General features: G+C 34.7%; 5 protein-coding genes across 8 annotated transcripts in view; 4 read left to right on the top strand and 1 right to left on the bottom strand.

Annotated features, from left to right (window-relative positions):
• The first annotated feature begins 665 nt into the window (after positions 1-665).
• Positions 666-1,506, top strand: LOC140044315 (polyadenylate-binding protein 1-B-like). The gene is given in 3 exon segments (XM_072088793.1): positions 666-946; positions 948-998; positions 1,000-1,506. Coding segments are annotated over 3 exon segments (822 nt in total). The 5' UTR covers positions 666-682.
• A 23,488-nt stretch (positions 1,507-24,994) lies between these two features.
• On the bottom strand, positions 24,995-35,020 carry LOC140043876 (solute carrier family 35 member E2A-like). Of its 2 annotated transcripts, XM_072088354.1 has the most exons (8): positions 34,852-35,020; positions 33,911-34,378; positions 31,784-31,919; positions 29,134-29,382; positions 28,475-28,528; positions 28,260-28,332; positions 26,913-27,043; positions 24,995-26,458 (listed from the first exon to the last, which is right to left on the bottom strand). In XM_072088354.1, the coding sequence occupies exons 2-8, from the start codon at positions 34,353-34,355 to the stop codon at positions 26,260-26,262; spliced, it is 1,287 nt and encodes a 428-aa protein (XP_071944455.1). In that variant the 5' UTR covers positions 34,356-34,378; positions 34,852-35,020; the 3' UTR covers positions 24,995-26,259. The 2 variants fall into 2 exon arrangements, with proteins under 2 accessions (XP_071944455.1, XP_071944456.1); XM_072088355.1 differs by lacking the exon at positions 34,852-35,020 and having other exon boundaries at positions 33,911-34,509.
• A 392-nt stretch (positions 35,021-35,412) lies between these two features.
• LOC140045253 (N-acetylneuraminate lyase-like) lies at positions 35,413-53,423 on the top strand. Of its 2 annotated transcripts, none has more exons than XM_072090084.1 (13): positions 35,413-35,547; positions 36,893-36,922; positions 37,868-37,932; positions 39,479-39,549; positions 39,726-39,813; positions 40,595-40,652; positions 42,110-42,185; positions 42,574-42,666; positions 44,388-44,530; positions 46,954-47,000; positions 47,794-47,878; positions 48,283-48,322; positions 51,497-53,423. In XM_072090084.1, exons 2-13 carry the CDS (start codon positions 36,911-36,913, stop codon positions 51,643-51,645), a joined length of 927 nt encoding a protein of 308 aa, XP_071946185.1. In that variant the 5' UTR covers positions 35,413-35,547; positions 36,893-36,910; the 3' UTR covers positions 51,646-53,423. The 2 variants fall into 2 exon arrangements, with proteins under 2 accessions (XP_071946185.1, XP_071946184.1); XM_072090083.1 differs by lacking the exon at positions 44,388-44,530 and adding an exon at positions 43,756-43,898.
• A 1,695-nt stretch (positions 53,424-55,118) lies between these two features.
• Positions 55,119-58,539, top strand: LOC140044314 (NXPE family member 3-like). Its single transcript, XM_072088792.1, has 4 exons — positions 55,119-55,253; positions 55,684-56,402; positions 56,799-56,868; positions 57,259-58,539. Exons 1-4 carry the CDS (start codon positions 55,119-55,121, stop codon positions 58,075-58,077), a joined length of 1,743 nt encoding a protein of 580 aa, XP_071944893.1. The 3' UTR covers positions 58,078-58,539.
• An 8,016-nt stretch (positions 58,540-66,555) lies between these two features.
• Positions 66,556-70,890, top strand: part of LOC140045251 (DNA ligase 3-like) — an 11,227-nt gene continuing 6,892 nt past the window's right edge. For both annotated transcript variants that reach the window (XM_072090081.1, XM_072090080.1), the window contains exons 1-7: positions 66,556-66,607; positions 67,058-67,652; positions 68,071-68,187; positions 68,494-68,724; positions 68,985-69,091; positions 70,099-70,388; positions 70,659-70,827. In XM_072090081.1, coding sequence (XP_071946182.1) covers positions 67,127-67,652; positions 68,071-68,187; positions 68,494-68,724; positions 68,985-69,091; positions 70,099-70,388; positions 70,659-70,827 — 1,440 coding nt within the window. In that variant the 5' untranslated portion in view covers positions 66,556-66,607; positions 67,058-67,126. The remainder of the gene's footprint in view (positions 66,608-67,057; positions 67,653-68,070; positions 68,188-68,493; positions 68,725-68,984; positions 69,092-70,098; positions 70,389-70,658; positions 70,828-70,890) is intronic.

The following is a 70,890-nucleotide window of genomic DNA, read 5'->3' as shown; positions in this document are numbered from 1 at the left end:
AACTTTGTCGACTACTAATAGAACAAGTTATAACATGGACAGAGTACTGGCATCACCAACAAGTTCCTCACTGTATTCCACTATGTCAGATATTCCAAAGCAAAAACCAGAAATAAAACCACAAATCAAACCAACGCATCCTGTACCTTTGTCGACTACTAATAGAACAAGTTTTAACATGGACAGAGTACTGGTATCACCAACAAGTTCCTCACTGTATTCCACTATGTCAGATATTCAAAAGCAAAAACCAGAAATAAAACCACAAATCAAACCAACGCATCCTGTAACTTTGTCGACTACTAATAGAACAAGTTATAACATGGACAGAATACTGGCATCACCAACAAGTTCCTCGCTGTATTCCACTAGATCAGATATTCAAAAGCCAAAACCTGAAATAAAACAACAAATCAAACCAACGCATCCTGTAACTTTGTCGACTACTAATAGAACAAGTTATAACATGGACAGAGTACTGGCATCACCAACAAGTTCCTCACTGTATTCCACTATGTCAGATATTCCAAAGCAAAAACCAGAAATAAAACCACAAATCAAACCAACGCATCCTGTAACTTTGTCGACTACTTTAGTACTGGCATCACCAACAAGTTCCTCACTGTATTCCACTATGTCAGATATTCAAAAGCCAAAACCAGAAATAAAACCACAAAACAAAATGATAAATGCGCAAGAAGTGTCCAACTACTGTATTGCCTCTTTATATGTTGAAGATTTGAATCCTGAAGTTACAGAAGCTATGCTTTTTGAAAAATTCTCAACAGCTGGACCCATTTTATCCATACGCGTTTGTCGTGATGCCTTCACCAGACGTTCCCTTGGCTACGCGTATGTAAATTTTCAAAAAGCCGCAGATGCAGAAAGAGCCCTAAACACAATGAACTTTGATGCTATGAAAGGGCGCCCAATCCATATTATGTGGTTCTCAACGTAATCCAACTTTACGTCGTACTGGCACGGGAAACGTCTTCATTAAAAAACCTGGACAAGTCAATTGATAGCAAAGCTCTGTATGATACATTTTCAGAATTTGGTAACATTTTTTCTTGTAAGATTCAATGTGATGATAACAATGAGTCAAAAGGCTATGGGTTTATTCAATTTGAGAAAGAAGATGATGCCTCAAAGGCTGTAAGTAAAGTCAACGGCATGTTGCTCAATGGCAAAAAAGTGTATGTGGGTCATTGGATTCCTAGTAAAGCCAGAGATGCCAACATGGCTGATAAGATAAAGAGTTACAGAAACATTTATATCAAGCACTTGAACATTGATATTACAGATGATCAACTGAAAGTGTTTAATAAATATGGAAAAATCGTCAGTGCTAAAGTGATGCATGATGAAAATTCAAAAAGCAGAGGCTTCGGTTTTGTAAGCTTCGAAGACCATGATACTGCATCGAAGGCTATTCAAGATATGAACAATTTTGATTTGGGCCTAAAGGTAGGAGTGTATGTTGGACACACTCTAAAGAAGGTTTAAGAAACAAGTTTATACTAACATTTATTTATGTTTATCTTTAGTTTATCTGTTAGTTATGTTTTCAAACACAAACTTTTCTTATAGTTTAAGACAATTTTGCTTATGAAAGACGAAATATGTAGTTATCTTAGGTTATAGTCTTAGTTATGTTTTTAGTATTTAAGTCCAAAGGCCTATGTACTTGAAATGAACAAATAAGAACCAAACAATGTAGTCCTGACAATGTGTTGAAAATTAATGGTAAACAACGATAAAAAGGACAATTCAACTGTGCAACTTTATCAAATCATTTAATATTAAAACATATTATTTATTATACTTTTTATAATTATGTTCTGGGTCACATAATTCTTTAAAATTCAACATTTATTAATTTTCTATCGATGGTAAACAGAATATATAGTCGCCTAACATGCATTGTTTACTAAAATCTACTTTTGTATCATACATCATGATACAAACAAGATAAAATATATGTAAATGGAATAAAATTACTTGAAATGTATGTTGAACATAAATTATATATTTAGTTGGAAAATAAATTATGTATTTAGTTGGAAAATAAATTATGGGTTTAAAAAAAGTTAAATACTCTAAACACAAAATGTTTAACTCTATAAAAAAGTTAAGTGTTAAAAGATAATAATGAAAAAGATAAACTCAAAAAGAAAGCAAATATGCATGATTAAAAACAAATGTTAATAGGATAAATATACATGTTAATGGATTACTGTTTTTTTTATAAGAAATAGTTAATAATAAAGTATATTAAAGTATATAAGCTAAGATATATGTAAACGTAATTTAAAAACACAATGGATCAGAACATATAAAGTGATGTGTACAACAGAAATGTAATGTACAATATATATGTATTTATGTCAATAAAAGTGGGATGAACCCAAGTAAGACACAAAAAATCTACTTTTATACAAATATATTTGTATTTATACAGAGAGAATATAATAAATCATTTTTACAAAAGTCAAAAATATGTTTCTATTTTTTTCCTTTAAAAAAATGCCGTCATCCGTGCATCAATGGTTGTCCATACATGCAAAAAAGAATAATAAATAAAACAGTAAAATATTGAAAACATTAATTGAGGTATACCATTGATTAAGACATTAATATATTAATGTATTGTTACACTTGCCCAGCAAGCTAAATGGTCATACGATTTAATTTTAAAAATTAAGAAAATTAATTATGCGCGTGCTTTACACTTATCTTTTCAAACAATCAGTCACGTTGTAGTTGTTTGTATTTCTGAATAATAAGACGTTCTAAAACTAGGCTAATTGTATACATGTCAAAAGACAAACCAAACTTAAATGATCGATCAAAGCTGCTAAACAAGCAGAGTGTGTTCAAATAAAAAATATATTACATACAGATACATCTTGTGTTGTTATTTGGTTTGCTGTCTTGTGTGTTAGATGGTTGATTTGTACTTGAAGCACTTCTTGACAACTGACTAGTAGGTGGGATATTTGCAATAGAACTTGGGATATTCCCAATAAAACTTTGGCTACTGTTAGATGATTGATTTGTACTTGAAGCACTTCTTGACAACCGACTAGTTGGTGGGGTATTTGCAATAGAACTTGGGATATTCCCAACAGAACTTGGGATATTACAAATAGAACTTTTGCTACTGTTAGATGGTTGGTTTGTACTTGAAGCACTTCTTGAGAACCGATTAGTAGGTGGGATATTTGCAATAGAACTGGGGATATTCCCAACAGAACTTGGGATATTCCCAACAGAAGTTGGGATATTCCCAATATAACTTGGGATACTGTTAGTGTTAGATGGTTGATTTGTACTTGAAACACTTCTTGACAACCGACTAGTAGGCGGGATATTTGCAATAGAACTTGGGATATTCCCAACAGAACTTGGGATATTACAAATAGAACTTTTGCTACTGTTAGATGGTTGATTTGTACTTGAAGCACTTCTTGACAACCGACTAGTTGGTGGGGTATTTGCAATAGAACTTGGGATATTCCCAACAGAACTTGGAATATTCCCAATATAACTTGGGATACTGTTAGTGTTAGATGGTTGGTTTGTACCTGAAGCACTTCTTGACAACCGACTAGTAGGCGGAAAATCTGCAATAAAACTTGAGATATTCCCAACAGAATTTGGGATATTCCTAATAGAACTTTTGCTACTGTTAGATGGTTGGTTTGTACCTGAAGCACTTCTTGACAACCGATTAGTAGGTGGGATATTTGCAATAGAACTTGGGATATTCCCAACAGAACTTGGGATATTCCCAACAGAACTTGGGATATGCCAAATAGAACTTTTGCTACTGTTAGATGGTTGATTTGTACTTGAAGCACTTCTTGACAACCGACTAGTAGGCGGGATATTTGCAATAGAACTTGGGATATTCCCAACAGAACTTGGGATATTCCAAATAGAACTTTTGCTACTGTTAGATGGTTGATTGTACTTAAAGCCCTTCTTGACAACCGACTAGTATGTGGGATATTTGCAATAGAACTTTGGCTACTGTTGGTTTGGTTTGTACTTGAAGGAGTTTGTGAAGACCGAATAGTATGTAGGCTGGTTGAACTTGGACTACTGAAAGATGAATTATCGCCTGAAGCAAGTCTTGAAAATCGAGTGGTAGGTGAACTGACCTTGCTTGCTGAATTTGTGTTACTGGACAATGGATGACTAGCAGTTGGAACAAGACTTGATGGTCGACTGATCGGTATGCTTGCTACATTTTGGCTGCTACCACAATACAATTGCATGTATGATGCCATATTAAAAGTTTCACAATCCGATGAAACTGTATATGTGATCAGATATTCTGGATAAACCTGATTGTTATCAAACACTACAAAAATACTTGGATTAGTTATATTATCAACACAAGAGTTATACGACCCCTTTTCCTTATTTGTGGGGTCTTTATATGGGGGACGGCACGTATCCTTTGTACCAACTGTGTAGCTACCAACCAGAACTCTTGCAACAAACATTCTCTTTTTACCAGCACTATCTTGTTTAGCGAACTTATTGGAATACTTTGCTGACCTTGCGAAATAAGCTCCTTTGCCATAAACATGACCAACTCGTGTACCGCTCAAGCGGGGTATTGCTAAACACCGCAAACCCCGCAAACCCCCGCAAACCTCCAAAAAAACATAGCAAACCCCACCGAACCAACATAAAAGTGATTGAATCATGTAGTGTACAACCCACTGGGTATATCAATGTAAAAAAAATATTAAATTTCTACTGTTAACAACTTATTTTTGGGGTAAAACATCATTTTTTGGTCAAAAATGATTGTTAAACCCCGCAAACCTCCAAAAAACCATAGCAAACCCCACCGAACCAACATTAAAGTGATTGAATAATGTAGTGTACGACCCACTGGGTATATAAATATTAAATTTCTACTGTTAACTACTTTTTTGCGGATAAAACATCATTTTTTGGTTAAAAATTAGCAATCATTTTTGACCAAAAAATGATGTTTTACCCCAAAAATAAATAGTTAACAGTAGAAATTTAATATTTTTTTTACATGGATATACCCAGTAGGTTGTACACTACATGATTCAATCACTTTTATGTTGGTTCGGTGGGGTTTGCTATATTTTTTTGGAGGTTTGCGGGGTTTAGCAATCATTTTTGACCAAAAAATGATGTTTTACCCCAAAAATAAGTTGTTAACAGTAGAAATTTAATTTTTTTTTTACATGGATATACCCAGTAGGTTGTACACTACATGATTCAATCACTTTTATGTTGGTTCGATGGGGTTTGCTATGTTTTTTTGGAGGTTTGCGGGGTTTGCGGTGTTTAGCAATACCCCTCAAGCGGAAGTCAAAATTATCGCGACAGATATCATCAACTTTATCTTGCGTTGTTCCATGAAACAGTTGGAGTTCTTTAACTTTTCTACAAGAATTTTTCTTCATCATCGTTTCCTTTTGCCTTATAAGAAAAAAAAAAGCATTTTATAACATTTATGAAGTAGTAGCATACATAGCAAGGAAGAATTTATGATCTTGAGTGATGGTTTCAGCAGGATCACCAATAGTTACACCATTTGCATTACACAATATTCTAACATTTAAAAAGCTGTACATTCAATAGTATCGTTGAATATCACCATCACCAATATCACATTTCTGTTAAATAGAACTAATAATGAAGATCATGTGATACGAATTAACCAATCAAATGACAAAGAATACACTAAAATGTGTTAATAATTAATAATAGTAAACAAAAAAAATCTGCTAAATTAGTAAATTTCTAGCAAAATTCAAATAATAATGTATTTACCGTACAAATGTTTCCCAGCAAATCTCATTTTGAACTCGTTCAACTTTTCTTATTTTTCCATCTGGGAGTGTACTTTTAAAGAATTTGTGTATTTCTTTGTATTCTTTACGATTTGTTTCTTTCCTTACTATTACAAGACGGTCTGGTTTTGCTGTCATATCCCAAGTCCGTGGGAAAGTATAACTGTGTAGCCTGCAAATAGATTAGATATGCTGTTTTAAAAGCGAGTACATTACCGATTGGGAGAAAGAAATTGATTTAAACAAGATAAGAAGAAAAGTCTGGAGTACTACTAATACTATAATCAACTATTGATTGTTAGATTTTAAAAATGCTATATAATTGGCTAGGTCGTACTTTTAATTATATTGAACAATACATTTTGTTTTCTTTTATTTACTTTTTGTTTGTTTATGATTAAAATACCCGTCTTACGTTATATACATATACAAATTAATGCACAATAATACTGATTGGTTGAATTTAGCGTTTTTAAAATGTAGTAAGACAGTTTGGCCTAACAGAAAATAAAATAAACATGACAATAGAGTGTTAAGGCATGGCTGAGATTAAACGTAAAGTAAACATCTAACCAATTGATTTTATAGTCTGTGTGTTTTTAAGTTTCAAGCTGGGAAGGAATCACACTGTGAAATTCAGTATCATACGATGCAAATTTGTATTTTGATCGCAGTGGCCTGAATTGGAACACTTTCTGGTCATCTGTGCCAGTTTTATTTTTAGACTATTAGCGTTACATTGTATCCCGTAGGCCAAACGTTTTTTTATGAATACACCAATAAATATTAATCACCAGGCAGAAAAAGACATGAAAGAATATTTTACCAAGGTTTATCTTCTCTGTACTTCCTAACATCTTCTGGCTTTATCTGTTCCACTGGCCTTCGACGAACAGGTCTTCTGGTACCAGATACATCGTTGGTTTGGCTCATAGTAGAGAAGTTCAAAGTATAGTGTTTATTACCTGCTTTAAATTTAATGGTGGATCTTCCATGTTTATAACCTTTAAACAAACTTTCAATATCTGAACTGTTTATGTCTGCTTTGTGTTCTGGTGAAAAATGAACATTCACAATTTTACGCCAACATTTAAAAACAAGAATAGCTTGGTGATCTCCTCAAAGATTCAAGTTTGTCGACACATTTTCCTGTTACTTACCTTTTCACCATATTCAATCCAATTTCCGTGTTCATCTTTATAATACCATGACCAAGGAGATATCAAATAAGCATCAGATATATCTTCATCACCTTTGACCTCAATACGCTCAAGTGAAAAAACATTCAACCCTTCAAATGCAACCATGTCTTCAAAGCACACATTCCTTTAAAAAAAAGTAATGAGAGAGTAAGATTAATAAAATAAATTTAACCTATGAACCTAGCAAAAAAGTAACGCATGGGAAAAACTATTGTTTTTGTTGATGTACAACATGTAATTGACTAACCATGATGGCACTGTAAACCGACTTCACTAAACATGGTTTTTTTAAGTGAATTTTGCCAAAGTGAAAATAATCAAATTCCAACTATAATCTCAGCAAAAGAAAGTGGTCAAAACTTACCAAGTAGAATTCAATGGAAACCGAGCAGAATCATTGACATTCCTACAAAATCCGCCTTCTAATTTAAGATTTGGTTTATCACCAACATCAATCCACCCTTTACCATAAACATACAACTGCCACTGGTAAGGAAGATTGCAATGCTTTTTTTGACACATACTGCCATTAATGCAGTTTCCTTTCAGGTAATCTTTGCAAAGATCTCTCATTTTCCCTTGAAGTGCATCCTTTGCTGGTTTGCTAGTACCTCTTTCTTCTTTGCTACTGGGCATTGCCTGAACTTGTTTAGGTAATATCTGGACTTGCTTAGACAATTTCGGGACTTGCTGAGGTAGTTTCTGAACTTGCCTAGGTAATGCTTGGAGTTGCCTGATTTCTTTTCTTTCTTTGATAACATCTTCCTGACTACAATGGCTATCTTCTCCATCACCCTCCAAGACCTCAACATCAGGGCGATAGAAACCAGCATGGCGCTCTTTGATCAAGCGGATGACATCATCCGATTGATATTCAAGACTAATTTTAAACCTCTTCAGTATTTCCACATTAGACTCTATTTGATAAATGTCATGGGCAAATTTACATCGTGTTCCAAATTTACAAGTTTTCATAACGTAATTTCTGAAATGCAAATATAATTTAACCAATGTAGTAAAATAGAAATGTCATCATTTCATATTCTCTCAATAATAACAAATAACAAAGTATCGTTCAATACTGGCAATAAGGAACGTCATTGCACAATGTATGATGGGAAGTGATTAGGAGCAAACGTCACGACGCGTACGTACAATTAAATAATTAAAATTAATTCTGTGAAGAACAATGAGATAGTACAAAAACTTATTTAATTTCTTTATCAGCCACTTACCTGCATATATGCAAAAATCTACAGGATATCTTGCAACAACCACTGGTACCACGGTATGGTCTACAGAAATCAGGAACTGTAAATTGTGGACACTTCCATCGAAGTAGAGTTTTCAACTGCTTATTTCTCAGAAAGGCAATGCCAAAGTTTGTTAAAACTTTGTGTTCTGATTGATATTCATGGCTTTTCATACAGTTTTGACGACCAAACCAGCAACAAGAACCTTATAATAAAAAGACACATTTAACAACAAAGTATGACATCTTTGCCAAATGCTGTATTAACTAACATTTCAACTACATATACTGTTACTAATTAGGTGTCAATTAAATTAATGTTGACTACTCATATCTTCTAAAAATTATTCTTAATAGTTCTATATAGTATTTTAAAAGGTTATTATGTATGTAATATAATACCAAAATGTGAAATATATATATATATTTGTTCTGGCAACTGTACCTGTAGCATAGTAACCACACAGGTGTAAATCTGGACAATCGTAGGTACATTCATTATTTTGGTATGACTGACAGATATTGACATCGGTGTACACTTCAACATTACCATCTTTGTACTCAAACTTGAAATAGTAATACTCATGATCCATGATGTCTGATATGATGCTTTTCAAACTTCCTAGATCTGGTGAAATCTTTCCAACCTTCTCTTTAAGGTCTTGCCCTGAAATTCTACCACCATTTTGACAGACTACTTGCAGTGTTTTCTCAACCACTACAGATTTACTTGTTAAACATTCTTGTTTTTTTCTTCGATTATGATTGTGACGACGCGGTCGGTAATGGTATATCTTTCTGGCTCTGGAATCTTTCATTACTAATAGAGTAATTCAAAATTACTAAATTAAATACTGTAATATAATATAAATGTATATAGTATGTGTATATTTGTTTGCATTATTTGGTACTTTCTTATTGAATTACATAATTAATGTGGTGTTTTTCTCAAATTTGCTTTATTTGGTAAAATGATAGCATAACATACTTTTGGATTGGCTTGCTCCATGATATGATTTGTTAATAGAACTAAAATCTTTCCCATAATAAGTGTCTTCCTTTTGCCTATCACTTTCCTCATTATCACTGCGTTCTCTCTGGCTGTATTCTCTTGCGTCTGTATCACTGCCTTCTTCCTGACTGTTTTCTCTATCTTCTCTATCACTGCCTTCTTCCTGACAATATTCTCTTTCTTCTGTATCACTGACTTCTTCCTGACTGTATTCTCTTTCTTCTGTATCACTGACTTCTTCCTGACTGTATTCTCTTGCGTCTGTATCACTGCCTTCTTTCTGACTATATTCGCCTGTATCACTGCCTTCTTCCTGACTATAATCACTTCCTACTGTATCACTGCTTTCCTGAAACACTTCAACATCAGGACGATAAAATCCTTGACGGCGTTCTCTAATCAGGCGGAATATATCATCAGAACGGCAAAGTGTAATTTTAAACTGGTTCAGTAACTGAGTGTTTGATTCTTCATCATTAATATCATGAGCAAACTTGCATTGAGTTCCATATTTGCAAGTTTTCATTACATAATTTCTGAAACGAAGATGAAGAAGAAAACAATAGAGACATTAAGACAAAAATTGCATAGGATTTTGATAACAGCAGTAGGTAATTAATAATGTCAGTAGATGTTCTAGGAAGTATTAAACGACGATGTGAACCAACACAAGCACTGTCACCCAGTTTAGAACAACTGTATATAACAACAATTTTTCAGTCGTTCTAGAAAATTGCGGGAAGGACTAATTTCTACCAACTATTGACAAACTCAGTATATATTCTTACTTGCAAAGATGTAGAAATCTGCAACATTGCTTGTTACAACCTGTATTTGTTTGGTATTGAATGCAGAAATCGGGAACTGTAAACTGTGGACACTTCCATCGAAGTAGAGTTTTCAACTCCTCATGTCTTAGAAAAGCAATGCCAAAGTTTTTTAAAACTTTGTGTTCTGATTGATATTCATGACTTTTTTTACAGTTTTGACCAAACCAGCAACAAGAACCTTATAATAAAAAGACACATTTAATAACAAAGTTATAACATCTTTGCCAAATGCTGTATTAAATAGAATTTTAACTAGCATATACTGTTACTAATTAGGTATACAGTAATGTCAATGAAATTAATGGTGAGTACTCATATCTTGTAAAACTTATTCTTAATAATTATACATAGTATTATATATATATATATATATTATACATATGTAATATACCAAAATGTGAAGTATATATTTTTGCTCTGGCAACTGTACCTGTAGCATAGTAACCACGCAGGTGTAAATCTGGACAATCGTAAGTGCATTCATTATTTTGGTATGACTGACAGATATTGAGATCGGTGTACACTTCAACATTACCATCTTTGTACTCAAACTTGAAATAGTAATACTCATGATCCATGTGTGATATGATGTTTTCCAAACTTCCTAGATCAGGTGAAATCTTTCCAACTTCCTCTTTAAGGTCTTCAACAGAAATTCTACCACCATTTTGACAGACCACTTGCAGTGTTTTCTCAATCACTATATATTTACTTGTTAAACATTCTTGTTTTTTTCTTCGACTATGATTGTGACGAAAACGTGGTGGGTATCTCTTTCTGGCATTGGAATCTTTCATTACTAATAGAGTAATTCAAAATTACTAAATTACTAAATTAAATACTGTAATATAATATAAATTTGTATAGCATTTGTATATTTGTTTGCATTATTTGGTACTTTCTTATTGAATTACATAATTAATGTGGTGTTTTTCTCAAATTTGTTTTATTTGGTAAAATGATAGCATAACATACTTTTGGATTGGCTTGCTCCCTGATATGATTTGTTAGTAGAACTAAAACCTTTCCCATGATAAGTGTCTTCATTTTGCCTATCACTTTCCTCATTATCACTGCCTTTTTTCTGAATGTATTCTCTTTCCTCACTATCACTGCCTTCTTCCTGACTATATTCTCTATCTTCTGTATCACTGCCTTCTTCTTGACTGTTTTCTCTTTCTTCTGCATCACTGCCTTCTTCCTGACTGTTTTCTCTTTCTTCTGCATCACTGCCTTCTTCCTGACTGTATTCTCTTTCTTCTGTGTCACTGCCTTCTTCCTGACTGTATTCACTTCCTTCTGTATCACTGCTTTCCTGAAACACTTCAACATCAGGACGATAAAATCCTTGACGGCGTTCTCTAATCAGGAGGAATATATCATCAGAACGGCAAAGTGTAATTTTAAACTGGTTCAGTAACTGAATGTTTGATTCTTCATCATTAATATCATGAGCAAACTTGCATTGAGTTCCATATTTGCAAGTTTCCATTACATAATTTCTGAAACGAAGATAAAGAAGAAAAAAAATAGAGACGTTAAGACAAAAATGCATATGATTTACAGCAATTTAATTATTTTAAAAAGTAATTAATAAATTTCTGTACTTTTGTAATTTCCTTTAACAATGTTAAAAGTGAATGCTGCATAATATCAGATGTTCAAGGAAGAATTAAATTGAGTGACGATGTACACCAACACAAGAACTGTCACCCAGTTTAGAACAACTGTATATAACAACAATTGTTCAGTCGTTCTAGAAAATTGCGGGAAGGACTAATTTCTACCAACTATTGACAAACTCAGTATATATTCTTACTTGCAAAGATGTAGAAATCTGCAACATTGCTTGTTACAACCTGTATTTGTTTGGTATTGAATGCAGAAATCGGGAACTGTAAACTGTGGCCAGGCCCATCGAAATAACGTACATGCATGTTCTTGAGACAAAAAGGCAATTTTAAAGTTCTTTAGCACTTTTTTGTTGTGTTCTGATAAATACTGATGCATTTTTTTACAGCCTTGACTTTCAAACCATGGGCAGAAAGAACCTTGAATTTTAAAATAATGAAAAAGTTATCATAATTTTATTATGTTCAATCATTCGCGGTTTAAGAAAAATGTGACACTTATTTCAACGGTGACAGATTGTCTCATTTATGGCCTATTGTATAATACACAATATAAAATAATTCAATACACAATAAATATGTTTCTGGTTTGCTGGGTTTGAATTGAGGGTGGTGTTATCTGCATGTACCGGATTTGTATTTGTAATGATTTGTGAGTTGGGCCGTTCAGCAACAGCTATTTTAGAAAATAAAATATATTAAAATATTATTAGGCTTAACAAAAGTTGTTTTCGAATTTTAAATTGAGAGGTCGGTAGATAAAAAATTGTGATGGCAAATATTCAGTATGTACTGTATGCTCCATCCGAACCAGCTGTAGCAGAGAATGGAAGACCTTTCATATCATTGCACTGTACAGGCTAGGTTTAACTAACTACTGCTAAAATCATAAATGATCGAATTAGCCTTCAGGCCTAGGCTAGTGTCTTTTAAAATAGAAAACCTACTCAAACTGTAATAATGTTTGCACTGTACTGTACTTTGTTTGTTTTGTTTTTCAGATTAAAACAAATCATATAATTTGTTTTCCACATTGTTTTTTTTAATACAATTTAAAGAATGTGTACCTGTTGCAAAGTAACCACACAGGTGTAAATCAGTGCAGTCATCGGTGCATTCATTCTTTTGATATGTTTGACAGATCTTGACTTGAGTGTACACTTCGATATCAACATTACCATCTTCATAGTCTATGAACTTAAAATGGTAATTCTCATGATCGAGGTCTGATATGATGTTTTCCAAACTTCCTAGATCGGGTGAAACCTTTCCAATTTTCTCCTCAAGATCTTGTAAGGAAATTCTACCACCATTTTGACAGACAATTTTCAAAGCTTTCTCTGTCACATGCGATTTGCTTGTTAAACATTTGTGTTTATTTTTTTTACCACGACCACCACGACGTCGAGTTCTTTTTTTGTCATCCATTGCTTTAATAAGGAATTAGAATATATAGTATATATTAATAATATTACATAAACCCGTCCGCAATCAGTTGTACCATGAAGAAATAAGTTATTTAACTAACTTATTTCTCCATGGTTGTACCTTAGACCCTTTTCAGGATTGTTATATTAACATTGACGATGTTTACGATTGAAGCGGCGCTTCCAAAATAAAATCGTAAATGGCAAGTGATCTGAGCTGAATAGAATAAACTGGTCTGGCCACTAACTAGAGTTCAACCCGTATGTATCTGAAGAATATGCCAAGATGATTAAGCAAGAGGTAGTCTTGTAAATCAAAATAAACCAAGGTAATTGTGGTGTCCTGAATCCCCTGAAAACACTATGTTATAGTTGTTTGTTTACGCTTTGCTGGCCAGGACGTTTGTCACCTCCGATGGCTTCCGTAAAGCATACTTCTATATAATGAGAATCCCATAATGTTGTACTACTATTAGGCCTTTGTTTCTGTAAGCATACTGTAAAAATATATATCATAAATACAAACAAGGTGGTTTAAACAGTCCTGGCTTTGTTTGTATCAAACCTGTTAGTGGCGGTAATTATCGCTGTTGGTTTCGATTGAATAAAATAAAATAAAAATTATAATACCAACCTACCTTTCTCAAAAAACTCTCCAAAAAGTTGACATGGTAATGGGTGTCAGTCTTATTGACCCTTCCGCCTTCGGATATAGTAATAACCGGGAAATTCCAAAACCATTTATTCTACTTTCGTGAATCAATAGACTGAGACTTATTATATTTAGGAACAAACATACCATGCTCGAAATATATTAATTTATCATAGTAGGCCTATCAACATATTTGAATAAGCTGCCAATTCAGATAAGCAACCGTAGACATATTTGATTAGGCCTATATGGTACAAGATAATTAATATTAATTGTGTTGGTAAAGGGGCCTTATTATACCTTCAATATTGTTGAAATAAAATAAATTGTAACATGACTAATATTGATCATAATGACAATTAAACACGCGCCAAACAGACTGAAATAATATTAAGTCAAATCTCCGTCTGGAACCCACACTACCCACGCGCATATCGCAGACATTTTCAATGACATAGCAAATTGTCCAACGGAAATAAAAGAAAGTATTGTTATACCAGTACAAAAGCCTTTGAAACTACACCCATGCAAAAATATACAAACAATCACACTACTATAACGATACTAAGAACATTTCTAGCCATAATGCATGATTACATTTTTGTATTTTTTCAAATCGAATTTTGCCCTTACGTACATTTATATAGACTAGATGGTACGCTCGCTTCGCTCGCGTACCATCTAGGTCGTGCCCACAGATGGTTCTCGAATACATAATAATTTCAGCGTTAAAAAACTGGCGATTTCAAATGTACGTACCGCAGGACAAATACATGTCGTTTACAGCAACGAATAAATAGACAATGTGATTTATGTACTCAACTAAAAATAGCACCCTGGGAATTACTTCCGAAAGAGAAACTTGTCAAAAAATGAGACCAATTGTTTAAGTCAAATTTAAACAAACTTAATAATTTGTGTTTTGTATGTAACATTAGGGTTGAGGGATGGGGAAGAGGATGGGTGCAAAGAGGAACAATTTTTAAATATATTCTTTATCCATTTAGTAACGAAATATTAATTGTTTTCATGTTTTACAAATAATATACCACTAAACACAGTAAAACATTGCGATGTAATACTTTGTTGAAATGATCACCGTCCTAGTCAATTGAAACTGTACAGTATATGTAACGATACATCAATACGACGTGTATATGTTTATATAATGTAAAACAATTTGTGAAAACCACCTCTATTCGGGGCAAATCATAAATTCGATTTAATCGTCAATAAATATTAAATTATCTAACTCAACTTAATTAGTAGGCCTAATGGTTTTCAATTGTTTCTTAGAGCCAATCATACTTTAAGTTGGTTCCTACCCTACCCACCAAAGTTGTTCTGCGTTTAGGGCATGTGATGCACCGTAGGCCTATCCTCTACTGGCTTTACAACGCTACTCGTGCCAGTGAGGGAAGGGTGATGATGTGGGTGGTTTAACTGCAATAATAAATATTTGTACATAATATATACGGCGACTGAAAACGCTAGTTCATTATCCGTTAAAAAAAAATCTATATCCAACCTCTGCAGTACAGATTGAAAAAAAAATGGATCAAATTTCTGTTATGAGTATACAGTACTTGCCTTTACGACGCCTGAGGGAATAGACACTTGAATTGTGGAACAGAGATTGGAATGTTCCATTCATCGCAAGTCAATACATTTGTATAAACGTATATTAAATTTATCAAAATAGTATTTTTTAAAGAAAATCGGCCTGTCTTCAACATTATGATGCTGTATTCGAGCTGTTCAACTGGTTTTCAGCCATTAAAAACCATTATCGTAGGAGGAGATAGGAAAATGCGAAGCATCCTCGTATTATTGTCTGTGGGTATTTTTCAAGATGGACATCCATTAGACAGTGTATACCACGATCGAAAAACACCCCTATTTGGGGCAAATCGTTGAACCTAAATTTGTTTTAATTGTCAATAACTAATTATCGAACTCAATTTAATTAGTAAACAGGGTTACATCAGGTGGTTTAAATCAGTACCGAGATTCTAACCAACTTTATATACCATCGAGTAAACATTCTAGAAATAACGCGCGATTTACCGAATTTTGCCCTTACGTAAATTTATATATAGAAGCATAAAAAGAAAACTAATCTACACAATGCTACGGTTAAATGTCGTGTTCATTTCAGAATCGGGCGATGTTTATTCTGATTTTGTGAATGCTAAAATTGTTAATTTGCATGCATCAGATGACTTGTTGCCATGACAAATTAGATACACACAACACAGATAAGAGGACTAAGTATTGGAAATTCCGCAAGTTTAAAAATAATTATACTATATTTAATAATTAACTAATAAATTAGAAATGGAATTTCCAACATTACAAATTATATATACTTCTATTCAGTTATTTTCTCCATCATAACAATTAAGTTATTAGACAACACACAAGAAAACACAATTGTAAGAATGAATAATTATCAGATTTGGCCTCTGGGTAAACCCGTTCTGCTTCTCATGAAGAATAGTGTGGACATTTTATTGTTGCTTACGGACAAGAAAGATAAACTGCCTTATTGTATTATGGAACTTTTTTTCTCGTATAAAGGATTATTTTTACAATATGGTCTTGGTGATGTTAATTTTGACGATCCTGCGTACCAAGCCTGTTATGTGTTTCTCTATTTTCCCGCCTTATGCTATGGTATCTTTAACAGTATACAGCAATTTTACAACGAAATGCATTTAAACACTCTATTCGCAAGAGTTTCACTTCGTGGCTGTCTTAATGTCTGCGCTTTGGGTGGAGGACCTGGTACAGACTTGTTTGGTGTCAGGATGTTTCTCAACAGTAGAGGTTATGAAGATATTCGGATTACTGCAACAGTTCTTGATCGACATCCTCTTTGGAAAATTGCTTTTGAATGTTTACGCTTAAATATGAATAAACAAACAAGAAATTTATCAGCTAAATATGTTCATTTTGAAGCAGGGAATTCAATCCTATATGGCCATCTGGAAGCGATCGCGAATGCAGATATAATAACATGTAACAAATTTATTTCGGCTATAAAAGCACTAAAAAACTCGGAACAAACACTCGTACAGCTACTAAAACACGCTAAACCTGGTGCATATATATTCTATTTGGAAAATTCAAATGGTGGCAACACAGAGTTTTTTAGTTCTGTTGCTCGAAAAGCAAATTTTATTGAGGTTTCTAACATCAATAGAGGTGAGAAAAATCCATATAAGTTACCGCAAAATGAACAACCATGGCATGCGTATGCATTATCTAACTTGTTTAACTTTAATACCCAGTGTAACCTGCGAGTAAAATGTATGTTATGGCGAAAGATTTAGACTGCTGTAAACTATCCACAAGTCATTCTAAAAATAGCAAAATAGAACCGTATTCTGAGGCCACGTCCATCTTCGGTGATTTGGGAAATCCCAGCCACACAAGCCTTCTCATGATATTTCTGCAAGGCAGCCACCACGTGATGTTCAAACAAGTTGTACAGTACTTCATGCAACTCCAAACACTTTTGAACAAAAACAAGTAGGATTAAAAGAACCATCTATAACCACCACCACCAAGTCTGCATGCAAAGAGCGACGTTCATTTTACCAACAGAGAACCAACACTGGTATTCCAAAGTGTATCACACTGGATCGATAGCATGGTTGCGGCAGCAAGAGGAACTGATGACACCAATCTAAGCCATCCTGATACCTCCCTTTGCATACCCATCCACTATCCTGCATTTTTAAAGAATTTTAATATAATAGTTGTAATATAACTGTTATCTTATTCATTAGTAGTTGGCCTCTGTATTGTTAGATAAATCAGGAATGATTCCACCGAACTTTCGAGTTAAAATAACTATAATGAGACATTTAATGAATGAATGATGATGAGAATAGTTTCTCGAAACATGTCACATTTTAAGGCAGTTTGCCTATTCATTAAAATTTAATGTCTCACTATAGTTATTTTAACTCGAACGTTCGGTGGAATCATTCATGATTTATCTTATTCATATCTATATGTTTAATATGAAACTATTGAAATATAATTTAAATGATTTTTATAAAGAATATGTTAGTTATGTTATTATACTGTAATTTTTTATCCTAAATTATATAATTATATATTCTAGGTTTATTATTATTTTTTTAGTAATGTGTTTTGTTGTGGTCCCTACGAGACAAGTTTTTAACTTCTAGAAGGGATCCATGATAATAATGACTACCAATGACTGCTTTATCTATGTTCACTTTAATATCTTTTTTCTATTTTGTATATATTCATTCATTATTATCTAAATAAATATTATCTGAATCTGAATCGGATATATATTAGATAAATACAATTGGATTGATGCAGGTCAATACTGTGTATATGTTTATAACATTAAGAGCGCTCTCTGAACTTACCCGCTCAAGATGGCCCAACCCTCCGGTTGTTCCCATGTAAGGAATTGATAGGTTTCGAAAATAGATAGATTCATAATTGTATAAAGATTTTGTTGTTTTTATAAATGGTAGTTTATCAATTATTCTTTATTCTTAAATTCATAACATATTCTTCAAATTGAAAATAAATGGATTTATTTTTTTTTCCACTGAAACGCTACGATAGAATAAAACTGTTTCATTTCATTTATTCATGATCAAACGCAGTAAAAAATAGTATAGTAGTTTCGTTTGTTCAAAGTTAAACGTTCACATAAAATTATAAAAATGAGTTTAAAAATGTTAAAATGTTGTAAAATACAGATAAAATACATTTTAAGGTACGTTTTAAGATGTATTGTCTCCCTGAAAAAATAATTCTTAAAAATGTTTTTTGAATATGTATATATTCTAATGTCACCTAATAGTTATCCAATTTGAACAAAAATTGGATCGAAAAAAAATGTATTTACCTGAAAGACTGTAATTTAAACCAAACAATAGTCAAATTGGCTGCCAGGAAATGGATTTTTGGTTGAATTTAACCATTTATTTTTTGTCATTTTATAAGTGAAAACATTAATTTTTTCCGGGTTTTTTTTCCACGGAAGTGATTAACTTTATTAAAAAGATACAAAACCTAAAGAAATGAAACCCAGAATCATTAATTCACAATGCGTTGTGTACAAATTTCAATGTGGTTTGTGTGATACAAACTATGTCGGTTACACTTGCCGACACCTTTATAAATGCATTAATGAACATAACAAAAGTATTATAGGCGATCATCTAAAACAACATGGCATAACTGGTGATATCTCAGAATACTTTAGAGTCTTATCTAAATGTAACAATAAGTTTGATTGCCTAATTAAGGAGATGTTGTGGATCAAAGAGATAAAACCTACACTCAATAAACAATCGGATTCCATCAAAGCTAAATTGTTTATCTAACTCAGTAGGAGGAGCTAATTACTTAATTAGCCCTCAATTAGCATTTCCTGTCACCAACTTTGGTGCTTAGTGCACATAATTATTATTGTTTTGTATTCACTTGATCTTGAAAATGGTTCTATGATGGTACCGAAACGTCGATCTCTCTTTTTGTCATTAAATTTTATATTGAAAAAGATACAAAATAATATATTCAAAGTGTGATTTTACTATATTTGTCATGTTTGGGGGGACAATACATGTTTAAAATACAAGAAAGATTGATGTAGGTAAGGGTATAGCATAAAATGACCAACGTTATTGTGTGTCAAGAGGGTTCAAATCAATTATCTAGTCTAGATATTATACATTTTGTTTATTTAATACTAGACATTACACTTGGTTGAATCAACAACATTATTATAATCACCAATTGATAAGTGAAGATAATAATTATAAACTGTTTAATAAATATTATTATTATTATTATTATTATTATGTAAGTCTAGAATATTTTTATTGTTTTTAACTGCTTTGTCTGTGTGCGGATGTATCAAGTCTGATGGCAATTAAAAGTGAATCACATGGCGCACAGGAAGTGACTGACATTTGGAAAATCCAGTTTTGAAATCTGAAAGTGATATTGACTTGTCGTTTACTTACAAAGGTAGGCATACACTGAGTTAAAAAATAGACAAGGAAATAACATTTTTAAGTAGAAATTTACATTTTAAAGTACAAAAAAGAAGAATGGATTGCCATAGTTGGGTTCTTGGACAACCGATTATGCTACTGACAAGACATGGAATACACGGTATATTAATGTATACAAACAGAAAACATGAACTGGCACACCGTATTAAGGAACTTTTGAATTGCTATGAAGGACCTTCTCTCAAATATGGTCTTGGAGATGTAAATTTTGACGACCCTGCGTACCAAGCCTGTTACGTGTTTCTCTATTTTCCCGTATTATGCTATGGTATCTTCGACAGTCTACAACAATTCTATCAAAACGGTAATTTATACGCACTATTTGAAAATGTTTCACTTCGTGGCTGTCTGAATGTCTGCGCTTTGGGTGGAGGACCCGGTACAGACTTGTTTGGTGTCAGGATGTTTCTCAACAGTAAAGGTCACGAAGATATGCATATTACTGCAACAGTTCTAGATAGACATCTAGATTGGAAAATTGCTTTTTATTGTTTACAATCAAGTTTAAATCAACAACAAAGAAACCTATCAGCTAACTATCTTCATTTTGAAGTCAGTCAGTCCATACTACATGACCACCGACAAGCAATATCGAAGGCTGATCTTATAACATGTAGTAAGTTTATATCGGCTATAAAGGCACTACCTCGTTCACAAGAGACACTCAGAGACCTACTAAACCATGCTAAACCCGGTGCCTATCTATTCTATTTGGGAAATTCAAAAGGTGGAAACACAGAGTTTTTTAGTTCTGTTGCTCGACAGGCCAACTTTTTTGAGGTTGCTACTATTGATCGAGGTGAAGAGAATCAGTATCAGCTACCCATGGCAGAACAATCTATAAAAGAGTTGTCCCAATTGTTTGACTTCAGGTCACAGCGTAATCTACGAGTAAAATGTATGTTATGGCGAAAGAGTGCTCAGATACCTGTACAATATTCACAAGGCACGTCGTCTGGTTCAATTTACAATTCATGTAGTGACTGGAGAAATTCCAACATCATTAGGCAACAATATACTTCCGTTGGCCAACCACTTACCTACCAAATAACCGAAAGATCACCATATTTGCAACAAAGACCACCATCATACCACCAAATGACAGAAAGACCACCAAATTGGCAACAAATGACCGAAAGACCACCAAATTTGCAACAAATACCACCGCATTGCCAGAAAATGACCAAAATACCACCACATTGCCAGCAAATGACCGAAAACCCACCGCATTGCCAACAAATGACCAAAAGACCACCGCATTACCAACAAATGACCGAAAGACCATCAAATTGGCAACAAATTTCCGAAAGACCACCAAATTGGCAACAAAGACCACCAAATTGGCAACAAATGACCGAAAGACCACCAAATTGGCAACAAAGACCACCGCATTGCCAACAAATGACCGAAAACCCAACAAATTGGCAACAAAAACCACAAAATTGGCAACAAAGACAACCGCATTGCCAACAAATGACCGAAAACCCAACAAATTGGCAACAAAAACCACCGCATTTCCAACAAATGACCGAAAAACCAACAAATTGGCAACAAAGACTACCGCATTGCCAACAAATGACCGAAAACCTAACAAATTGGCAACAAAAACCACAAAATTTGCAACAAAGACAACCCCATTGCCAACAAATGACCGAAAAACCAACAAATTGGCAACAAAGACTACCGCATTGCCAACAAATGACCGAAAACCCAACAAATTGGCAACAAAAACCACAACATTGGCAACAAAGACCACCGCATTGCCAACAAATGACCGAAAAACCAACAAATTGGCAACAAAGACTACCGCATTGCCAACAAATGACCGAAAACCCAACAAATTGGCAACAAAAACCACAAAATTGGCAACAAAGACAACCGCATTGCCAACAAATGACTGAAAACCCAACAAATTGGCAACAAAGACCACCGCTTTTCCAACAAATGACCGAAAACCCAACAAATTGGCAACAAAAACCACAAAATTGGCAACAAAGACCACCGCATTGCCAACGAATGACCGAAAACCCAACAAATTGGCAACAAAGACTACCACATTGCCAACAAATGACCGAAAGACCACGACATTGGCAACAAATTACTGAAAGACCACCACATCATTGCCAACAAATGACCGAAAGACCACCAAATGACCGAAACACCACCGCATTGCCAACAAATGACCGAAAGAGCACTAAATTGGCAACAAATGACAAAAAAACTACTAAATTGGCAACAAAGACCATCGCATTGCCAACAAATGACCAAAAGAACACCAAATTGGAAAAAAATGACCAAAAGACCAGCAAATTGACAACAAAGTCCACCATCATACCAACAACTAACCGAAAGACCACCGCATTGCCAACACAAGACCGAAAGACCACCATATTGGCAACGAATGACCGAAAGACCATCAAATTGGTTACAAATGACCGAAAGACCACCAAATTGGCAACAAATACCACAGCATTGCCAACAAATGACCAAAAGACCACCAAATTGGCAAAAAATGACCAAAAGACCAGCAAATTGACAACCAAGTCCACCATCATACCAACAACTAACCGAAAGACCACCGCATTGCCAACACAAGATCGAAAGACCACCATATTGGCAACGAATGACCAAAAGACCACCAAATTGGTTACAAATGACCGAAAGACCACCAAATTGGCAACAAAGACCACAGCATTGCCAACAAATGACCGAAAGACAACCAAATTGGCAACAAATGACCAAAAGACCACCAAATTGGCAACAAAGTCCACCATCATACCAACAAATGACCGAAAGACCACCAAATTGGCAACAAATACCACCGCATTGCCAACAAAAGACCGAAAGACCACCATATTAGCAACAAATGAGCGAAAGACCACAAAATTGGTAACAATTATTGACCGAAAGACCACCAAATTGGCAACAAAGACCACCAGATTGCCAACAAATGACCAAAGACCACCAAATTGGCAAGAAAGACCACCAAATTGCCAACAAAAGACCACCAAATTGGCAACCAAGTCCACCATCTTACCAACAAATTTCTGAAAGACCACCACATTGCCAACAAAAGACCATAAACATACAACTACCAACAAATGATCCATCTACTACTGTACTAGTGTAGATCATACCAGTACTGTAACAACGGCATACATGACAACAACATTCCAATTAACATTTGTATTGATAACAAGACAAGCAAAGTCTGAAGCAAATGGACATTCCTCTACAGCTAGTAACTTCCAAATGTCTCCGATTTCTAATGGTATACATAGATAATCAACATTGTAAGCAAACCTGGCCAGCAGCACCGTTGCAGTGAATAATGTTAAAAAAACCTTTTTATAATTGTGTTACGAGCGGTCAAGACAGTGCAGAGGAACCGTAATCCATCGCCGTAATATCTTATCAAGCCTCACCTGCTCCATGGTTCTGTTGGTAGTCTTATCGGACAAGGTAATTCCATTACATTAAAAATTTCCCATATTTTGTACATTTTAATAATTTCAATATATACAATTTGAAACCATGTATTTATTTATCTAGTTATTAAAACAATAGACCATTTGCCGTATTTTTTTAATCTTAGAAATCAATTTTGAAATGTTATTAAGATTTGGTAGTTTATCAATCATTCTTCAATCTTGTAACACATTCTTCCTGAAATGAAAAAAAAATAACAGATTGATAAAAACATAAAGATGAGAATTATGAAAACATTTCACACCAACTGTAGGCTACTTTACAGGTTTTCCATTAAAATATTGGTATTAGTGTAACATTTGTTGTCAACAAAAATTACTTGATTTATTAATAGTATTAACCAGGTTTGTTCGTTGAGTATTTAAGAAACATTTGAAATTAACTAAATATTCAAGAAACTCAATATTCAACGTTGAAGTCAAAAGCTAGGCTTAAAGATGTATTTCCCCCCCCCCCCTCCTCCATCCCCCCCCCCCCCAAAAAAAAAAACATGACTATAAGATTCATTAAATCAGACTTTGAATAGGTTATTTTGTTAATAAAGTTAATCACTTATGTAGAAAAAAAACAGGAAAAATAAGGTTTTCAAATTAAACCAAATCCCATTGGCTGGCAGCCAATTTTACTATTTTTTTTGCTTTAAATTAAAGTTTTTTCAGGTAAATCAATTTTTTTTCAATCCAATTTTTGGTCAAGGTTGATAACTAATATGTGACATTAAAATGGCATATTAAACAAAAATTTAAAAATAAACATTTTTGTTGGGGACAATATATCTTTAAGAGAGTATGTTATGGGTATCAATATGAAACAGTTCCAATGTATTCTGTGGGAAGCCATAAACACAATGATCATAATAATGTTAGGCCTATTTCAACTTTGTATCTGAACTTTTGTTTACGCATATTTTTGTTTTGTGAATACACGTTAGTAAATAAGCACATCATCAATTAAAAAACAGGGCTGGTCAGATATATACATTTTTTTAAATAAAATTTTAGCTGATTTTTGTATGATATATATAGGTCTAAATATGAATTCTTTGGCAAAAAAATAGTACAGTACTAGGCCTAAATCTTCAATAAAAATTGAGGGCGCTATAGAAAAATCACTCATGCATGAAACTTAAACCAAGACTGATCTGCTGTGAATGATTGAAATAAAAATGTTAAGCATTTTTTCAGTCACAGGTATAATATAGCCCTGAAAGGTTTTTAAAAGGGGAATATATAGCCCCTTGTGTGCTAGTAAATAATCTAGTCCTAATAATGAGTGAAGTTGTGGCTTGGTGGTTATGATGCCTGGCTACCACTCCAAGGTCCAAGTCCCATCACATGTCAGGATTTTTTCTAAGTACCAAATTACTTCACTCCCAAAGACTTGTAATAAGAATTTGTTTATGTAGAGCATCTTGTGAACCTCTGAGGGTCCCTAATGATCAGCAATAGCTGGATGGATCACCCTCATTAAATATGGTTTTAAAAAAAAAAATTAATGGTAAACAATGATAAGAAGGACAATTCAACTGTGCAACTCTTTTCAAATCATTTAATATTAAAACATATTATTTATTATACTTTAATATTATAATCATGTTATATAGTTCACATAATTCTGTATAGTCGCCTAACATGCATTGTTTTCCGGTATTTATATTAAGTTTACTAAAATCTTTTATACAAATATATTTTGTATTTATACACAGAGAATATAATAAATCATTTTTACAAAAGTCACAAATATGTTTCTAAATTGTTTCTGTAAACGGCACCCTATTGAAAATATACCGTCAACCGTGCATCAATGATTGTCCATACATGCAAAAAAGAATAATAAATTAAACAATAAAATATTGAAAACATTAATTGAGGTATACCATTGATTAAGACATTAATGTTTTGTTACACTTGCCCAGCAAGTTAATGTTTCAAAATTTCATGCGGTAATTCAAGATCCAAAGTATTATCCACCGTCCTTCGGATGAGATATTCAGCTGTTGGTTCCATATACATGGACATATTGTAAAGAGACATATCAGTTAATAAATATTGATCTTAAAATTGTCCACAAAGTTGATCTGCCTGTTATTTTAATGCAATAATTCCTAGTTCAGAATTTCAACCACTGCCCTTCGGATGAGACTTCAGCTGTTGATTCTATATGCAAGATAGACATATTGTACAGCGAATAAGAATCGGTCTTGCATTTGACCAAACAGATTTGTTGTGCAAGAAATCTGAATTAATTCAAATCAGGAACCTGAGGTTGAGATTGTCGACACTCCAGGCATATAAATAAAACTATAACTCAAAAATGTAAATATAAAATATATGAAAAAAAAATATATAGATATATTTTCATAAAACTGTTTAAAATGCGAGTTATTTAGAACTCGTTGGATAAGTACTGTAGTTAAGAGGTAATACACGGGGCATGTGCACAATGAAGCTGGGTGGGAAGAGATGGCACCTGCCAAGTCTTGATAAAGAATTCAAATTAACCTATAATTGGTTATTGATACGTTTCATTTCATTTCATTTTAATTCAGTTCATTCAATTTTACAGAAAACAATTTTAACTGAATGAACTGAGGATAACCCAAGAAAGTTATTATGAATTCCTATTACATAGTAACACAAATTACTACAGCCGAACAACCTCTCAAACCCACCCTCCTTCCTAAAATAAATGCATGCAGACCCCTAAAAACAGAGACAATCAAGAAAGAATTGAAATCAATAAACATTACCATAGTATTGCATATCACTTAGTAGTCATAACAAAATTTAAATTGTTCTTATAAATAAAGTTTCAAAAAACCTGAAATTTTTAAAACTAAACCTCTTGTATCTGATGTTTAGTCTCCTCTGCAGCCGCTATATGCCGATTTTGTTCATAGTCTCTTGCTCTGTTGTATAGCAACACACCTATAACTACAACTATTGTACCTAATCCACTCAAAAGGGTGACTGGATTGTTGAAGACTATTACTGAGAGCCATATAAGGAGTGCTCTTTTTGCTGTATTTGCAACACTATGAAAAAAGTAGAAAATTATTATTTCAAACAATATAAATCACCGATTATTATTTTATTGACAGGGAAAAATCAACATAATATTGATGTTGTAAGAAAACCTTGGGGAGAACGAAAACACAAATTAAAAGAAAAAATTGTAAACCAAAGTATTTCTCATTCAAAATAAAAATCAAATTACTTTTTGGGAAATTACACAAATTATAAATATGCTATGTTTATATGTTTCTCAAAGTTTGATCAATATGCTTTGATCGTCTCACTCCTGAAAACGATCAAAGCATATTGACCGAAACGTCGAGAAACTCAACAGTTCTTTTCAGAACTAATATACGTTGGTGTACTGCAAACTTTATATCAACATAATAGCATATTCATTATTTGTGTAATTTCTCAAAAAAGTCATTTGATTTCGCCATGCAAACCTTCAAACAAAATATGCTATTACTGTACCTATGGGTAACTGGTGATATTCTACCCATTAGGGCATAAGCTGTTATGCTTTGTAGATGAAACATAAACCCATCCATTATTAGTGCTACAACAAGTGTTGGACTTGGTGGGCCGTCTTGAAAGGGAATTCCCTGCAAGGAACAAATAAGTAAGAATCATTTTATAATGCAATTGTATAGATATGAAGTAACTTAGTGCAGAGGGCTGATCAATAGGGACTTTACGAAAAAGGACGGTTAGAGGAGAACGACAGACATTATGTGTTTGCTAGAGCGTAAAATCATATACAGTTGACATGCGCTTAGACGATGATCGGCAATATTTTTTTCCCTCCCCTGATACAGAATAGGCCTTACTAGCTAGGGGCCTTGCATTCAAACGCCGTGCAAAATGTATTGCTTTTAACAGCCATTTTAACCCAATAAAAATGTTATTTCGTTCAACAATTAAATTAGAAGTTCGAATATTATTTAGAGTTTTGAAAATTCCATGTTTAAGTCTAATTTGAACTGTACATTTAAGGTTGTATGTACATTATTTCTAGTCTTTCTCCGTAAACTGGAAAATAGCAACTTTATCATCCTCAAAAAACAGAATTTCACACTAAGCTCCCCTTCCTTTGTTAAAGTTCATGCATAAATTATTCATGAACACCGTCATGTGGCTTCCCATCCTGTTTCCATCCTATTGACACCAGTGGTTTGCAGTACAAAACGCATGTAGACTGGGTGCTACTAAGTTAATGGTATGTGTCTAGCCAAAGCCTAAGCATACTGGTATAGATACCTACATTGTTACTTCTTTATACTGTATTCACATTGGAGTACCATGCGGGAAAATAACTAAATTGAAGTTAAAGATTTAGAATTGCGTAGTAGTCCAGAACAATATGCTAATTTGACTTGACGTACAAAACGGTATCGCCCACATACTGTATGATAAGTGATTTGTTTTAGATATGTACTCCTTCATGCATATCTGGTCAACAGAAAAATCAAACCATCGATCAATAGACCGTACCATCTTCTCACTATTGATGATGAGTTTTTTCATTTACGTCCCCTACGAATTTACTCAAAAAACCAACTTATTTGAGAGAAAATCGTTAACGTTTATTAATCTTTTGTAATTAATTTGTTGCTTTTATAGACATGTATCTGTGTTTTTTCTGTTTTCGCGTTTTTTTTTTCTTTTATTTTTTATTCCTGTACATGTATTTTAAAAATAAATAAATAAACCGAAACATTATGAATATGATTATGTTTGATATTGATCCTATTATATCATTCTATAGAACCAGTCGGCGCAGACCTAAAACTAACCAATAACTTCCTTCATAAAACTTACTAGAAAAAAGTACCATGAAGGTATGAGAAGACACACAGCTGCAGCACTTGTGTAAAATTGAAGTTCAGGTGGACTAAAAAAAATTAGGTAAACAATTTTAATATTTAGATGCAGTGCCTGTAAAAACACATCTACCAAACTCATCAGTAATGGATAAAACATGTCTTTTAAATGTACATATTATTTTGAATGTGTAACAAATAAATATTACCAACCTGTATTTATAACGAGAACCACTTAACAGTTTCTTGGAAAATACATTTTGTAAACTGAAACAAAAAGTTTGTCATGGTATTTTAAATTTTGTTTAACCCACAACATAGGATCATCGCCCATTTCAAGTGTATGCATAAGCAACGAATGTAAGTTATGTTGGCCAGTGTGTTAGCATATCTCCAAATCCCACCACCTGGCTAAAATAAGCATGTTGTTTTTTGGTTATTACCTTAAAACATACTGTGATATAAGTGATTAGGGGTGCCGCAAACAATAGTCAATCGACACGATGGTCCTGGTGCCTTATGTGCACATTTAATGGACTCATTGCATCTTGGGGAAGAATAGAATGTCCCCTCAGTGCACTTGTATACAGCCCATATTGATTTGTGCAAACAACTGAGCTATGTTTAATGGCGACATGAACATTGCAATGTACATCGTCTCCAATCGTGCGCAATTCAGCCCAGATAGACAGCAGTGATATAGCCACAAGAAATGAAGTGGTCCGGTTTTCACAAGAAAAGGGAACAATCTCTAGTTCAAGCCACTGGGTTGTCAAAAGCCTCTGTGACAAAAGCAGTTCGGTTGAAACCTTACCAACTACTAGAGCCCCGTACAGGTTACTCCCAAACATTTATACATCTATTATACTCACCAATCAACTAAATTTGTTAAAATCGCAGCACCAAAACCAACAGCAGTAAAGCTTAATTCATAAGCACTCGTCAGGGCTAGGCCGCCCATGACTGGTAGCAGTGACAAATTTACCCACATACCCGTAACTTCACCCAGTATTGCACGTGCTATAACGACAGTAAACAGTGGAGCAGTACTTTTGATTGTCTCTGTAAACGACACTGCTATATTCTTTAATGCTACGAGGCCTAGAACAACAGTTGCAAACCTAATATAGAAGGAGAGAAAGACATTATTGCTTTAAATTGTTAAATTGGACAGGATAAGGTTGTAGATGCAGAACTACAGAAAGTAGCAGAAGACCATAATGGAAAAAAAATGCTTCAATTAGTTATGGAAGGCCAATGTACCATAATACTGCACATAGAACCATGGTAGGCCAATGTACCATAATACTGCACATAGAACCATGGTAGGCCAATGTAGCATAATACTGCACATAGAACCATGGTAGGCCAATGTACCATAATACTGCACATAGAACCATGGTAAGCCAATGTACCATAATACTGCACATAGAACCATGGTAGGCCAATGTAGCATAATACTGCACATAGAACCATGGTAGGCCAATGTACCATAATACTGCACATAGAACCATGGTAAGCCAATGTACCATAATACTGCACATAGAACCATGGTAGGCCAATGTACCATAATACTGCACATAGAACCATGGTAGGCCAATGTACCATAATACTGCACATAGAACCATGGTAGGCCAATGTACCATAATACTGCACATAGAACCATGGTAGGCCAATGTAGCTTAATACTGCACATAGAACCATGGTAGGCCAATGTAGCATAATACTGTACATAGAACCATGGTAAGCCAATGTACCATAAAACTGCACATAGAACCATGGTAAGCCAATGTAGCATAATACTGTACATAGAACCATGGTAGGCCAATGTACCATAATACTGCACATAGAACCATGGTAAGCCAATGTACCATAATACTGCACATAGAACCATGGTAGGCCAATGTACCATAATACTGCACATAGAACCATGGTAGGCCAATGTACCATAATACTGCACATAGAACCATGGTAGGCCAATGTACCATAATACTGCACATAGAACCATGGTAAGCCAATGTACCATAATACTGTACATAGAACCATGGTAAGCCAATGTACCATAATACTGCACATAGAACCATGGTAAGCCAATGTAGCATAATACTGCACATAGAACCATGGTAGGCCAATGTACCATAATACTGCACATAGAACCATGGTAGGCCAATGTACCATAATACTGCACATAGAACCATGGTAGGCCAATGTACCATAATACTGCACATAGAACCATGGTAGGCCAATGTAGCATAATACTGCACATAGAACCATGGTAGGCCAATGTAGCATAATACTGTACATAGAACCATGGTAAGCCAATGTACCATAATACTGCACATAGAACCATGGTAAGCCAATGTAGCATAATACTGTACATAGAACCATGGTAGGCCAATGTACCATAATACTGCACATAGAACCATGGTAGGCCAATGTAGCATAATACTGTACATAGAACCATGGTAGGCCAATGTACCATAATACTGCACATAGAACCATGGTAGGCCAATGTAGCATAATACTATACATAGAACCATGGTAGGCCAATGTACCATTATACTGTACATAGAACCATGGTAGGCCAATGTACCATAATACTGCACATAGAACCATGGTAGGCCAATGTAGCATAATACTGTACATAACTATGGTAGGCCAATGTAGCATAATAGAAGTACAGTACCTAGAACACTCCCAATTAGCTATGGAAGGCCAATGTGCTATATTATAATACATAGATTATAACACATAGAACCAATAATTAGGGGGTATTGCTAAACACCGCAAACCTCCAAAAAAACATACCAAACCCCATCGAACCAACATAAAAGTGATTGAATCATGTAGTGTACAACCCACTGGGTATATCCATGTAAAAAAAATAATACATTTTTACTGTTAACTAATTATTTTTGGGGTAAAACATCATTTTTTGGTCAAAAATGATTGCTAAACCCTGCAAACCTCCAAAAAAATATAGCAAACCCCATCGAACCAACATAAAAGTGATTGAATCATGTAGTGTACAACCCACTGGGTATATCCATGTAAAAAAAATATTAAATTTCTACTGTTAACTACTTATTTTTGGGGAAAAACATCATTTTTTGGTCAAAAATGATTGCTAATTTTTAACCAAAAAATTATGTTTTATCCCCAAAAATAATTAGTTAACAGTAAAAATGTATTATTTTTTTTACATGGATATACCCAGTGGGTTGTACACTACATGATTCAATCCCTTTTATGTTGGTTTGATGGGGTTTGCTATATTTTTTTGGAGGTTTGCAGGGTTTAGCAATATAGTGTACATGGAACATTCTCAATTAGCTATGGAAGGCCAATGTGCCACATTATGATACATACAGTAGAACCACTCGATAATTATGTATGGAAGGCCAATGAACCAAACTGAAATACATATTAAATAATGATAATGAATTTTCAATAATATTGGCACCTTCAGTAGTCTATTATTAGATGAAAAAAACATAAAACACATTTTAAAAATCAACTTACCTCATAATTCCTAAAAATAACATATTTCTAATAAAACCAGGAGGGCGCTCTTCACGCGATTTGTGTCGATATAAACAACAAGGTATAAACATTTTGATAAACCCACACACAGTTGTCATGACCATCTGGACTGACCCTGTAAAAGAACAATTAATAACAGATGTTTGGACAATAGCAGGTAACAGTTCTCAAAAATGACCATCTGCTATTCAAATATCTTTAACTATGAACCTTAACTATGAAAATGAACTCAATATTATTTATTTTTTAAATAATTTTGATATTGAAAATGTCTGTAGTTGGTCACTTTCTTGTAGATGCTTTAATTGTAGAACGTAATTTTGTTTGGTTTATTTCTGTGCTCTGTTCTGGGTTGACCAACTAGCATAGGTGTTTAGCACCCGTTTAGTCTTTCCTTGCCTTTTATATTTGTTTTGTCTTCTTTGTATTGTATATGGCAGAAAATTAAATAAATACAAATAAATAAAAAAAATTGTTTTTATTTGGGGAAAAAAAACAATCTTGCAGCTTATTGTTTACTCAAAATAGAAACTGTTTAAATTTGTGTTTGGTTGTATAATGACGTAATCAATTATTCAAGCCAGTGACATTCTGAATTGAGGTCATGCATTTGGCACCCAAAATCTGTAATTTATTCCAGTAATCTGGTAAACTGGCTTTAGGAGAACAGTTATTTAAGGAGCAGAATTGTAGTATAAATTGTATTTACTAGATGGTATCTAGGTCGTGTCCACAGATGGTTCTCGAATACAAAGTAATTTCAGATTAAAAAAACTGGCGATTTCAAATGTACTAAAAACAATTATCGTAGGAGATAGGAAAATGCGAAGCATTCTTGTAATATTGTGTGCGGGTATTTTTCAAGATTGACATCCATTAGACAGTGTTTACCATGATCGGGAAACACCCCTATTGGGGGAAAATCGTTGAACCTAAATTTGTTTTAATTGTCAATAACTAATTATCTAACTCAATTTAATTAATAAACAGGGTTACATCAGTTGGTTAAAATCAGTACCGATATTCTAACCAACTTTATATACAATCGAATAAACATTCTAGAAATAATGCGCGATTTACTGTACCGAATTTTGCCCTTACGTATAGATATAAAAAATATAGTTTTATTTAAATACAACTGGTTTAAATCTGATACAACATTGTGAAACTATTTCAAATATTTGTTAGTGAAAAATGAAAGTTTAAAATATCTACAGGTATAATCTAATATTAATAACGTAACTAATATTCTGTTGATTTACATTATGCAGGTTATCACATTATAAAGGTCAAATAAGAAGGTCAATGTTAAGCTGTGATATGACATTACAAATAGCTCAAGGTGAAGGATGGATAGGATTTGTTCAAATCACACACACACTAGAGTTCAGCATGCATAAAATAATGGATTTAAAGGTACCCTGAAGCATTTAAGAGTTTATGCACTTGTCAATTGTATGACCCACTATACGACCCCCGGGAAAGGTGCGTCATTTACAGATAATTATTGAAGTAGACATGCATCACAAAACCTAGATGGTATGTTACATCAATGAACAATGGTGTGTCAATGTCCGTCACTTACCACGTATCGTAAACAACATGGTCATAGTGCATCAAAATGACTGTGTCAGGGTCACTTAAAGATAAGTTACTGTTGGTATTCATAAGGCATGACGCACATCAGACAAATGATGCACTTCTCCCTGGGGTCGTATTGTGGGTCATAGAATTGAAAAAGTGTATCGGAAGAAGCCATTCTACTGTACGTAGAGACGTAAAATGCATTAATGTGTCTTTGGCAGATACTATACAGTACATCGCTCACTCTTTTAGATGCTCATTGTTAAAGGTATACTTTCCAGTGTATAACAAACAAGGGGCAACATATTCTTTGATTCTGTGGCCAACCTCTATCAGGGAACTCTTCTATTAATGGGGACATCCCTAAGAGGACACTTTGTTGGCTCTGCAAAGAGTTATAAATTTTAGTAGCGCATTATCTATTATTTTTATCTGTATTTTGTTTTTATTTGAGAAATACATTTATTATTGATATAAAAAAAAACGAAAAACAGAAAGGTCGGAAAAAAAAACACCACTTACCTAGCATTCTAGGTTCCCCTCCTAACGTTGACAAAATATACTTATTCAAGAAAAGTGTGCAAAAGCTAAAAAGGTACCAACATGCTAAATAACCAAGCGCCGTAAATGTCATTAAGTTATCCCTGCTATGATGAAGAGAACCCTCTACAGTTTTGGAATGTAATTGTAAAACAACATCTTTGTTCGATTCTCCTATATGATTCAGCGAATCTACTGTCCTCTCTAGTTTAACTGTTGATAAAGTGTTATCTGTATATTGTAGTTTATTGTTAAATTCACCATTTACTTCAGCGGCATCCAGAGCATCGCTGGATGTGGAGTGGTTGCGATTACGTGGCGTCCTTGTGGTGGAGTGTCTATGATCAGTTTCGTGTTCTCGGCCCTGCCTCTCTAATTGGTACCATGAAGCGCCGGAATCTCCTTGTCCTCTTTGGAAATGGCTCATTTTGATGACTCCTGATTGTTACTCTGAAAAAATATTTATTTTAAAAAAAGGATCTCAAGAAACTGTTGGCAAAAGAATAAAAATTTTAATCAGTTTAGTTTAGGAAAGTTTAGGCGATGCCTTTTTAACCCTATATCAACTACATTGTGTCGATGCGTTTCTTGAAGGTGTTAGAATAGTGGTCTCAGAATTGACAACATTGGCTGGTATAACTGTTCCAATGGTTTATTACTCGTTGCGAGAAGGTATGATTTGACTATTTCGAGAGCGTCAACTATTACCCTACCTTACTTACTTGGTTAGCTAGGCCTAGCATACTACACTACCTGTGGGCTAGGCTATGGAAAGCCTAAGTACACACACAGGCCCCTCCTCTAGAAAACTAGCTAGAGCCCTAGCTACTAGGTAGGCCTTTTGGCGCCGGCCTTTTTTTTAGGCTCTCCGGCCTGACAAAAAACACATGCATTAACAAATTATTCTTCACTGAATCAGTTACCTGATAACCAAATAATCGTACAAATTATAGGCTTAAGAATATAAGAGAAAACTTAGTCTAGGTAGCACACATCTCTACTAGGCCTATAGAATGGGTTTTTTTTAGGCCATGAAAGCAACATCCGAGTCGAGCCAGCCCAGGCGAAGCAACTCGTGTCCGTTTAACGTGTGAAAAAGTACAGCCACCAGAGATTACAAAACCACGACTGCTGCTAGCTGCCGTCGTGCCACCAACCATCAACGTGTACATTATTTTGATTATAGCCCCCTCTATGTTAAGCTACAACCAAAACATAATCAATCAACGTTTTTTAATTTAAAGAACAATTTCAGCGGCACGCATCTATGATTTTAAATCAATTAGTTTATTTATTTAATAGGTATACGTCCTCCATGATGTTTCATTCAAAGTTAATATTATCATTAATAATTATGCGTAGGTTTCCCGTGACCAATCAAGCAACACAAAACAAACCGCAATAATAAAGTCTGAGGATTATGACGTAATCAACAGTTATTGTTGTTTATGTTGCATGTTTTCCATAAAGCCTGCACAGACTAGAAAGACTTCACAGAGTGCAGGCAGTGGGACCATCGATTTTTAAACTAATCATCATTTCAGCGTTACAGACGGATACATTAGAGATAGTTGTTACCAATTGCACATTTTAACACAGATATTTGTTTTTTTGATACTGTAAGTATTAGAAACATTGACATTAATTAAATGACCGATTTTGATGACCATACTGATTACTGGAAAGGGAAGCCGATCACTCCGGCCGCGCTTCACTCCGGCCGCCGTATCAGCAGTTTAGCGCGATGTTATGCACTCCGGCCGCTATTCAATTTGACTCCCCTGTGCAAAGTGGCCGTTAGTATGGAGCGCCCATATCTACGTTTTCTATACTGTTCAGTGTTATAACAAATTCTTGGTGACCAAAAGAATTAAAAGAAAAAAGAATTTAAATGGAACGAGTTGAATATTTATTAGCAACAATTTTACTTTTTTCATTAACATTCAAAGAAGGAACTGCTTTTTCTTTCAAACTAAACTTAACTTTTTCTTTTCAAATAATCAAATACCCGTCTAATTTAATTTCTTTCTATGTACATTTTATAGCTTTACATTGACATTAAAAATTAGTTAAAAACCTTATTTTTATAACACTTTATCTTGCCAGTACCCATACTTACTAAATATAGTTAATAACAATATGTAAAATATTAGTTAATTTATTTCAAATCAAATATCCGTCACGTCTAATTATTGTTTATTTTGATTCTCTACAAAAAACGTGTCTCGGTTGTAAAAGACTCATTGGGCGCTCCATAGCTCCGGCCGGAAAGAATCGCGGCCGGATTTAAGCGCGGCCGGAGTGATCTGTATTCCTGGAAAGTATACCATACAAAACGTGTACGCTGCTGCTGCCGATTTTTCGGTCGCCAAGTATGGAACGCCCAAAACCATGGTACGCCAAAATTGACAATTATTTATTTTATTTGAAGGCCATTGTCTTTCTTGCTATCGATAAAGGCATTAACATTTTTTTAACGCAAACTTTAGTATTTGTGTAAGCCAAGTTATAGTTCTCGAGTAATCTCGCTCTCCCGACGATAAAATAAAATGAAATTTCTCCCTTGATATTTTTGATAAACTAAAAAATGTCCTGATACAGTATGTATTTATATGGACATCAATAAATTGCCAGTAATTAGTATGCACTCATTATTCCTACAGGTAAAAACAGGCTTTTTCACAGTTCATATTTAATCCTAATATTATAGTAAAGGTGATGTAGCCTGCTTATTAATTTTGTTTGTGGTGATTAGTGGAAAAATATGCTGCACTTTGAATTCAACTGTGTTGCTTTAGCCTTTAGTGAGGTGTTGTGATTTGTTTGTGGTGCTTTGTGAATACACAATATGATAATTAATCAACTGTGTCACTATTTTCGCTAAGAATTGCTTATTTGATTATTTTTGTGGTCTGTTTCTGTTTTACAGCTATTAATTGGTTTTTTTTTAACATTGTATTGTAGATCTTGCCACATCACACAATGGGATCTCAGGTAAGTTTGGTCATTGATTTTTATATTAGAATATTATTAGGAAAAAAGAATATTATCTTTAAAAGAATATTATTATTTTGCAATGATTATTCTGAAACAGTTGCAGGATTTTGGAGGACCTAGGGCCTGCTGAAGCTCTGTCTAAAATATGAAACTAGTTTGACAAAAAGTGTGATACGTGCCCAAATATGGTACTATTTATGATATCATCATGTCCATATATGGGCACATTTTTTTTTTATAGTATAGAAAGAGCTTAAAACATACTAAAAAGAAGTGATGAAATTAACTATTGTTTTATCTATTATATGGATCATCTTTCTATAAAGAATGTATTTATTTTTCTTAAACATTGAAAACATTGTAGTGAGTAATAAATGTTCACGCCATTCAAAAGTTAGTTTGTATCATATTCCATATGTTGAATTGTTTTAACCTTGTAGTTTTGAATCAACTAATATCATGTAGGCTTATTTCGGAGTCTCTTTATCCGTGAGATTTTTAACATCTGTTTTTGTTTTAATTTAAGCCACCACATTAACTACAATATATTTTTCTAGATTCCCTCTAATCTAAGCCTCTACAAACGTGATCCCTCCACAAATATTTTATCACTTGACCCAAATAGCTCACTCCTTAACCCCAACATCTCACCCCTTGACCCCCCAATAACTAATCAATTGGCACACCCCACCCCTCCACAAACACTTTACCTCTTGACCCCAAATAGCTCACTCCTTGATCCCAACATCTCACCCCTTGATCCCCCAATAACTTATCAATTGGCACACCCCACCCCTCCACAAATATTCCATCTCTTGACCCCAAATAGCTCACTCCTTGACCCCAACATCTCACCCCTTAACTCCCCAAAAAATTTCTCCTGGAAATTGCCTTTAAAACTATGAAAGAAGGAGTGACCTCGCAAAGTTTTTTTTTTTTTAGGATTTAAAAGATTTCAAAATAACAGGAGTTGTTGCAGCACCGTTTACACCTTTTGATAGTGATGGGTAAATAAAGCATCTTTTATTCAAATTATTCTACTGCAGTTACACTGCAATAACTACATTTCTTTACTCTTCAACTTGTAATAATGTTGACAAGTTTTTAAGTACAGTATCTTAAAAACAAACATATCTTAAAATAATAAGGCATAAAGCTTTAGTGTTGTGTATTACATACACTTACTCCATGAAATTAATTTTATTTATATATGCCTTTTATTTCTATTTCTATTTCTTTCTCCTTTATTGCATCCAGTAAACAGTGATGAAGTTGACATTAAATATTTAAAAAACTTTATCAAAGAAAAAAAAAAAGGAAAAAAAAGCATAGTATAACACAAACCAAACAAGTTACTAAAATATGTCATAGTCCACAAATCAGTCTTTCAATGGTCATCATAGTACATCCAGTAAACACAAACCATACAAGTTACTAAAATATGTCATAGTCCACAAATCAGTCTTTCAATGGTCATCATAGTACATCCAGTAAACACAAACCATACAAGTTACTAAAATATGTCATAGTCACAAATCAGTCTTTCAATGGTCATCATAGTACATCCAGTAACACAAACCAAACAAGTTACTAAAATATATCATTTAGTCCACAAATCAGTCTTTCAATGGTCATCATAGTACATCCAGTAACACAAACCAAAAGGGGTTCACAATTTGCTTATCATAACTCAGTTTCTGATTATTCATTCATTCATTTTTATTTATTTTGGTTTCATTTTAATTTTTTTTTATTATTTTTATTAGTGTATGCCTAACGTTTTGTATTTCACGCTAAATTCTATTTTTAAGTTAATAATTTTATTTATTCTTGTATGCTGTATTTCACACAACATTTATTTTGTTTCATTTTAAGTTTTTACTTGGACGCACCTTTATCATCAAAGTGTGCCACTGTTGTAAAAGTGAAGTTTTCCAATAAATAATTATTATTATTTAGCAAGCCCCTTTTGTGTAATCATACACACTGACTTATAAACTCCTAAATTGAAACAATATAACATCATGTTTTTGGAGGAAAAAAATGCAATTATTGCAGTAACTGCAGTAGAATATTTGGACATGATCCCTTAGAATACAAAAAGGAGTGCAGTTTTAAGGGTTGTGTAAATGTATTGACTGAAGTTTTTGAAACTCTTTGACTGTTGTGGCAATGGAGGAATAAAGGTACTGTACTGTACTTTATCACCTACTAATGATAAAAAACTAATCTCCTACTCTCCACACAAAAGAAAAATAATGGCTACAGCTAGTACCCAATTCTCAGAGCTGTATCTCCACATACAGTACAACAACATTTACCCAGTGTTGTAGGAAAATTCCATATACCTGTATACCATATGGTTATGTTAAGAGTGATTAGGCGATCCATGTGAAACACATGTATTGCTGTATTACAGAATTTTGCTATGATGAATCAGGTGCAGCTAGAGTGATCCGATATTGATTGTTGGACATTTGCATGTAGCATCTCAAACATTCTATATTGTATATTCAATATCAATTGATGTATTTTTAAATTATTTTTTTTTAGAGAATTGGCTCTTGAAAAAATTGATCCATATATTGAACATCTCCTTGCAAACGGAGTTAAGAATGTTTACAGTAAGAAAATAAATTTTACTTTTGAATATTTCATTAAAATCTGATTACCATATTTATTTGAATAAGCGCCCCACGTTGAATAAACAGCCCCCTCGAAAAAAAGTTGATAGATTTACATACCATGATTGAATTGCAGATTACTAATGTATTTATTACTTTTTTTCTTGAATTTTCAGTCTGTGGTACCACCGGAGAAGGTCCGTCATTAACAATAGACGAAAGGAAAAAAGTTGCCGAAAAATGGGTTAAAGCCGCCGACGGAAGGTTTGTACATAGTATATTGTTTTGTTATCACATCACTATAACACCTAAATAAATTCCTGTTAATAGATCATTCTTATATAGCGCTCTACAAGCAAGCTTCTCTAAGCGCTGAACATTATTACCCCAGTCATTTTTTGCATCAAACACATATGGAAACATACTCCCATAATGCAGCTAGTAATCAGCGCAAAGTTGTGTCTTGATCTAACCGGGTACTCATTTACACACCTGGGTGGAGAGAGGCAAACGTAAGTAAAGTATCTTCCCTAAGGATACAAGCAATGTGGCAAGAGTTGGATTCGAACCTCGGTCTCACGATCAGTAGTCCAACGTCCAACACCCTGCGCCACACGCCCTCACTGTTATTTGATTGAACGATTGTGGGTCACATGGCGTGCAATAGTACGCACTATTAAACTTGTGCTGTGTCTAAAATAAATATATATAATTATAAGCCCAAATAGAAAAATATACTTAAATAACCTCTGAATACTTTTTTTTTGTACTACTGTACTGTACATTTATTCATGCTACCATTTTGAAATATACTGACACCAATCATAAACATTTTAAAATGAACATTTCAACTTCAAGAAAACCATTTAATGCAATAAAATTTGTCTATGTACACTTTTTAGTTGTTTTTTTCATTGAAAAAAAACTGGAGGTGGCTCAAAATCAGGGAAGGGCGGACGGTGACGCTTAACAAGTATATTTGCCTAATCTTTCTTTGTTTTTCAAGCATTAATTCAATTTATTTTCTGGTTTCTGTCCCATGAAGGTTTAAGGCGATCATTGTTCAAGTTGGATCTGGTAATCTGAAGGAAGTGGAAGAATTAGTGAGTTTATATTTTGTTTGCGATCATTCTTTAGTTCATAAATGATTGCAATACCACAAAAACACGCTGAAATCAGGGATCCTTAAAAGGAAAATAAAGGAAAGAATACATATTGGAACACTACCCAAGGTCACATCATAGAGTAAAGGTCACACCATGGAGGAAAGGTCACACCATGGAGGAAAGGTCACACCATAGAGTAAAGGTCACACCATGGTGGAAAGGTCACACCATAGAGTAAAGGTCACACCATGGAGGAAAGGTCACACTATGGAGGAAAGGTCACACCATGGAGGAAAGGTCACACCATAATGTAAAGGTCACACCATAATGTAAAGGTCACACCATGGAGGAAAGGTCACACCATAATCTAACCATAAATGTTGTTTATTGTTTAGCTTTTCTGTACTTTGATTTTTTGTTACGTTGATTTTTTTACTTCCATTCATTAATGGTATATTTGATAAAATCATCTTTGCAGTAAAACACACAAAAAAAACGGTTGTTTTTCTAGTGTTTATTGTTTAGCCGTTACTGTACACTTACTGCATTTTCATTACATTGGTTTTGCTTTCTTCCATTTATTAATGGTATTTTTGTTAAAATCATCTTTTTAGTAAAACTGAATTTCCATTTACAACAATGAATTTTAAAAATAGCTATAAAATACTAAAAAAAATACTGACAATGAAAAGGGACAAAGCCAATACACATAAGAAATTTACATAAAACAATTCAAGGCCGGTTGTCTGTCATACAAAGACTGAGAATGAATTTAAATTTTAATACAGTATACACAATGGAAAAAAATAATGTTAGGAATAGATTATAGTAACTATACACTGCATAAATGCATCTGCATATCATCATGATAATGATGTATACAGCTACTATATTAGTTCAAGTTTAGATATACAAACTGAGAAAATTCGGAATAGGCCCTCTATGCATCCACGGCAGCCAGCAGTGCAGCGCCTACCAAGATCAACACAAAAGGAGACGATCCCCTACTGTTTTCAAATAGTGTACCAACATACCGGGAGGTAATTTCCTACACCCCTATGAATATTGTACCAACATGCACTATATGTACACATTGACCATTGGCTTTACATCCCATCCAAAGGATGAGGCAATGTGAGTAAAGCATCCTGCCTAAGGACACAATATGGCACAGGCTGCAGTAGGCTCAAACCTAATCCCCTCATACTCATTTGTGTTTTCAACTTTTGTTAGCTTTTAAAGTGCCATTGGTCAACCAAAAGGGCAAAATTTTGTTAATCTTCATTTTTCATGTTGTTGGGGGACAATACATCCTTATAATACAAATATATGATATATGCATAATGTAATAATAATAGTTTGTTTTGGAACAAGGTCATCATACTGAAGAAGTCTGCAGGTAGTAAATATTAATTATAGTCAAGTTGTAAAATAATTTGATCGTTATTTTGTAGGCTCGTCATTCTGAAGCCATCGGTGCGGATGCTATTTCAACAATCCCAACAATTTTCTTTAAACCAGCGAATCCAAGTAAGACTCCATGTGAATACTTGAAATAAGTCACCACAGTGTTAATGTTTTCTGGTTGTAATTTTTTTTTTAATAGTCAGTTTAATCTAGAAAGATTTTATTTAAAATCAAAATTGCTTGTTAGATTTTTGTAGAACTAGAAAAGGTTGCTAGTGGATCATTATTTCTAGCTCTGCACTGGTACATTGATTTTGAAGTAATTTTGCTATATGAACCACTCTAAATACTGCAGCAACTACATAGAAGTTTATGCAGACACTATGTGAAGCTATCATATCCACATAGTGGTCATATAAGACTCTAGCTCCTCTACGCCTAACCTATACAATACAAGCGCCCGTATTGTAAAACTAATCGTATGAAGTTTCTAATCTCAATTTTATTTCAGAGGTGATTGCTGAATTTTTACAGAAAGTTAGCAATGCTGCTCCCACAATACCCCTATATTATTACCACAACCCAAACATGACTGGTGTTAATTGTAAGTATACAAAGCCTACTTAATGAGGATTCTATTTTCAAAGATTGTTATTGTTATTTTGTAATGTAATGTATCTGATTTTTAGCATGGCACCCTCTATTGTTTGGTTGGTAAGGTAACTTCCTTTTGCCCATAGAGGGCAGTACCTAGGCAAATGTATACTGACAGGTGTTCTAAAGATTTGCATGATACATGTGACACATGGGCATCATTGGTTTGTGCACAGTGCACGTGTGGTAAATAGTGGCCAAATCTGTCATAATTATGCTGTCTGGCATAATTTTAGAAATCTAGATAATCTGGCATAATTTGAAAAACCCAATGATACAGAATATGGCAGACGATTCAGCATATCTAGCATATTTTCTAAAAAAACTAGCATAATTTTTACTAAATCAATTTTTTTATTTTGCTAACCACTTTGGTGGTACGAAAAAAAAAATACACCGCCCTCTAATACATTGTTTTTATGCTATTTTGGCCGTAAATGTAAATGCATAATTTGGCATAATTTTGTGCTGCCACCTAGCATAATTTCATTTCCATCACTGGCCGCACTGGTGTGTTATCAAATACAGTATATACAGTTATAACATAAGCATACTCTAAGTGGGTACATGTAGTATAGTCTTGGGGCGGGAGGTGTTGGTTTGACTGGGGGTTAGAAGAACCATAATATAGTACATAGGAACATCCCCAATAGAATGTAGAACCCATTGTCAATAGCAACCCATTATGAATAATAGATTGTAGGCCTACTTAACCCTACACTTTTCATCCCTTCCCAACACCTCTGTGAGTCATACTGGGAGTAATACTGTATAAAGAATTGTGACTGTCATTAGAAGACTTTAAGCACAAATTTAAGGGGTCAGTTCACCGCCAATGGTTGGCAGGATGTGATTTCATTTGTGACAATTACTGTACAAGTCTCACGTCTATATTTTGTATAACTCTTTATAGCTCTGTTACAACTAAACTCACTCTTTTCACCCCCATCTCTTATATCCACCCCTCCTTTACTAATTGTAATACACACTTCACATAATTAATGTATAATGGTATCTGGTGCACTTATTTTGTTTGTAGTTCCTATGAACCATCTACTGGATCAGGTAGTCAACTTTCCTAACATGCGAGGACTCAAATATTCCTCTTATGACCTTTACGACCTTCAACGGTGTTTGGTTCATTCTGGCGGACAGTTTGATATTCTTTATGGAAGAGATGAGGTAGACAGTACACATCTAATCCCATGTTTTATCATAATCTACTAATTTAATCCCACGCTTTATCATAATCTAATCTCCTGTTTGAGCATAATCTACTAATCTAATCCATGGTTTTATCATAATCTACTAATCTAATCTCATGTTTTATTATAATCTACTAATCTAATCTCATGTTTTATCATAATCTACTAATTTAATCCTATGCTTCATCATAAGCTAATCTCATGTTTTAGTTTAATCTACTAATCTAATCTCATGTTTTATTACAATCTACTAATCTAGTGTTATCACATTTATTTTAGAATAGTGTAAATGTTCTACAAATGCGCTGTCTCACATTCTTGCTGTTTATTTTAAATTAAAAAATTTTATATTTTGTTAATCCATTCATTATTTCAATTATTGTAAATATGTAGATATTGTCTTAAAATGTGATAACATTTTTTTCACACACCAGCATGTTTCCTTTTTTATCAACTTTCATTTCAGTTTCATTGGAAAGTATCTTAAATCTGTGTACTAACATAAAGACATTACGAGGTTCAAAATTCACCTCTGAAAATCTGTATGACCTCAGTCGTTGCATATTATTGTCTTCAGACAAGTATAACTTGTTGTATGCTGTTGATGAGGTTCGTACTCGTTGGGTTCGTTACATATGCAAGCCCGTAGCCAGGATTTTTACAGTGGTTTTTTTTTACATAAAGATTGGTTCCCAGTAGGACACAACGCAAGGAAGTAAGCACAATGCAAGCAAATTGACCAATAAAAAGCGACAGTTTGAATAAATCTTTCACTATTGTGACTGGTAAAAAATTACTTCTGTTGTGCTTACGTCTTAGTGGTAACAAAGCTAAAAAGGGCACATTGTTCCACAAAAACGGCAAAAATCTCCATTATCTAGGCTAGTTGCTTCTAGTCTCTGGTTTAAAGGTTCTAGGACACCTACCCCCTAGACAGTTACCCCCCGGATGTTTACCACCCGGACAACTACCCCCTTAGGACAACTACCCCCCGGACAACTACCCCCCGGACAACTACCCCCTTAGGACAACTACCCCCTTAGGATAACAACCCCCCGGACAACTACCCCCCGGACAACCACCCCCTTAGGATAACTACCCCCTTAGGATAACTACCCCCCGGTCAACTACCCCCCGGTCAACTACCCCCCGGTCAACTACCGCCCCCATCCAAAAGTAGACAAATATATAGGACCGGTTTCTGTAAAAATGAAATCATCTGTTTTTAACGGGTGTTTCGAAACTAGAGACCCGAGACCAGAGATCTGACACGAGACCCAATACGAAAAGGGAGACCTATATTTGGGTCTCCCTTTTCGTATATTAGGGTCTCCCTTTTCGTATAGTGTGGTCTCTCTTTTCGTATAGTGGGGTCTCCCTTTCTTATAGTGGGTCTCCCTTTTCTTATAGTGGGTCTCCCTTTTCGTATATTTGGGTCTCCCATTTTGTATATTTGGGTCTCCCTTTCGTATAATTGGGTCTCCCTTTTCGTATATTTAGGTCTCCCTTTTCGTATATTAGGGTCTCCCTTTTCGTATAGTGGGGTCTCCCTTTTCGTATAGTGGGGTCTCCCTTTTCGTATAGTGGGGTCTCCCTTTTCGTACGTGGGTCTCCCTTTTCGTATATTTAGGTCTCCCTTTTCGTATTGGGTCTCGGGTCTCTGGTCTCTGGTCTCGGGTCTCTAGTTTCGAAACACCCGTTTTTAACCGACTATTCTAGACCCTAGATGTGCTAGATTTAAAGTACCGTATTTATTGAAAAAACGGCCTGGGCTGTTTATTTTTTAGGTGGACATTTATTGGAAGAAAGTTGTTTATTCAATGGGAGGGGGTATAATCTAATGGAAATAGACGCCGATTATTCCATATGATGTTTCATGGGAGTGACATGGTCACCGTTTATTTGAGGGGAATTTATTTAAAGATCGACGTTTATTCGGTGAGTGAACATTGAGGTCAAATATCAAAAGTGATATTATTCTTCAAGTGTACAAAAATACATATATGACAAATTTGAGACAAAAATTAATTCTTTTAAGACCAGTGGTTATCGAAGCATTGTCCTGACGCAAAAATTATTATTATTATTAGCGAACCCAGTCTTTACAGTAAATACAGGGAGTACTATATAATACGTTCGACTATCCTATGATCATGTGTGACAATCTTCAGTTTATACCAGGCTATATTTATGTTCAATATTTTACTTTTGTTTACAACAATGAATAGTAATTCGTCAAAGTAACGAATTAAATTATAGTTATTAATTCCTATTATACACTGTTGCAGAGTCAGGTTGTTGAATGGTCTGGGTGGTTAGGGTGTTCTAAAGGGATAGTTTTCTGGGTGGTAATTGTCCGGGGGGTAATTGTCCGGGGGGTAATTGTCCGGGGGGTAATTGTTCCTAGGGGGTAATTGTCCGGGGGGTAGTTGTCCAGGGGGTAGTTGTCCTAAGGGGGTTGTTGTCCTAAGGGGGTAGTTGTCCGGGGGGTATTTGTCCGGGGGGTAGTTGTCCTAAAGGGGTAGTTGTCCTAAGGGGGTAGTGGTCCAGGTGGTGGTTGTCCGGGGGGTAGTTGTCCGGGGGGTAAATGTCCAGGGGGTGAATATCCGGATACGCTCTGGTTTAAATAGGGTATTTCAGGGAGGGTTCAATTGCTCGCACCTGTGAACCCTACTGGCTACGGGCTTGATTTGTACATTTTTTGTCAGGTCAGAGGTCAAAAAGTTGTATCAGTATTGTATTTATGTTAAAGTACCTAAAGCTCTGTCTACACTATCAAACTAGTTTGACAAAAAAGTGTGATGTTTCCAAATATCGTAGTGATATGCTTAAATCCATAATGGGCACATCACATTTTTTTGTCACATAAAGTTTGATAGTGTAGGCCGCGCTTTATTTAACCTGCTTTCTACTGCCTGAGTATATCTGAATTTAGTTTTTACAATTTCTAAATCTTACCTCAATGTGGCCGTTGTATTTTCTAAAATATATTTGTAATTATGGCTTATTTTTTTGCATTTTTTTTATTTCAGCAAATTCTACCATCTTTAACGCTAGGTGTAAAAGGAGGCGTTGGTAGGTAAGTGAAATCTATCTTATTTGCATAGTGAGACCATGAGAGGATGATAATTTTGTAATACCATTTTTGATGAAGGTGGCCTATCCAGTTCCAGTAAAGGAATTGATCATTAAGGGCCCTTGAAAAAAAATACCAAGATAAACATATAAAATATTCACAACAAGTTAGGTATATAAAATCTGTACATTAAAAGATTGTTAAAATGGATAATGGATATCTATAATTGGTAGAGACTCAACTAAGTCTGTCCATAAAGGAATATTTCCTCCATGGTCTGTCACAGTCGCCCATCCTCATGACACATAATAATTACATAACGTATGTAAATATAAAAACAATCACTTAACGGCACAAGTCCATAGTCAATGAACAAGAACATAAATATATACAAAGCATTCTTTAAATGTTCAAAAACATGAAAAATGAAGATTAACCAAAGACTTAAAATAGACCATTTTGCAGTTTTAATAAAGTTATTCACTTCTGTTAAAAAAAATAATTATGTCACTTATAAAAAGACAAAAGAGGCGGTTAATTTTAAACAAAAACCATTGTCTGGCAGACAATTTAGGCATTATTTGCCTGTTTTCTTTTTTCAGGTAAATAATTTTTTTTTTTTGATTCAGCTTTTGGTCAAAGTGAATAATAACTATTATGTGACATTAAAATGGCATATTAAACAAAAAAATTGAAAAAAAAAATATTTTTAGGGAGACAATATATCTTTAACGTTAATATAATTAAATTTTAAGGTTCAATATATTAGTACAGGTTTTTTTTTTTTATTTATCAGTACTTACAATTACTTGGGAAAAGTTGTCAATAGACTATTGAAAGCATTTGATGACGGTAACATAGAATTGGCACGGAAAGAGCAGGTATATATATTTATATCTTAATTTTGTTCTCCACCCTCTGTTCACCAGCCTTATGCCTCTTTTGTTTTATTTCTTTTATTTCTTTTATTGCTGTCCGAGTGGACAGGAATAAAAGAAATAAAACAAAATATATCTATCTTTGTCCAAGTAGCTTTAATTAATTAGGGTGTTGCCCGAAAGCTCTGCTAACTTTTCTGGCTGTTTTACTTTATTGTTTTGATTTAGCTTTTTGCTTCTTTTTTTTTGTATTGTATTGAGATCCAGCAACTGATACCCACAGCTTTGTCGGTTTTTTCAGTATTTTGCCTTTGGATCAATTTTAATTTAATTGATATTTATCTGAAATAAAATAATGAATGAATATATACAGCATATTTAACATTCCTATATTTTATTTTTCATAGAATTTTATGAATGAAGTTATTGCTGTATTAAAGAAATATGGTAAGTTCTCGCTATAACAATGATTTTATTATTCACTGCCCCTTGGATCAATTCTGTAGCCAGGAAGAGTTTGAGGTTTGAATGATTTTTTTATTACTTTCTGCAGTGTATGTCTTTCCTTCTCTGTCTACACTATCAAACTAGTTTGACAAATAAAGTGTGATGTGCCCAAATTATGATAGTGATATGCCTAAATATGTTAGTGATATGACATCTTATTTCGCTTGGATTTGTTTGCATTCAAGATGGTGAGCATAACTATTATTTATATTTATCATGTCCTTTTATCGCTCTTTTGGAGTCATAGTGTTGAGGAGCATGCCTACTTATCGCACAATTACTGTTCAAACAATCCGAGTATTACCAAGCGCAAATTTCAAATCTTCACTGGGCATTCCTCAAGATTATATGGTGATCAGAAAGGACAGACCCAACAAGAAAGGAGGCGGTGTATTTGCAGCAATAAAGAACGAACTGAATCCAATTCATTGTCATTTGCTGGACTCTGGTCCTCATGAAGTTATATGTTTTTCTATTTCGATTGACAATTATAAGATGCTTTTCACTGTTTGTTACTGCCCACCGAACTCTCCAGTCTCCTTCTGGAATGACTTTAGTAACAATTTTCTTCTGCCTTTATTACCTCACTTACCAAAGTATGATGATATTTATATTGTTGGGGATTTTAATTTAAATTGGAATCTTAAACATACGATACCTACCATTTTTCTTGACACTATGAATGCTTTAAATTGTACTCAGCTTGTTGAGGAAATCACTAGGCCTAATCATTTGGTCCCATCATCTGGTACAATAATTGATCTTGTTTTTTCAAACAGGCCAGACCGTTTAATTTCACTTGATGTCATTGATAACCCAGTGATCAGTGATCACCATGCAGTTTCCTTTAACGTATTACTTACCAAACCGTATTCTAAATTGTTGGTACGTAAAGCATAGACTGTTCAGAAAAGCCAAACGTATTGGTTCTGTATCAGCATGGGATGACTATAAGTCTATTCGTAATAAGGTTAAGCGTCTATGCAATAAGTCGTATTATTCATATGTCAACAAATTATTTACAATACAAGTGACTACTCGTAAAGCTTTCTGGCGTTTTGTTAGAGAACGTAGAAGATCACCAGCACCGTTATCTTTTAATATTAACGGTGTGAATGTTTTGTCACACCCTGTAATTGCTAGTTCATTTAATGATTTTTTTGTTTCTGTTTTTAACCCACCCATAATTCCCAGCTGTGAACCTCCGGTTTGTAATGTCCCAATCCCTGAACTTTCTCAACTTAACTTTAACGTGTACAATGTTGAGAAGGTGATTAATGGACTTTCGTCTAATAAATCTCCAGGTCCTGATTCCGTGCATCCATACATATTGAAATCTGCTTCCGAATTTATTGCTCCACCATTATTTAATTTGTTTAACTTGTCCCTGCGTATGGGGGAAATCCCCGCTAAGTGGAAAATGTCCCATATCACTCCTATATTTAAATCTGGTGACAAAAATGCAATTTGTAATTACAGACCAATATCCCTTACCCCTATATGTTCGAAACTGCTTGAAAAAATACTGTTTTCAAGTATATCTGATCACGTTGCTTATAGTTGTCCAATTACTGAAGTCCAGCACGGTTTTTTTCCCTCCCGTTCCTGTGTTACCCAACTTACCAACCTAAAACTCATTCCTGGGCATCTTCGCTAGATAAAACTAAAGCCCCCAGAATTGATGTTATCTTTCTCGACTACGCCAAAGCGTTTGATAAACTGCCTCACCATTATTTTAAATAAGCTGGCTAGTCACTTCAATATCAGAGGCAATGTCTGGAAATGGATCAAGTCATTTCTATTGGGACGTTCCCAAAGAGTCTTGTATCAAGGATCCATTAGCCCATCATCCCCAATTACCTCTGGCATACCACAGGGCAGCGTACTTGGACCCCTTGTTTTTAACTTATTTATAAATGACCTTCCCTCATCTATTATTTCTCCATGTGCATTGTTTGCCGATGACACGATAATTTATAGAAATATATTTACTGTAGACGATGAAGTTGTTCTTCAGTGCGATCTGATCAGGCTTTCCTCTTGGTGTGATCTAAATGAAATGGAGCTTAACTTAAATAAAACCAAGGTTCTCCACATTACAAGATCAAGGAAAGAGTATAGACCTGTTTATCGTATAAATGACTTGCCTATTAAATCCGTATCTAGTCATTGTCATCTGGGGGTCACGATTAATAGTGAACTTACTTGGGATGACCATGTAAACTTAATTATTTCTAGTTCAAATCGAATGTTGGGTTTTATTACTAGTATTGCAGGAGGATCATCCCCTTCAGCTATTTTCTCACTCTATAAAGCTCTCATTGTCCCCATCCTTGAATATGGTGTCCCAGCGTGGTTGCCTCGAACCAAAAAACTTACGGAACGTATCGAGGCAGTCCAGCAAAGGGCTACTAGGCTTGTCCTTAAACAAACAAGAGGTGAAATGGAATACGAGGAACGTTTCACTAAGCTAAATTGGCCTACACTATCTAATCGAAGAAATTATCTTCTGTTATCCTTTTTTTGTAAATCACTTATTGGAACGGTTGATTGTAGTAGTGTTCGTCAATCTATAGTTGTTAATGGCCGTCACCTTGATACACTTAAGTTCATTCATCACTATGCTCGAACCAATTGTCTTCATCATTCCGCTATTAACATATTCCCTAGGTTGTGGGAAGAATTACCGGAAATGATTAAAAATTCTTTAATTTTAGACAGTTTTCCAACATTTTTAAATTCACTTAAATCACATGTTTTATATTGACTTTGTTGAATCGACTATAATGTATTTTATCCGTTTATTTTATATTGACACTGTTGATTCGTCTATTTGTTATTTAAATATTTTTATATAGTTTATTATATATCATTGATTGTTGTTACTTTGGGAGTACGGAACCTGAACTCTTGTTATAGTGATTAGGTTCCTGCCTACTCCCTTAGTTTCTGTGTTTTTGTTTGTTTGTATCTGGTTTTTGGCAATAAATAATAATAATAATAATCATCATTTCCATATATGGGCACATCACATTTTTTTGTCATATAAAGTTTGATAGTGTAGACAGGGCTTAGTGTATGATTTGTATGACAATTTCATCTCTTTTTTTGTAGGCGGAAATGTTGCTGTTAACAAAACTATAGCAAACATCACCGGACTTGACCTTGGACCTCCCCGCCATCCGTTGGTTGAACCGAGTGACGAAGACAAGGAAAAAATCAAGAAAGAACTAGAAGCAATTGACTATTTCAACAAAATTTAAAAAACAAAATACATGTAACACATTCACTGGTAAGTTAACCCAGGTGTAGACTTCCTCAGAGATTGCCATTTCATGGCCTAGGTAAAAAATATGAGCCTGTATCTTCTACCACCAATTCTGTTCTTTACGAACAGCCTATACCAAATGACCATATTCCTAAAACTTGTCCAGTGCTGCCACACCTTCTGGTGTTTTTACCAACCAAAGTCATTGGTACCTCCAACCACCTTTTTATTTACCATAAACTCTGCTACCACCTGTTCTTTTATTACCATAGGCCCAAATAAGGCCATGTTTTTCATGTGGTTAATGTTACCATCCAGCCACCTGATCTTTTACTATAAACTACGCTACCACCAGTGTCGTAACGGCTTTGAGCACTCGATGGCTAAACCTAGTGGCCCCAGATTATGAAAGTCCAATGCAACTACCTAGTGTTGGAGCGGACCCCTTATGCGTGGTACCCACTAGGGATGCAACACGACGACGTAACGCAACGTAAGGGATTAGACCAATCAGAAGCAATGAATTATTGAAACTGTCGCTTGTCATTGGTCAACTGTCAAATGTCATTGCGTTGTGTCCTAGGAACCAAGCTTTAGCAGTGCTAAACCAGGGGCCTTTGTTCCCTGCGTTACACCACTGGCTACCATCTGTCCACTTGCCACTGTCCACATATGGTCATCCCTACCCCTTTTATCAATGTATGTCTACTCCCAAAGCTTTTTACCTGGCCCATATTAGGCTCACTTCCCTATCCACTAATTGCTCTTTTGCCAACAAGACTTTTGCCAATCAAGTCCTGAAATTGAAATTAATGACTTTTTGATTTACCATCAAATCCTAATTTTGCCACATTCAATTTATATGATTGTCTCATCATCTTCTTACCTTAAAGTGAATGTGTTACAGAATTGTTTAAATTTTGATTATATTTTTTAATACATTTTGCACATGCAGTACTAGATTTAGATAATTATAGTACAATATGTTTAATACGAATGAGGGTACATTTATTGTAAATAATTAATAGAAATCACTTCTTTTATTTTCTTTATTTTTCTATTAATTAATATATTTAATGTTTGTGAAAGAGGCTGATTATTAATATTATAAGGATTATTTGATTGGCTGAACTAAAGCTTTCTCTACACTATCATGTGACAAAAAAATGTGATCTGCCTACATATGGACATAATGATGTCATATCACTACCATACCATAGTTGGGTATATCACTACCATATTTGGGCATTTCACACTTTTTTTTGTCAAACTAGTTTGATGGTGTGAACAGAGCTTTGAGCACTGTAACTGTCATCTGCCAATATAATACTAATTTCATACATTTCTGAAATTTCATTCATCAACAGTTTTCATATTTCATTTTATTTGTTCAAAGGTAAATTCATGTTGACATACATTTGCTCACAATTAGTTAGTTACACAAACAATGACAACAAGTTATGACAATTTAAATTATAAATCCGCTATAATAATACTTTTTTTAATTACAATTTTTTTTGCAATAAATGAATTAAGCCTACATGGAAACAGCACAACAGTAATGAATGGTAATGGTGTTAGGGTTCTTTTTCATCCTGTGTATCTAGTCAAGTGTCATAATATTGCTTTCTTGTTATAGGCAAATTCATAAATACAGTATCACATGTGACAATCTTTTTTGATGCTGTCTTATAGACATTTCAAAATAATTGTTTAGAGATGTTTCCTATTAATGTAATGCACGTATACAAGTTGATGTTTGTATTGATTTTAATAGAATATTGCTCAAATAAATATTTAAATGTTTATTTAATGATGAAAATGAAAAAAATCTTAGCAATTAAAACTTATTCACCGTTGTGAATTATTGACTTATCTGCTATGTTTAACTCCTAAAACTTGATTCCCACGAGTTGACCAATGAAAAGAGACATTCAAATCCAAATAAATCATCGCTTGTGATTGGTCAAATCCCTTACGGTGCCTTACGTTGTTTTGTGTTGAACCAATCAATGAACCGCCCACCGCACGTATTTTGACCAATCACGACAATTTATTTTATCAAATATAGTGGCTCGAAAAGTTTCAAGTCTCTTCCCTACGTCGTTGCATTGTGAAGCAAGCGAATTGGCCAATCACAATTTGGAATAATCCATCGCTTTTGATTGGTCAATTCTTTTGCGTTGTGCGCGCCTACGTCGTTGCGTTGTAAAGTTTGGTTCCCACCCAGCAGCAGCAAGCGAATTGGCCAATCACAAGTTGGAATAATCATCGCTTTTGATTGGTCAATTCTTTTGCGTTGCGGCTACGTCGTCGTTGCGTTGAGTTCAAGTCAAGGACCAAGCCTCTAAAATATTCCACTATACAGCAGTCTACGTAGTAAAGTTTCTTCTCCAGAATGTGTAAATGAGTGGACCGTTTTGGTAAGAATTACATAAAATAATTCAGATTTAATTACCAATTAGTCGGTTTAACAAGGTCAATTTTACATTCAACGGAAGCGAAGAATTAAAGTATTCTAGAGAATCGCTTTAAAACGTTTGTAATATTTTAATACTTAATAGGCCGCTTTGTGAAAGAAAGAAAGTTAACGTACTGCGGATGGAACAAATTATAACTATTTCCTTCGATATGCCCGTTCTCTCTAATTGATTACTTCTCGGGTAAAATGAAACAATACTTGGAACAAAGGGGTTTGACATTAGCTTGGTTTATATGTATATTTTATTGATAATATAGTGTATTTGTCAAATAATCTGGTATTTTTGGCCTATCAACTTTGACGGGGTAAATCTATAAAAAAAAATACAACTATAGTTTTGACGTTCCACTCGCTAATACATAATACATGCACATGCATACAACAAATATAAGACCTATGAACGGTCTAGTTTTACATGGATAAATGGAGAAGAATAATTTTAAAAACAAAAAGTTTTTGTATTAATTTCGAAGAGCAAACATCGTATGGTGTAATTACAAACATAATAGAGGAGCGTGGACAAAAGGTTGTTTAACTTAATTTTTTAACATAATTTAACAATTAACGTATTTGCAATGTTTTGAAAATGTATTGAGAAAACCCCATTACTTGTGAAATAAGTACTTTATAGATAAACAAAAAATACACCAAATTGGTAAACTTATTTATTATAATCGAATATGTTTAGATCTTATTTGACGTGTATTTGCAACTATTTGACGTTTTATTTATTTTTCAAAATAAACAAAAAAAATAATTGATACAATCAACCAATCAATGAAAACTATCAATAACAACCAACCAACCAATACGGACGGCGGCCGGTTGTTAAGTCATCACCGGCTAAGGTTTGAGTCACCGCAAATTCAATTAGTCCCAGCCCTGGTGAGATCCTCTCGTCCTTTTAACATAACAACTGGAAAACTGTCTAATTCAACAAGTTGATATCCAGGCCTACAAATTGCTCTCTTGCTAGGCCTAAAATAATGGTTCTTCCTCAACATAGTTGTTGTACACATTTTAGACGTAGAAATGTGTTTGTATGTCTGCTGTTTACTTCTGTGATTCTGACGTCACTCATGTGTTCTTTACTCAGACTTTCACCGGTGGATAATATGTTTGTAAGTCGTTTTCAAAACATTTTAATATTCTTTTCACACGGGTTGAGATGACCATATGATTATATATATACGGATAATGATAATATACGGTAGGGTGAAAGTGTCATTTGGACACAGTCTATCTAAAGCCTTGAAACAACTCCAAATCCTCCTTAGGAGCTACTCTGCTACCAATCGCACTTCGCCTATACTACGACGTTCTGTATACGTCCTTCGAATAGGACGATAAGAAGTTGGTCTGGCTATTTCCACTCCCAGTGCAAAAACAGAAATCATCTCCCATTTATGTGACGGTATAGTCCTAGTTGTAGGCCTATGTGGTGCTGCAATATTGAAGAAGTGCCTAAAATCTAAATTGTTTATAGTTTTAAATTGATAGATTTGGCATTGTCAAACATTGTATAAATTTCGAAATCTTTTTTTTTTACAGAGAACGTTATCTTTGAAAATCCTCACGGAACATGTAATACCGTTTGATAATTCACACAATTTTGTCGCGCTTCCGTACAGGCCAACTCAAGGCTTGTTCCCAGAAAATGACATGTATATACCCAGATACACTGAGCCTCCCCGGGCCATATTCACGGACGCTGGTCGTTCGTCATTTTATATCGAAAACGAAAAGGCCTCTTACAACATCTGTGACAAAATACACGTCACGATTGAAGCGCGTGATCACTTCAATAATAAGAAGACTATCGGGGGTGATTACTTTCGCGGCAAAGTGTATAGTGTTGCTTCGTTGGCCAGTCAGTCTACTGATGGTGAGATAGTGGACCATAATAATGGCACGTACAGTGCGTACTTCACTTTAAGATGGAGTGGGCCAATGTACATCGACGTAAGACTGATCCACAGCAGTGAGGCAATCGCGGCTATGAAAAGAGTTCAACAGATGTATCCGGTTCGGATGGCATACGATGGAAAGTTCCAATTGGGAGATATCATCCACACAATGAGGTGCCACATCGAATTGTCGTCTGCCAATGAAATCTGCAACTTTACTGATTTGAGAACTGGTGAACCATGGTTTTGTGAGAAGCCTGGAGATTTGCCGTGCTCTGCGCTGATGTACCATCAAGGGAACTTAGAAAGAGCTAGAATCGATACGTCATCACAGTTTACAGTTGAAGAGCAATTATTCTTCAAGTAAGTTATCTATATTATATTGCACAGTTGTGCACTAAAGGAACGAATGATGACAACACATAAATTGTTAAGACTAAAGCTCTGTCTACACTATCAATCTAGTTTGACAAAAAAAGTGTGATGTGCCCAAATACGGTAGTGATATTCCTAAATATGATAGTGATATGACATCATCATATCTATGGGCACATCACATTTGTTGTCACATACAGGTTGATAATGTAGACATTATTAAAGATTATTCTTTCCATAATCAAAAATTATCCTCTAAAAAAATGGAGAAGAACAACAATTCAAAAATATCAAAATGACAAACACTCGCGACTAAAATGGTCACTTTTTATATTTATGTGTTCGTACTAATACCAGATTTAATGAGTATTCTTTTTTTTTCAGACCCAAAACAATAATAGGAGTAAAAGGAATATTCGTAAACAGTACAGGTAAGACCATTAGATTTGTGTCCGTGGCTTGAGTCGTTTGAACCGACCGCGTTTGAGTAAGAGAAAGGCAATCTAACAACAGGACCACAAAGTTTGTTACGATAGCCTATCTTGGCTAGTCGAGCTCAGAGCGTCCTGTTGTTAGATTTCCTTGGTAACAGTCATGCATCTTATGTTTTTCATATTCCATTCTCCGTTGAGCCTGGGTTTGAGTAAGAGCAAGACAATCAAACAAGAGGATCACAAAGTTTGTTAGCCTCAGAGCAAGCTCAGCTTCCTGTTGTTAGATTGCCTTGGTATTCCATTCTTTAGGCTCACTTATATTCTTTAAAACGGACTTCTTTTTGCAGATTTAGGACCCACCGTTTTGTTTTTAATTATTGACCGTCGTTAAAGACACGTTTAATATATAGATTATATGTTTATCTTTTACAGATGAGAATTGCTTATGTGAGGAATCATCAATTCCATGTCAACCTGTAAAGAATTCAGTAAAAGGGAACGAAGAATTAGCCGCTGGTTTTTATTTTAACGACAGCTGGTACTCCAACCAGTGTACCTTGCAGAATATAGATGTATTTTCGGCTGTTGCTAACAAATGCTTAGAAAATAAACGTTTTTATTTCTACGGAGATTCAACAATTCGACAATGGTATGAATATTTAGTTGCTAATATTCCAGAAACAACTAGCGTCGATATTACCGGAGTAAATAAAAAAGCTGGGCCGTTAATTGCCCATTCTGAGCTTCACAAAGTTAAGCTGTTCTATCGTCACCACGCGTTCCCAATACGTAACACCTGGATGCGCGTAGAAGACATCAAATGGACAGCCAATGAAATCGATCAACTCGGAGCAGACGAGAATGTTATCATTTGCATAAATATGTTTGCACATTTTGTGCCAACGAGTGTTGATGTTTATCGAAGCAGATTACTGACTATAAAGGCTGCTCTTGTTAGGTTGTATAAACGAAGTCCAAAGACGTTAGTGTTTTTTAAAAGTGCAAACACGAGGGAATATAGTGGAGCCGCAGGTTCGGTTAACTATGGCGACTGGCCGGCGTTCTTGTTGGATGTAGAGATGAGGAAGGTCATGAGTGACGTTCCAAACCTTACAGTTATTGATGTGTGGGACATGACCAACTGTCACAGGACGCCGGAAGTTATTCATCCACACCCGCTGGTTATCAGAGAAGAAATAAAAGTTCTCCTGTCTTTAATATGTGGTTAAGTTCGACGACGACGGCCCTGGATGTGATAAGGCCAAACAAAAACAAATGACGACGAGTGACGATGACGGTCCTGGATGTGATGAGACCAAACAAAAACAAATGACGACGACGTTTTAAGACGGGTAGCGACTATTTTAATTAGAAATGATGACTATTGATCTGGTGATAATTACGACGAATTAATTTATTATTATGATTTGAATGATATTTGTATGACTGGTGATGACGGTGTGTTGATGGGTGAATGTGACTGATGAAAATGGTTCAGGAGGAGAATGATGATGATGATTAGAGGCAGTGGCGTAACGCAGAGGTCGGAGGCCCTTGGCTTAGGAATCCTAAGTGGCCCTGGAGGCCTCGGGCGTTTTTCGACATATTTTAATGCCTAAGGGGCTCCAAAAGCCCCGGGACCCCTCTGGGTTTAGCCAGTGAGCGCTCATAGCCGTTGCGCCACTTATTAGGGGGATGACAATGTCATAAAATGTGAGGTGGGCCTACAGTATATTGATGAGTAGGCCTACACGATCACCTTTGTCGTGGATACTCATTCAAAACTACACTAGTGTGCCTTAGTCCTCCTACTGACTAAATTTATTTTACCCCAAAAAACATGAAACAATTTAATGAAAGATTAATCAAATCAGACTTTGAATATTCTATTTTGTAGTTCTAACTTACGTAGAAAACAAAACCCGAAAAATTCTTTTTACTTATAAAGTGACAAAATATCATGGTTAAATTTAATCAGTGAGTGACTGTGGCCGAGTGGTTAAGACAGTGGAACCGAAATCCATAGCCATAACATTGGCAAGGGTTCGAGGCAGGCTCACTTGCTCCATGGTTCTGGTGGTAGAACACTGTCTTCTCGGATAAGGACTATAAACTGTAGGTCCAGTGTACATCTGGCGCATGTGCACTTTAAAGAACCTAGTACATCTTTCGAGACGAGTAGCTGGTTATCCCGGTGGCGATTTTTTTTTTCGTACATAAGTTGGGGACCCCCTCATGAAACGTCACAAAATAAACATGAATAATTCATCAGTTAAATTTTCTTGTTCCGTGTGCACCCAAGCGTATAGCAACAAGAAGTGATTACACAAGTGCGGTACGATTCTAGGCCTATCTCCGCTGTTGAAGAATAGCGGCGTTTTGTGTGGATTGTCGAAATAATCGGCCTTTAGTTTATGGTGTTTTTAATATAATTTATTACTAAAGAATTACGTGTTAAAATTATAGTTTCTATTAATACTATTAGGCCTAATTATTAGTCTCTAAACCCATGTCTATTCTAGTAGTAGCTGTGTGGATGTGTGTGACGTGTGTGTGTGTTAGGTATGACCAAAGATAGTTACACTATCTTTGGTATGACACAATCCGAGTAATAAGTCAGCAAAATTAAACAATAAACATTACACAAAAATACATTTTTTATTCTCGTGGGTCAAATCTTCCCATCTCATGTGTTCATATACGCGCATTTTTAAAGTTCCTTTGAGTACATTGCATATTGTTTGATAATTGATAGCAGAATTAAAAAAATACAGTACACAAATTATACACATTCTTTATTCTTGTGGGTCTAAGCTTTCTTTGGGCTATGTCCAAGAACGCTTGGGTGCACACGGAACAACAACTGCGATACGATTCTTTCTACAATAATAGGCCTAGGATTCTAGGTCAATTCACGTGATTGCCTTCGCGCACTCTTCTTCACACACACGTCCACTATGCAAAATATGTCGAGGCTAATCGACAGCTAGGCAAAACATTAAACTAAGTAGTAATTGGACATAGCCCAAAGACACAAGTCACACACACCCACACAGCTACTACTACTAGAATATACAGGGGTTTAGAGACTAGTAATTAGGCCTAATAGTATCAATAGAAACTATAATTTTAACACGTAATTCTTTAGTAATAAACTATATTAAAAACACCATAAACTAAAGGCTGATTATTTCGACAATCCACACAAAACGATAGAGATCCTGCTGCAGACTGTCCGCCATGCGGTATGTCTGCCAGGCGGTATGTCCGCCAGGGGAACACATTCTCGACGATACCATTTTTTTTAAAGGGAAAATATCTGTACTTTGTTTCTGTAATGTCTGCAAGGCGGTATGTCTGCCAGGGGGAACATATTCCTGACGATACCATTTTTTTAGAGGGAAAAATTATATGTACTTTGTTTCTGTAAGTAAATTGCGTTACTAAAGCGTCACTTTTCCTAGAGTTGCGTCGACATATCCAAATGGCAGTTTGATAGACCATAATCCGAGGTGTTTTGTACATCGAATTTTTTCTGTTCGGTTTTTATATACAATATTTTTATCAGTAGAATATTCTGTGAATCTAACCTGTTTCTTGCAGGTGGTTTATCCCATCTTAGATCTCCACATGATGAATACATTAAAAAATAACATCAAAACTATAACAACCTTAAAACAAACAAATTAATGCTAGACATCACACAACGTAGGCCTAAAAAATAACTGCATTGTCCGTATTGTAGGAACGGCTGAAAACCGTCGCCGGTGGCCATCCTTTGCATATAATACTAGTATTATTAACTAGCATAGCTATATCCTGCGCAGCATTATTATACTGTTATTGTTATACTACTGTGTACTACATTGGCCATTATTTACCGAATTACTGTATATCTGATTCTTCATAATTTCAAAATCATATTAATTTTTCATATCATTTTTATTGTTTCACAGTACATACAATTTTATAAAACAAATTACAAGAAAAAGCCTTGTTAAAAATGATGTGTGGAATCTAAAAAAAAGGATTTTTGGTCTGAGTTTCCAAAAGACATTAAACATTACAATGTAAAACATAAAAAAGACTTCCTAAACATAAGATAATTTATAAATTCCATAGGAGCAAACTATCATGAATATTGATAGATTGACTTATTATTTGTATTTTTTTTTAAGAAAGTAAGGTTCGGGTAATAATTTAATGTTTAACCAATGTAACCTTCATTATGATTATTGTTTTAAATACACCCTAATTTAAGTAGCATATCTTTCAAAATACTACAGAATACTGTAGCAGAAATATTACAGACAAACTGTAAATTCAAACATACTGTACCCTTCAACACAGTGCATTTAATTAAGACATTTGTAATAGTAAAACGAAAGGCTTGTAGACGAATGGACAAATGACATCTGCATGCAAAAATAAGGTTAAGTTTAAAAATGGATAAATTGGGTTATGAAAATATTCATACTTGTGTCTACTGTTTTGTTTTAATTTTAAATCAACTTTTTTCGACTAATTTTTGGTGAAAGTTAATAACTATTATGATACTTCAAAATGACCAACTTTTTTTCGAAATATTAATTTTTTTAAATAAATTTATTTTGTTGAATTAGTCAAAGGGACAATACATCTTAACGTTGAAATAATATTGAAAAACAAACGTAATAATGGCGTTAACACAATGTAATTTCAACCTTTATTCAATGTTGAAAAAATGTTGTCATTTAACCAAAAATGCCAAATGGATTTTAACGTTGAATTAACGTTAACATTATATTGTGTTATAAACGTAACACAATGTTCAATTCAAATTATGTTGCCATTTTAACCAAAAGCCAGCTCGATTATAACGTTAAATTATCGTTGAAATGAGATTGATATAGAAACGTAATACTGTAATGGAGTTAAAACATGAAAACATAATTTCAACTTTTATTCAATGATGAAAACATGTTGTCATTTTAACCAAAAATGCCAACTCGATTTTAACGTTAAATTAACGTTGAAAAAAGATTGCTAAAGAAACGTAGGCCTAATACTGTAAAGGGGTTAAAACATGAAAGCATAATTTATAACTACTTCTTTCAATCTTTTTTCAACATTGAAAACATATCCTTTTAACCAAATTCGACTGGATTTCAACGTTAAATTAAATTGATAAATAAACGTAAACGGTTGGGCGATGACATCAACGGCTTATCTGATGTTTATATAGAACGTACCTGTTGCTATAATTTGTAATTGATTCATATAAATGTACAAAATAAAAATTTATGTAAAGATGCCCTTAAACACTCTCTGGCGGACAATTCGGTTACACAAGGTGTAGGCTTATCCCTTCACGTCCACACCATCCCACTCCCCCTCCGTTCAACATATTGACCAACTCTCTCCCCCTCCCCATCCATGCTCAAATACACGATCACACCCAGACAAATTATTAAGAACGTAGGTCCAAAAACTCACTCTGGTAGACAAACTGCATATTAGGCCTATATCTATATTAAAACAAACTGTATTTCTCTGCTATTTTTAAACGGACATTCAAAAAACGGTACGATGTTTAGTCAAGACTCATAATTTATCTCAGTCTGGAAGTATCACATTTAAAAAATTAAATGTTATAAATCAAATTTTTTTCGGTGACAGAATATCGTAATTCAATAAACTGTCTCTCTAGTGGACAGTTTGGCTATCTTTACCGTTATAACAAATATTGGAACGTTTTTGGGCGATGAAATCAACGGCTTATCTGATGTTTATATAGAACGTACCTGTTGCTATAATTTGTAATTGATCCATATAGGCTAAATGTACTAAATACAAATTAATGTAAAGATGCCCTTAAACTCTCTCTGGCGGAGACTTCAGTTACACACGGTGTAGGCCTATCTCTACACACCATACCCCCTCCCACCCCCTCCGTTCAACATATTATCGACCAAACATGAACCCCCCCCCCCCCCCCCTCCCCATCCAAGCTCAAATACACGATCACACCTAGACAAATTATTTAGTTAAAAAAGAACGTAGGTGGTCCAAAAACTCCCTCTGGTGGACAAACTGCATAGGCCTATATCTATATTAAAACAAACTGCATTTCTCTGCTATTTTTAAACGGACATTCAAATACGGTACGATGTGTTATGTGTATAGTCAAGACTTGTCTCAGTCTAGAAGTATCACATTTAAAAATTAAATTTATATCATATTTTTTTCGGTGACAGAATATCGCCAAATGTAGGCCTATCCCTTCACACTATACCTCCCCCAACCCCCTCCATTCCAAATAATGGCACGTTGTTGGGAGATGAAATCAACGGCTTATCTGATGTTTATATAGAACGTACCTGTTGCTATAATTTGTAATTGATTCATAATAATGTACAAAATACAAATTTATGTAAAGATGCCCTTAAACTCTCTCTGGCGGACAATTCGGTTACACACGGTGTAGGCCTATCCCTACACACCATACATCACCCCCCCCCCCCCCACTCCCCGTTCAACATATCGACCAAACATGAACTCCCTCCCCCTTTGCTCAAATACACGATCACACCCAGACAAATTATTTAGTTAAAAAAGAACTTAGGTCCAAAAACTCCCTCTGGTGGACAAACTGCATATTAGGCCTATATATCTATATTAAAACAAACTGTATTTCTCTGCTATTTTTAAACGGACATTCAAAAACGGTACGATGTATAGTCAAGACAAAATTTGTCACCGTCTGGAAATATTACATTAACAAAATTAAATGTATATCATATATTTTTCGACAGAATATTGTAATTCAATAAACTCTCTCTCTAGTGGACAGTTGGGCTATCTCGTTATAACAAATATTGGCATGTGTTGGGCGATGAATTCAACGGCTTATCCGATATTAATTTATAGAACGTACCTGTTGCTATAATTTGTAATTGATCCATATAAATGTACTAAATACAAATTTATGTAAAGATGCCCTTTAAATCTCTCTGGCGGACAATTCAGTTACACACGGTGTAGGCTTATCCCTTCACACCATACCCCCGCCCCCCGCACCCTCCGTTCAACATATCGACTAAACATGAACTAACGCCCCCTCCCCATCCAAGCTCAAATACACGATCACAACCAGACAAATTATTTGGTTAAAAAAGAACTTAGGCCCGTCCAAAAACTCTCTCTGGTGGACAAACTGCATATTAGGCCTATATCTTTAGGCCTATATATTAAAACAAACTGCATTTCTCTGCTATTTTTAAACGGACATTCAAAAACGGTACGATGTATAGTCAAGACTCATAATTTTTAACCGTCTGGAAGTAGGCCTATCACATTAAAAAAATTAAATGTATATCATATTTTTTTCGGTGACAGAATATTGTAATTTAATAAACTCTCTCTTTAGTGGATAGTTGGGATATCTTTTACGTTATAACAAATATTGGCACGTTTTTGGGCGATGAAATCAACGGCTTATCTGATGTTTATGTATCATAACGTACCTGTTGCCTGTTATAATTTGTAATTGATCCATATAAATGTAAATATAAAATAATGTAAAGAAGCCCTTAAAAGCTCTTTCTGGCGGACACTGTTAGAGTTACACACGATGTAGGCATATCCATTGACACCATTCCCCCTCCTACCCCCTCCGTTTAACATATTATCGACCAAACATGAACTCCACCCCCCCCCCCTCCCAATCCAAGTCCGTTTTCCTTTGTAAAAATAATAATAAACAATTAAACATAATGTCACATGGGCCTAAAACAACTTAAGATTAAACAATAATTATAATTATAGATAAAATTCGGAGAGCTATATAGGGTGCAAGATAATAATAATAACAATATTTAATAATAATAATGAATAATCATAGGCTTATAATGAGTTATATATGAGTATGAGTTTATGAATAGCCCTTCATCAATGCATGTGAGAGTACTTAGACAAAACTGTCGGGATATCTAAAATGTTAACTAAGCTAAAATATTCTGTATCTCCCAAAACATGCGTACATTTCGTAGGAGCATGCAACGTATTATTGTTGTAATTCAATAGGGGGTTTACTCTGTTACGGGATACTAAAATTGTAGAACAGTGTAACTGTACCACTACCAGAGAGATTTTAAAATCTTTGGTCGTATTACTTACTCTTTCATTATGGCTCCTCATAATAGCGCCCTCTGTTGCCAATATTTTCTAATTCGTCAATGTTTAAAAAAATCACAATAGACAATTGTAAAAGGTCATTTATTAATTAAAAAGAACAAAAAACTACACACAGTATATCAAATACCAGTATAAGTAATACCAATACGAGTAATTGACGCTCTACCACACTGTAGATACAATAATTACCCACTGTAAAATGGAATCGCCAGGCTATTGTACTAGTTACAGTAATTACCCACTGTAAAATGGAATCGTCGGGCAATTTGACAAGGTACCGGTTGGCGGACACAAACTCCCTCTAGTAGACATACCGCATGGCGGACAGTCTGCAGCAACATGCAATTGCACAAAACTCCGCTATTCTATTATGAAATCAGCGGAGATAGGCCTAGAATCGTACCGCACTTGTGTAATCACTTCTTGTTGCTATACGCTTGGGTGCACACGGAACAAGAAAATTTAACTGATGAATTATTCATGTTTATTTTGTGACGTTTCATGATGGGGTCCCCAACTTATGTACGAAAAAAAAAATCGCATCCCGGTGTAGTGGTTCATTCATACTACATACACACTGTCGTAGTATAGACAGACGTATTGGCGCCGTAGTTGGCTGCCGATGTCACAATGGGACCCTTAGTGGAGCAGTAGCCTTCAACTATGAAGTTAGAAGTAGACGAATCAATAACCCAATGGCTGGTAGCTTTTTGCTTTAAATTACAGTTTTTCAGCTAAATCTTTTGTTTTTTCAATCCAATTTTTGGCAAAGTGAATAAGTATTGTGACACGGATATGTATATTGTCATTCATCCAGTATTAAGTTTAGAGAGAGATACTAATCTATTTAAACTCAATTGCCACCAGAAGAAGATAAGCAGATCACAACATCATTTGTAGGAGGCCTAACAATGTTTGAAAGCAATATTAAAGTTATTTTATTTCTAATCAAGTCGAATTGCCTTGTTTCTGTTCGAGTTCAATTCCCACTACATCTTATATTAGTTCTCGTACGGTATATACACTTACGTAAAGCAAACAGCTGAGAATAAAAGCTCTGTCTACTATCAAACTTTATTGACAAAATGTGATGTGCCCATGATAATGATACATGATATCATATCACTACCATATTTGGGTACTAGTAAACTAGTTTGACAGTGTAGGCTTTAAAATAACTATAATTGTATTATGGGGAGTTTTTGATACATTATTGTCAAATTGTATACTGCTCTGTCTACATATCAAACTAGTTGGACAAAAAAAGTTTGATGTGCCCAAATATGGTAGTGTTTTAATCACATTTTTGTGTCACATAAAGTTGAAGTGTAGACAGCTCGACGATGAAATGCGCCGCTACGATTTATACATAGGCAGGGAGATTTGATGATTGTTTAACAATACGACGTTTAACAGTTTCCAGCTTTTAAAGGCCGCGGCAAGATAGAGCGGGTTCTTTCTGTTTCTTTTTGTCCGTCGTCATTTTTACAAAAACTGAGGGCGCTACCACCCCAAGCGAGCAGACGGCCGGCGGAAAGGGTACATGCTTTGTTGTTCATGTGCTTTAAAAGTAATCTTTGTTTCGTAAGTATAGATAATAAGGTTAATAATGTTTTGCTCATAGTTATCTGAACTTTAAGGTTTATCTGCTTCATTAAATGAAGAGGACCAGGCTTTTAATTTAAGCTTACTGTACTTATTATACTAGGTCTAGCTGGCCTCTAGAGTAGGCCTAGCCTAGGCCTACCCATAATAGGATAGCTAGAGTAGAGTAGTGAATCACAGGGAAGATTCAGGCAAGAGGAGGGATGATTCGCCCCGGGACGTTTCGGCCCAGAGGTTGCCTTGTACGTTTATGCCTAACGTCTTACCGAGTCATTTCGTCCAAACGACATTACCATCATGTCCCCAAGTTTTGTTTTTATATTGCAATAATTATTTGTATGTTATTGTCAAATATTTCAATAAATAAAGCTCTAAAAGTCTAAATTAGCTTTTTAAATTAATGCAATCAAGACAACTTTTTTTTTTCAGGCAAAAACATCTGATGGAATCACTGAAGTATGTAAAACTACATCTCATTTTGCAGTACATTCATAACAAATGCTATTGACCACAAGAGCCATAAAGAAAATATCAACTGCCAAAACATTTGACAATATAAGAATCTTTCTTCCCAATGTTTGGGAATGCAGATTAACAAATTTTCACAAAGATCATTTCATAACAAATGATAATGATAATTTTAATAACGTAAAATTTATTCCACAAAGCTTACTTACTCAATTAACATTTTCGAAAAGCAAACAATTTGATTATTCAAGTATTCATTTTAAACTCAAAATGGCAAATACACGATACTCTGTTGATTACGCAAGACTTGGGACATCAAAGTGCAAACGTTGCAAGCAGGGGATTGAAAAGAAGAGTCCACGAATAGCAAAACTTGTCCCGAATCCTTTCAGTGACGATGGTTCTGACATGAAACAGTACCATCATATAAACTGTATTTTCGAGTCGTTTCTGAAGGCGCGTGCAAACACGAAAAAGATCGAATGCACGACAGATTTGGAGGGATATTCTGATATGGAAGATCAAGAGAAAGACATTATCAAGAAACATATTGAAGGTTAGTCTAAGGGGATGCAAGCCCGTAGCCAGGATGTTTACAGGGGATTCTTTTTTCCTCACAAGGGGACAAGTACTAGCATAAGCAACTGAACAACAATTAAATTTAGGCCTACAGTACTGCCTAGTAGATAATAGTAATAAATGCTCTAGCGTATTTCCATAAATATATGGTGATGAAAGTGATTCGTCTGCTGGTTAGGTACAGTATAGGATTGTACAAAAGTTGAATAAGTTAGGCCTAACTTTCGCTGATGATCCTTGTTTGAAAAGGGCATTTCAGGAAAAAGAGGAGTTTTCGAATCCTACAAACCCCCCTGACTACAGGCTTAGAATGGATTTAGTTTCACAATGTTATTCCAGTCCACTATGCTGTAATGTTTTGTTGTTGATATATTGCAGTTTCTTTTTCCACACAGAATTATGTATCAAACTTAGTGCTAAGTCACCAGGTAAGAAGAAGGTCGTCCAGGCTAAGTTGACCTCTGACATGAAGGTAGTATCACCAACAAAAAAAGCAGCTGCCTCGAGTACAGGTATGTTTTGTTTATAATAAAGCTTAAAATTGAAACCTAGAATATATGTATATTATTTTATTTATTATTATAATTAATAGATCTGTTTTGTTGGATGAAAATACCAGAAAAAAATTAGCCTTGAACTTGGATCTAGATATATAAATATGCTTCATCGTCATTAAACACGGCGTGTTCTGCTATTTTGTGCCATTTATTCCTGTCGTGGGTCAGTGTGTCTCAAGTGGGCCAGTATAATCTAGATAAAGTTATTTAAAAACAATAAGATATGATGATATTCTGCAAAGGTTTGTTTTTACTTTTTAGGTAGTAGTAGCAGAGGTCCGTCTTCATCCAGTGCACTGGCTTCATCTTCAGGCGCACCACCTTCATCTTCAAATTCCAGTTCCGAATCAAATTATGGGTCAGGGGGTAAAGATCACCCTGACAACTCGTTCCGAGAATTCCGTAAGCTGTGTGCCAAAATCGCAGACGAGTCAAGTTATCTTGGAAAGACCAAACTTGTGTCAGACTATTTGAAGAATGGGTCAACTGGGAGTAAGTAGTTGGTCCCATTTTTTGTTGCCTCTTCATATATTGTGTTTTTACTGTAGGATTGTGTTTTTAAAGTGTAGCTACAGGTTTAAAATTTCTATTCTTTATAATTTCTATTGTTATAACATTACGAAAAATCGTTTAAACAAAAATATGATGCCCTGTTTTGATTCACTACTGTCAAAAAATAAGTGTGGTTATTTCAACATTGCTCAATGTTATTTTGTAAAGTAAAGAATGTTGTTTACTAAACTTGTTTACAGATGGTTTCCAAGGCAACACATACCTTCTCTTAAAGCTATTGTTACCGGGCGTGGTCAAGCAAGTTTACCATATCAACAGTAAACAAATAGCTAAATTATTTAGTCAGGTAAAGTAAATATTTTTACTGTAGATACTGTTATGTATACTGTATACTATTTTAAAAATTCACCCATGCAGATTTTTACATTTTTCCAGTTGACCAATTAGTTAATACAGCATTATTGCAGGGAATATTTTTACCAGTGTAGCATAGCAAAATGCTACATAATATCACCTTATTGCTGCCGTATGCATTTATTAAAAGTTTCCTTCTCAAATGTTGCTATCATTTTGGAGTTTCCTTCTGTTAAAGATGTACAGGTATTGTCCTTCAAAAACATTAAAAATTAAGATTAATAAAAAAATGACTTTAAATAGGCCATTTCACATTTATAATAAAATTAATCATTTCCATAGAATAAAAAACTTTTTAAATGCACAAAGTAAACAGTTAAATTCAACCAAAAACACATTGACTTCCAGTCCATTTGCCTTTTTTGCTTTAAATTAAAGTTTTTTCAGGTAAAGAATTTTTTGTTATCCTATTTTTGGTCAAAGTGAATAACTATTATGTGACATTAAAATCGCATATTCAACAAAAACATTACAAATATTTTTTCATGAGGACAATATATCTTTACATTTAATTGTTGCAATTTTCAAAGAAATAAAGCCTGCTTGAAAAGAAATATTTATTTTTTTTTATTTTATGTCTTTAGGCAATGTGGCCAAGGATTACCAATAGTGAATTAATCACTGTCCTATCAGATAGGTGGTAATCCCCCTGATACAGGGGCTATTTTGTGAACCAGTTCACCAGGGTAACCCCCTACTCTTTTCGAATGATGAACTGGGTTCTTTAAAGTGCACACAGGTTATAACTGTGTACACTGGACCTACGGTTTATAGTCCTTATCCAAAAAGACTTGTTCCACCACCAGAACTAGGAGCGAGTCGGCCTCGAACCCTTGCCGATGTTGTTGGCTCTTTAGGTACGGTAAACGGCGCCCCTGTCTTAACCGCTCGGCCATTTGACTCGCTGTATGTATAATTGTGATTTTATGACAATTTTAGATTCTTGGAACAAATCTTGAAGAAATGGTTGAAGATCTTGACCAAGGGGATCCCTCCGAGACCGTACGTAAATTCTTCGTTCAAAGTCCTTGCGTTACGCCATCAAACAAAAGCATTCTTACATTACAAGGTGTAGACGAAGCCCTCAACAAAATGGCGAACTTAACGCGAGAGTTAGATCAACAGCGGGAGCTGACTAGGATTACAAATTGCTGTACTGCAAACGATCTCAAGATGTATATACGATTGATCATGCATGATGTGCGTATTAATGCAGGAGCTAAACACATGTAAGTAGAAGGGCGCTCCATTGAATAGCCGTATTTATTTGAGTATCCTTGTTTGCACGCGATTGCTTAATGCTGCTTTCATATCACGTGATGTCATATCACTGCCATATTTGGGCATATCACTACCATATTTCGGCACATCACATTTTTTTGTCAAACTATTTTGATAGTGTAAACAGAGCTTAAAAAAGCAACAATTCCTTTGTATTTGATTGAATGAAGACTTTTTTATTAATCAAGATAACAAATAATATATTGTTCTTCCTCTAGTCTTGAAGGCCTCGCCCCAAATGCCCATGAAGCATTCAAAGCATCACGTAATCTAAAGGACCTTGTAGAAAGAGTTCAAAGGAACAAGTTAGCCTCTAATGGAGTACCTGGTATGACCAAGAAACTTAGCGTAGAGGCTAGTCTTATGACTCCTGTCTTACCCATGTTGGTATGTTCCTATTCCTTTTGTATTGAAACTACAACAGGCCTGGCTACATTAAAAAAAACTATT

Source organism: Antedon mediterranea, chromosome 3 (assembly GCF_964355755.1).
Source record: "Antedon mediterranea chromosome 3, ecAntMedi1.1, whole genome shotgun sequence".
Classification (NCBI taxonomy): Eukaryota; Metazoa; Echinodermata; class Crinoidea; order Comatulida; family Antedonidae; genus Antedon; species Antedon mediterranea.
The sequence above is the reverse complement of the archived record's forward strand: the minus strand, read 5'-3'. Positions and strand labels throughout refer to the sequence as shown.

Coding starts and splice junctions, on each gene's coding strand:
- LOC140045253 (XM_072090084.1), top strand. Junction 40,653..42,109: donor TGAAGGAAGTGGAAGAATTA/GTGAGTTTATAT, acceptor GTTATTTTGTAG/GCTCGTCATTCTGAAGCCAT. Junction 42,667..44,387: donor AAACATGACTGGTGTTAATT/GTAAGTATACAA, acceptor CTTTCATTTCAG/TTTCATTGGAAAGTATCTTA.
- LOC140044314 (XM_072088792.1), top strand. CDS start 55,119: ATGGTTCTTCCTCAACATAGTTGTTGTACACATTTTAGACGTAGAAAT. Junction 55,254..55,683: donor CACCGGTGGATAATATGTTT/GTAAGTCGTTTT, acceptor TTTTTTTTACAG/AGAACGTTATCTTTGAAAAT. Junction 56,403..56,798: donor GAAGAGCAATTATTCTTCAA/GTAAGTTATCTA, acceptor TTTTTTTTTCAG/ACCCAAAACAATAATAGGAG.
- LOC140043876 (XM_072088354.1), bottom strand. CDS start 34,355: ATGAGCCATTTCCAAAGAGGACAAGGAGATTCCGGCGCTTCATGGTAC. Junction 31,920..33,910: donor AGGGGAACCTAGAATGCTAG/GTAAGTGGTGTT, acceptor GTTCTTTTACAG/GGTCAGTCCAGATGGTCATG. Junction 28,529..29,133: donor TTAACAAATTTAGTTGATTG/GTGAGTATAATA, acceptor TTTTTGTTTCAG/TTTACAAAATGTATTTTCCA.